Source organism: Cricetulus griseus, chromosome 4 (assembly GCF_003668045.3).
Source record: "Cricetulus griseus strain 17A/GY chromosome 4, alternate assembly CriGri-PICRH-1.0, whole genome shotgun sequence".
Lineage (NCBI taxonomy): Eukaryota > Metazoa > Chordata > Mammalia > Rodentia > Cricetidae > Cricetulus > Cricetulus griseus.
Genome location: NC_048597.1, coordinates 175,872,515 through 175,943,771, shown reverse-complemented (window position 1 = coordinate 175,943,771; position 71,257 = coordinate 175,872,515). Strand labels below are relative to the sequence as shown.

Sequence of the window (71,257 nt, the reverse complement as noted above, 5' to 3'; positions counted from 1 at the left end):
CTTGGCCACTTTCCTGCCCCTCTAGGGAGGGCCTCTTTATGATTCTCCAGGACCCAGAACCCTGGGGCTTTCGGGGTTTGGGGAAGGACTTGGATACAGTAACTCCTCAGCCTTGATGGTTTCACCCCCATTCATTTCCTGTTTTCCCATGTGGCTCCAGGCAGTCTTGTGTAGCCATCACACTCTGCTGAGGATTTTGTATTTCTTAACACCAAACTCCACCCCACCACCCCAGACAAGGTTTCTCTGTATAACAGCCCTGACTACTCTGGAACTCTCTTTGTAAACTCAAAAGCATGCGCCACCATGCCCAGCATGAACTTTGGATTTCTAACTAGCAACTCAGAAATCTCTCATGGTGACCAAAGCTTGAGTGTGCCATGCTGAAGTCCTTGCAGTAGTGTAATGAGCATGTCCTGCCCTTGGTGTAACTGCAGAGTAGTTCAAGCTATCTGTGTATTCTCTTAAGAAAGGAGTGGTGAAAGCCAGGCGTTGGTGGCACACGCCTTTAATCCTAGCACTCGGGAGGCAGAGGCAGGCGGATCTTTGTGAGTTCGAGGTCAGCCTGGTCTACAGAGTGAGTTCCAGGCCAAGCTCCAAAGCAATACTGAGAAGCCCTGTCTCAAAAAACAAACAAACAAACAAACAAAGAACAAAACAAAACAAAAAAAAGGAGTGGTGAAGACAGGGATCTCAGTCTTCTCAGAATATGAAGGTATTTTCATAGCTTTTTAAAAACTGGGTCAAGGAAGAACTTCATTCACACTGATTTTTGCTTATGATTTTAGGGAATTCTGAACGTCAACAAACACAGAGCTCAAATAGAAGCTTTTGTTCGCCTCCAAGGAGCCAGCAGTAAGGACTCAGGTTCGGTACCAGCCACACACATTTCCATGCTGCTTTTTTAGTTCTGACAGTCTATGGTAAAGAAAGCAAATTGAATTGTCATGCAGCCCTGTGGATTCTAGGGATTTTCCCCTTAGGTTTATTTTGTCTTACAGTTTTTTAAAAAAAAAACCATTTTATTTATTTATTATGTATACAACATTCTGTTTCCATGTATATCTGCACATCAGAAGAGGGCACCAGGTCTCATTACAGATGGTTGTGAGCCACCATGTGGTTGCTGGGAATTGAACTCAGGACCTCTGGAAGAGCAGTCGGTGCTCTTAACCCCTGAGCCGTCTCTCCAGCCCCTTACAGTTTTTTTTTAGGTGGTGAGGTGTTAGTACTAGGAATTGAACTTAAGGCCTTGTTTTGCTATTTGTCTATCATTTCTGACTTTTATTTTTTTTAATTCTTTTTAAAAAATTAATCTGGGAATGATGGTGCACACCTTTAATCCCAGCACCTGCAAGGCAGAGGCAGGGTCTCAGTAAATTTAAGGCAAGCCTAATCTACAGAAAGAGCTCCAGAGCAGCCAGAGATACAGAGGGAGACCCTGTCTCAAAAAAAAAAAAAAAAAAAAAAAACAAGATTAAGATAACTTAATGAGCATGTAATACTGTGCATATCCACAGATACAAGTGACGATGCACAGCCATAATCTCAAAGATTCCAAATCCCCTCTGTTTTCACACAGAGTTGTCATCCAGTATAGTTACGATCTTACTGTGCTATGGATTTTAAATTAATCCTCCTAGGCACCCTCAGTCCTAATTTCTGGTTTGTTGCAATATGTTTAAACTGCCATACAGGGGAAGGGAATATCCTCTCTAAGGTCCCAATGCTAACCTGTGCAGCTGAGCTTGCAGCCCAGGCTGTGATGTAAGCATTCCTCTCTTCTGCCTCTGTCGTCACATTTCAGGCAGATTGAGGAAAACAAAGAATGACAAAAATAAAAAGAAACCTTGATGGTGAAAATGAGTGGCTGGGTTGAGGGAGGCTGAATAATAGTGGCTCCCAGGGTTTTTGTTCATCATCCCCTCTTCAAGTTTTCATCCTGTGAGTGTAATTAATCTGCATACTGACCACTCCTTTGGCTATGCAGGGCCCTGAAAGAATTGAGCATAATTCCAGGGTAGGCTCACAGTTACATGCAGGAGAGTAATGCCTTCTTTGAAAGGCGATGGGATGGGGAAGGATGCAAAACAAAGTAGCAGGCGAAGGGTGAAGAGTGGTCATTGTGCACTGTGTGCCTGCGTGAGACTGTCAACAAATGTAATGACTTTTTAAAGAAACTGATGAAGGGGCCTTGCATACGCACATTATCCAGAGTGGCACGGGAGTAGACTTGGTTTACTCCAGCCTGCTGAACACAAGACGTTTAAGCTAAGCATGGTGGCACCTATAACCCTAGAGCTCAGTAGACTGAGGCAGAAGGTCACAAGTCTGAGGCCAACCTGGTCTATACAGAAAGAAAGAGAAGAAGAAAGAAGTTGTTTGACTTCCCCTTTGAAAGGAAGAAATACGTTTTGGAGTGTGTGTGTGTGTGTGTGTGTGTGTGTGTGTGTGTGTGTGTATTTTCTAAAGGAACAGAACTAATAGAATGGTATTTATTAGATTGGCTTACACACATGGTCCAGATAATCCAACAATATCTGACTCACACTGGAAGTCTGAGAATCCAGTAGCTGTTTCATCCACCAGCTGGTTGTTTCAGCAGCCCTGATGTGGTGCTGGAGGCCTAGAGGATTCCTGGATACCTCATGGTTTTCTGTCTACATTGGAAGCCTGAATAAGTTAGTTCTAATACCAGTGAAAGATGCTGCAACAACAGCAACAGCACAGTTAGACTAGCCATCAAGGATGAAGATAGCAGGCAAAACCAAATCTGTGTCCTTTTAACTGGGCTCCCAGCAGAAGGTGCCACCCACATTTAGGATGGGTCTTCCTGCTTCAAATAATCTGATCAAAGAAATTCCTCACAGGAGTATCCTACTGCTTATGTTTTAGTTGATTTGGAAGTTGACAATGACAATTACACATGCGAGAGAGAGAGGGGGGGGACGGAGAGAGAGAGGTGTATGCATGGTTATACAGGTGCACTTACCATTATGTACACTTATGAAGGCCAGAGGTTGATGTTGAGTATCTCCCTGTGTAGTTCTCTACTTTCGTTTGTTTGGTGGGTGGGCGTGTGCTCATAAATGCTAGGATTCAGGACTCATATTGTCATGCTTACAAGGCAAGCTGAGCCATCTTCACAGCCTCCTCCACCTTATTTTTTGAGACAGGATCTCTCCCTGAATGTGAACCTTACTCCTTTGGTTAGACAGACTGGCCAGTGAGCTCCCAAGCTCCTCCTGTCTCCAGCCCACTGAGTGCATGGATGCAGGTATGCACCACCACAGTTGGCCTTTTTTTTCTTTCTTTTTTTTTTTTTTTTCTTTTTTTTTTTCTTGGTTTTTCGAGACAGGCTTTCTCTGTATTGCTTTGGAGGTTGTCCTGGAACTCACTCTGTAGACCAGGCTGGCCTCCAACTCACAGAGATCTACCTGCCTCTGTCTCCCAAGTGCTGGGGTTAAAGGTGTTTATCACCAAAGCTTGGCCACACCTGGCTTTTTACATGGCTGCTAGAGATTCAAATTAGATCTTCATGCTTGTGTGAGAAGCACATCACCCACTGAGCCATCTCTCTAGCCCCCAGAAGGAGAGATACTATCAGCAGTGTGCTATTAGACCTGAGATACGGTCCATCTGAAATGCCTCCTGTTGTGCAGCCATTGACTCACAGCTTCTCTGTGCTGCATGCACGCAGATTTGCTCAGCGACATCCTCATCCATGGTACGAAGGCTCGGAACCGCTCCATCCATGGAGATGTGGTGGTGGTGGAGCTGCTCCCCAAAAACGAATGGAAAGGAAGAACTGCTGCCCTGTGTGAGAACGACAGTGAGGACAAGGCCTCAGGCGAGTCCCCAAGTGAGCCCATGCCCACAGGTGAGCTAACCAGGAAGTACAATCCTGCCCTGATTTTGTTTGTTAAATGAGTATTGTGTGTGTTCATCAAGTATACTGTGATGTTTTGATATAGGTATTTACTGTTGAATGGCTAAATCCAGCTAATTAACATATATATTACCTTAATACCATCTTTTTAAAAAGTAGTCTTTTATTTATTTTTATATGTAGGAATGTTTTGCCTGTGCATGTATGTCTGTAATTGTCCAGTGCCCTAGAATACAGTATTGAAGGTCCTGGAATTTGAATAATAGATGGTTGTGAGGCACCAGGGTGCTGGGAATTAAACCCAATCCTCTGGAAGAGCAGCCAGTGCTCCTAAACCACTGAGCATTCTCTCCAGCCCCTTTTAATGTATATGATGTGCCTGTGTGTTCATGCTCATGAATGCTGGTGTGCATGCTATGGTATGCATGTAGAAATCAGAGAACAGCCTCTGATGTTAGTTTTGCTTCTGCCTGTTAAAGAAGGAAGGCTACCTGGCTTTCCACAAATTCTGGGATTCGAACTCAGGTCCGCATATTTGTGTGGCAATGTTTTTATGGCCAACTCTCTAGCCACCTCATTCTTCTTGTGTATGTGTGATGAGAACAACTAACAATCTCCTCTCCTGGTGATTTGTAAGAATACGAAGCATTGCTGTTAGGAAAAATAAGACATGGTCTCTACATCATTGGCTTCCCCTCTCTACAATCTGTTTCATTGTTCTTGTTTGTAACGCTATGTATTGAACCTAGGACCTCAGACATGCTGAACACGCGCTCCACCCCTGGTCCACCCCTCAATTCCTCCACTGATTTATTTGCTTGTTTTCCTTCTTTCTGTTTGTTTTGTTGTTATTGTTTTGTTTTTTCGAGACAAGGTTTCTCTGTGTATGGCTGTCCTGGAACTTGCTCTATAGACTAGGCTGGCCTCCAACTCCACCTGCCTCTGCCTCCTAAATACTGGCATTAAAGGCGTGGACCACCACTGCCCAGATTGTTTTACTTCCTTTGAGACAGGGTCTGATGTAGCTCAGGCTGGCCTCAATCTTACTGTTTCCTGTCCTTGATCCTCCTTCTCTACCTCCATATCACTAGAATACCACTGAGCCTGGCCCCTCTGCAGGTTTACTCTAACTTCTTCAGTAACCAAAGAAATAAAAAACCCCTCTGGGCATTGTGCGGTTTCCATCGATTGCCTCTTTTCTCTGCCTCAGTTTGTGATGATATTTTCTTCCACATTCTCTCTCCTTGTTTTCCACAGCATCTCACTTGCTTGCAGTCTGACTCTCCTCTCCCACTTCTCTGTATCTGCTCATATCCAATTGCCCAGGGCCCTCCTGCCCAAATGCAGGTCACTCCCTTGTACTCATTGTCATAGCACATGACCAGCTCATGGGTGTGCTGCTCGATGGGCTTCAGCTTAGCCTAAGGAGGGCTTGAAGCCAAAGAGAGACTTCATCTCACAAATTTGGGTTATGGCTAGGCAGAGGCAGGCGGATCTCTGTGAATTCGAGGCTAGCCTGGTCTACAAAGTGAGTTCCAAGACAGCCAGGACTATTACACAAAGAAACCCTGTCTCTAAGGAGGAAAAAAAAAATGCAGGTTATTAGTTCCCAAAGAATGACATCTGAATACACACACACACACACACACACACACACACACACACACACACACACACACACACACGAAAATATTGTGGGAAAAAAAATACTTGTAGGTACTGTGGTTATCTTTTCCTCACTTCAGTGCTATGTTTTAGACTTAAGATGTATTCTCTTTGCTGTGTCCACTGGACCAAGTGAGTGGAGTTGTCTCGAGAACACAGGTGACTGTGGAAGTACATAGCAGAGGGCAAGGGTTAAAGACAAGTGAAAAGCACACCTTTAATCCCAGTATCAGGAGGCAGAGGCAGGTGGATCTGAGTTTGAGGCCAACCTTATCTACATAGTGAGTTCCAGGACAGCCAGGGCTACACAGAGAGACCCTGTCTCAAAAACACAAAGACAAGTGAGACAAGGCCAGACCTAGTGATCATATTTCTCTCTTAGCACTAAGGAGGCAGAAGCAAGGGATTATCTCAATTTCTAGGCCAACCAGAGCTTGTTTCAAGAAAACATTGACAGAGCTGGGCATGGTGGCACACACCTTTAAACTAGTATTTGAGAAGCAGCGGCAGGCAGATCTCTGTGGAGTTTGAAGCCAGTCTGATTTACATAATGAGTTCCAAGACAGCCAGATTTACATGGTGAGACCCTTACTCAAGAAAAAAACCAAAATGAACAGTGAATAAATAAGTAAGTCAGGAGTGAAAACCATTGGCTTTGCCCAAGGCACCAAATCCTGAGATTGAGGAGGTAATGGCAGAAGAGAAGATGGGGCAGATTCTGAATGTCACATTGGACTGTGCAGAAAAATGAAGTGCTGACAATATTTTTTGTTGTTGTTTTGCTTGAGACAGGGTCTCTCTTTGTAGAACAGGCTGTCCTGGAACTCACTGCTTCTGCCTCGTCCTGCTTTTTTGCCTCCCTAGTGCTGGGATTAAAGGTGTGAACTACTACACCCAGCTAACAATATTTAAAGTTATTCATCTTTTTTAAAACTTCACATTTAAAGTGCTAAGAAGGCGATCTTCAAACGCATCTAGGCTGTGGGGATGAGCATGAGGACAGGAGCAGCACATTCTCTATCACTTCCTTGCTGCTGCACTCTCAGCCCAGAGAAGGGATAACTAACCAGTCAGTGCTTTGTTGTGTTTTGTCTTCCTGAAGGTCGAGTGGTGGGCATCCTTCAAAAGAACTGGCGGGATTATGTGGTGACATTTCCATCCAAAGAAGAGGTCCAGTCTCAGGGCAAAAATGCCCAGAAGATCCTAGTCACGCCCTGGGATTACAGAATCCCCAAAATCCGCATCAGCACTCAGCAAGCAGAGGCCCTCCAGGTAGCCACTGCAGCACTGGTGCTCCGCCTCTGTCTTTGCTGGCTTTTGAGCAGCACCAGGAAGCATTGTTAATTCCTTTGAATAAGAGGAAATAAATTATTGACGGTATCTGGCACTCTGAGATACTGTTTTTAAACATTCTAAATATATAAGAACCATCCTTTAAGTAGTCCATGGTTAATAAATGAAGGCCAGAGAGAAATTGTCCTAGAAAGAGCTGTCCTAGGACAAGCTGAGTGAGCATACATTATCCTGCTGTCCACCCAGAAACTTTCAATACATACAGTTTGCCAACACTAACAAGCTTCCTTCCAGGGAAAGATACAGAAATATGATTCAAGTGTCCTGCGGGGATGATATAGTATGACTTCACGAATCGATTATCTATACAGGACTGGAGTGCCAGAGAGAAGGCACAGACAAGAAAGGCAGATACTGACTTTTACTTGGGGCAGAGACGGGAGGCAATTCTTGACTTAATTTGCCTAGTGTTTTATAATTAGTTTCATTTGTAAATGAGACTAAAGTAGAATGTCCCCAGTCCTTACCTGGTCATTGTACCTTTGCCTCTGGAAGCTTTCTGCAGACTCTCAGGCCAGTTAGGACTATTGCACTTCATTTCCAAGGTATCTGGAGTTTCTAGGCAGAGGAGAGGTCCAGCTTAAAATGATACCATCTTTCTTGCCAAGGAGCATCTTAAGACTAAAAAGAAATTAGAAACTAATTCCCACACTAGAAATTCAGACTGTTTTATTGATTTATTAAGACTTATTTTATTTTATTTATTTATTTGGTTTTTTTCAAGACAGGGTTTCTCTGTGGCTTTGGAGGCTGTCCTGGAACTGGCTCTTGTAGACCAGGCTGGTCTCAAACTCAGAGATCCACCTGCCTCTGCCTCCCAAGTGCTGGGATTAAAGGCCTGCACCACGGCCCCGGCAAGACTTATTTTATTTTTAATTACGTGTGTGGGTGTGTACACATGAATGCAGGTGCCCACACTAGCATAAGTGGGTGTCAGTCTCCTGGACTTGGAGTTATAGGGAACTGTTAGCTGCCTGGTGTGGGTGCTGGGAACTAAACCCGGGTCCTCTGGTAGAGGTGCTCGTAACCACTGAGCCATCCCTCCAATTCCCAAGACTATTGTTTTAAAACTTAATTAGGACCCTACATTATTGGATTATACTCCTTGAGTGTGTTTCAAGTGTTAAATAAAATGTATTACAATTGGTTTTTTTTAACAGACTAAAATTTCTTTCCCAATTGTTTGAAGGAGGCAATGTCTCCCTTCAAAACATTGGAAAAGTGTTTGCATGCCATCTGGCCATTCAGAAGAGTAGTAAGAAAAACCAGAAAGCAAAATAAGCCCCAGCAAGCCACTGTTTGCAAACTGGCCTGTCTTTGGTACTCTGTACTATTTATCTGGTTAGTTTTGCTGCTTCAGTTTGAATCACTTAACTATAGCTTTGGTTCACATTGTATTCTTTTTTCCCTTGGTATAGGACTTCAGGGTGGTTGTGAGAATTGATTCCTGGGAGACAACATCAGTCTATCCAAATGGACACTTTGTGCGAGTTTTAGGGAGAATCGGTGATCTGGAAGGGGAGATTGCAACCATCCTGGTAGAGAACAGTATTTCTGTTGTCCCCTTCTCCGAAGCCCAGGTCAGATTTCTCAGAGATCTTTGTTCCAGTGACATACATTTCTTTCTGCTTTTGTTGCTGTTTCAACATGAAAAAAAAAAAAATGTGTGTGTGTGTGTGTGTGTGTGTGTGTAAATTTAATTGTGCATGCAATATGGAGGCCAAAGGTCAACATCTAGCATCTTCCTTGATGACTTTCCACATTATTTTATTTTTATTTATGTACGTGTGCGTATCCACATAGGTAGCCAGAACAGGATATTGGATACCCTGGAGCTGGCTGTTAGAAGCTGACTTGGATGTTGGGAATCAAACTCTGGGTCCTCTGGAAAAACAGCAAATGCTCTTATCTGCTGAGTTGTGTCTCCAGTCCACCTCATTTTTTTAAAAAGATTTATTTATTTATTATATACAGTATTCTGCCTGCATGTATGCCTGCAGGCCAGAAGAGGGCACCAGACCTCATTAAAGATAGTGTGAGCCACCATGTGGTTGCTGGGAATTGAACTCAGGACTTCTGGAAGAGTAACCAGTGCTCTTAACCTCTGAGCCATCTCTCCAGCCCCCACCTCATTTTTTAAGACAGACTCACTGAATATAGAACTCACTAAATCAGTGAACTGGGGGCCATGAAGCCCCACAGATCTTCCTGTCTCCACCTCCTCATGTTTTTGTGGTAAGCCCTTTATTCACTGAGCCATCTTCCATCCCTGAAAAAAACTTCTTACTATATAACTACTAACCGTCTGAAGCCACAGAAAATTAGAAACAAAACCTCACCCCTCCCAATTCTGTACTTGAACCAAATTAAGAGTTTCCTACAGCCTCACTGCTCTCAAAATTTGTATTTTTCTTTTTTTTTCTATTTTTCTAAAATTTTGTATTTTTCAACTGTGCTTAAAATGATATGCCAGAGTCTTATAGTCAGTGTCCATCCCCAACCCTATGCAACCACCATCACCCCCTCCTCCTCCTCCTCACACTTCTCCCCCTTCTCCTTCTCCTTCTCTTCCTCCTCCTGGTTTGTTTTTTTTGTTTTTGTTTTGGTTTTTTTGGGTTTGTTTGTTTTGTTTTTGAGACAAGGTCATGCTTTGTAGCCGTAGCTGGACTGGGACTCATAGAGATCCACCTGCCTCTACCTGCAGAGTGCTGGGTTTAAAGGTGTGTGCCACCACACCCACCTACATCTCTTTTATTACAGTCCCAGACAAGCTCCGCTCCCCCGACAGATGGATGGATCAAAAAGTCAGGCTCATTATGAATGGTTTTTGAAACCTTTACACAAAACAAAAGTCCAATGAACATACACTACCAGTGATTCCATCAATTTATGGTCTTTCACAATCTCAGAAATCTCCTTTATTATTCTCTCATGACTGTATCCATTGTGCACACATATTCTATTCTGCCTTCTTCATTTAAAATTGTTTCTATATATTGACATAGCCTACTTATTTTTAGTAGTTAAAACAAATTACTGAAATTAATTTACCCTATTTTGCTTAAACATTCCTCAATTGTTGGACATTGGTAGTGTTTAATTTTTCAGTATTAGGGAAAGAAATATTGCTTGAAACATTTTTTTTAATCAGTGTTGCCTTATTTATTCTTTTTGATCATATCCTTGGAATGTAATCCTTAAAGTTAAATTACTAAGTCAAAGTGCATAAAAAATTTAAATAGGTTTGTTATATATTGGCAGATAGTTTTCCAGAAAAACATTGCCCCAGTGTGAATTACCGTCCACAGTAGATGGGTGTGCGTATTTCCATTATAGCTTCTGACATAACAGGGGCTACAATAAGAAAATATTTCAACTGTTTTACATTATTAAATTTAGACTATTTTACATGATTAAATTTTTATGTTTAACATTAGTTTTTGGAAATTATTTGTTCACTCACTAGGCACCTCTTAGTGAAAATGTTAGAATAAAATGAAGTTTGAATTAGACCTCACAAGACTAGAATTCTCTCCTTTAGCCTACTTAGCTGCAAACTGATGACTTAGAGGGGGAAATGCTCCAGATTGGTCTTGTTTAAATTATCTTTAAGGAAAAAGCTTTTATTTGGGGGGGGCATATAGATTTTTTTTTCTATTCAGGGCTTGGCTTGAATTAAAAAAGGGTGTCTAAGGAAACAGGACATATTGGCACATCAATGTCACCTATTCAGTCTTGTTCTAGCCCCATAACTAATGACACTGCCAGAAGTCATGGGACATTTCCAATAGACCATGAGGTCTTCAATACTGTCTTTCCTGATGACTCCTGACTTCCCAGAGGCACCTGATGAACAGTTATTAATTAAAAGAAAGCAAATAAGGCTGGAAAGATACGTATCCAGTAACGTGCTTATGCAGTCATGAGGATCTGAGTTCCAGGGCATGGTGACACATGCTCGCAATAATCTTAGCTCTGGGAAAGGAGACAGAAAGAGATCCTTAGGGTTTGATGGCCAGCCAGTCTAACTTTGTTGGAGCACTGCAGGCCAGTGAACAGTGACTCTGTCACAGGTAGACAAGTGTCTTCATGAATGCCTGATGCCCAAAGAAACCAAAGGACATCAGAACCCTGGGGATTGGGATTACAGACAGTTGTGAGCTGCCAGGTGGGGGCTAAGAATTGAACCTGGGTCCTCTGGAAGAGTAGCCAGTGCTCTTAACCACCGAGCCATGTCATCAGCCCCTCTCAAAAGAGTGGGATTTAGAGAACCTTATAATGCATGGATTTCTGACTATTTTGGTCTCTGGTGCAGATGTGTGAGATGCCAGTGAACACACCAGAAAACCCTTGGAAGGTGAGTCCCAAAGAAGAGAGAGAGCGGAAGGACCTGAGGAACACCCACCTTGTGTTCAGCATCGACCCCAAGGGCTGTGAAGATGTGGATGACACGCTCTCAGTCAGAACCTTGAATAACGGCAACCTGGAGCTCGGGGTCCATATCGCCGATGTCACACACTTTGTGGCCCCCAACTCTTACATTGACATCGAAGCTAGAACGAGGTAACCCTATTGGATGTCAGCAGTGGTGTGCGTGTTTATATCTGTGCTGTTTTCAGATGGTCAAGATCTCCTGTTTGGGCAGTTCTGAAAATCTCTTCTGGATTTTCCTGAAGTCCCCCACTTCAGGAAAACAGTACCTTGACCAATGTGTGTCCTTTCTTAACCTTTTACCCATCACTTTCTCTTATCTTAAAAATGAGTGGATTTTCACATGTAATACGGTATTCTATACCTCCCATTTTTCTCATACAACCAAGATTCATGTCACTTTTACTTTCTACATCAGTGGAAGAAATATTCAGCCAAAGCAGTGTGACTTGGTCAAGTGGGCACATGGGAGCTATTTAATTAGACAGCCGCTGACTTTATGGGAGCAGTAGCCCCCGGGGAATCTAACCCCGGTCTTGGCTGTTTACCTCCTGCAGCCCACACTGTCAGCAGTTCTGCTGGCTGCTGAAGGTCAGTTACCCCACTTGTGTCATTCCAGGGCCACCACTTACTATCTAGCGGATCGCCGCTATGACATGCTGCCCTCCATCCTCAGCGCAGATCTCTGCTCCCTCCTGGGAGGCGTTGACAGGTGAGTCTGATTTTCACCTTCAGGGCTGCCGCTGCCCTCCTGCTCTGTTTCTTCCAGTGTGCTCTCCCTACCACTCCACACCCCTACCGCTGCTTTCCTGGCTCCTCCCTCTGCTCCCTGCTTACTTCTTCCCTTCCACATATGGTTTCAGGGACCTTTCTTTTTCCAGCCTCCTCCTTTCCTTCTGTTCTGATGTTAGATTTCTGAAGTAGGCCACAGGCTGAGGAAAATGCACTACACTCTCTAGCAGATGCTGCTCTTTAGAAGGCACTTGAGCTTAGGGAGTTTGTGTTTTATCAGTGAATGCACAATTAGATAGTCCAAAATTAGTAAGTTCCCAAAGATAGAATTATTCCTATTATTTTCTCCTCAGGTACTGATTTTGGGAATATTTTCTATAGTTAAAACACATAAATATGGATGTGTAATTTTTCATTTTTATTTTCTAAGATTTTTTCTTTATTATATATAGTGTTCTGCCTGCATGTATGCCCGAACGCCTGAAGAGGGCACCAGATCTCATTGTAGATGGTTGTGAGCCACAACGTGGTTGCTGGGAATTAAACTCTGGAAGAGAGTAGCCAGTGACCTCTGAGCCATCAGTCCAGTACCCCATAATTTTTATTTTTATGAAAATACTAGCATACCGCCGGGCATTGGTGGTGCACACCTCAATCCCAGCTCTCAGGAGTCAGAGGCAGGAGGATCTCTGTGAGCTGAGGCCAGCCTGGTCTACAGAGCAAGTGCCAGGATAGGCTCCAAAGCTACACAGAGAAACCCTGTCTTGAAAAAACAAAACAAAAAAAGAGCAGATTTCCATTCTAGGAGTATTGTCCTTCCTGAGCAGAGTGCTTCTGTTTCTAACAAATATAGCCAGGCGATGGTGGTACACACCTTTAATCCCAGCACTCGGGAGGCAGAGGCAGGCAGAGCTCTGTGAGGCAGGCTCCAAAGCTACACAGAGAAAGCCTGTCTCAGAAAGAAAGAAAGAAAGAAAAAAAGAAAAGAAAGAAAGAAAGAAAGAATATATATATATGTGTGTGTGTGTATTATAAATGTAGAAGAGAATATGTGTGTGTGTGTGTGTGTGTGTGTGTGTGTGTGTGTGCTGTTAATATATAATTTATACACACATGCTATTCAGCACTTAAAATTTCACTTTTCCTTCTTTTTTTTTTTTTTTGAGACAAGGTGTCAGACATCCAATTCTCAAATGCAAGCCAAGGGTGACCTTCTGATTCTCCTGCCTCTCCCTATGCCCTAACCAACATGCCTGTCTTTTTCAGGGTTGGTAATCCAGCCCAGAACTTCATACAAGCTAAGCAAAGCACTCTAGCAACTGAGCTACATCCATAACCCTTCAGTACCTTTTTAAAAATGTTAATTTATTTTATTTGTGTCTTTAGTGTTATGTGGCATCTATGTATGTGCACCATGTATGTCTATAGTGCTTGCCGAAGCCAGAAGAGGACAACAGATCCCCTAGAACTGAAGTTACACACAGTTGAGAGCCACCATGTCAGTTCTGGGGACTGAACGTAGGTCCTCTGGAAGAGGCAGCGTTCTTAACACTGAGACATGAGACACCTTGCCATCGCTAGTACTCTCTCTAGGTACTTAAATATATCTGAAGGAGAAATTCCTAGAAACAGAGCTTATGTCAAGGTGCATGCATTTGTGTTTAGATCTATACAATCAGATTGTCCTCCAGAGACATTAAAGCAATCTGTTTCCACAGCAGTAGATGCAAGAGCTTGTTTTCCCACAGCCTAACCCATATACTATGTTGTATCCTTTCATCTAAGTCAGTTTGTTAAATAAGTAGTATCTTGATTTTAATTTGTATTTTTCTACTATGTGTGAAGGTAAACCTTTTTTTGGTTAAAGAATATTTATGTATTCTTTCCTGTGAACTACTTCATATTCCTTATTCATTTTCATTTGGGTTTATGATTTATTATTGGTTCATAAAAACTCTTTACATATTGGGGAAATCAGCCCCTTTGCATATATTATAAATATATAGATTTTTTAATAAAATGCTTTGGTGGCAGAGTAGTTCTTTGCTAATGAGCTTTTTGCTAATTAACCTATCATCAAGATTGATACCAAGCTCCCTGTCATCCTGTAGGATTTAAAGGCTTTCCTTTAATTTCCTGGGGCACTAAACAGACTTAATTCAATCAGTGTCAAGCTATTCTAATCAAAATGGAGAACTCTAAGGTTTTTCATATTGTGTGGGAACTCATTTCAGAGTTTAGCAGAACCCAGTCTGACTTTGTTGTTTACACAGGATCTCACTATGTATCCTTGGCTGGCCTAGAACTCACTATGTAGACCAGGCTGGCCTCAGACTCAGATCCACCTGCCTCTGCCTCCTGTGTGCTGGTATCAAAGGCGTGTGCCACCACCACCCAGCTGACTTTGTTTTTAATGTTAAAGTAAGTGTGTGTGTGTGTGTGTGTGTGTGTGTGTGCGCGCGCGCGCCTGTGTCTGTGTGTGTGTCTTAGAGTAATTAGTTTAAAAAATGAACCTGTAGTATGTAGCAAGGTCATTTCTTTCAAATTAGATTCAAGATCAAGTTCTGCTTGCTTGTAAAGTAGAATGGAAGAGGCTGAGGAGATGGCTAAGAGCATTGGCCACTCTTCCAGACAACTCCAACAGCCCAGGTTTGATTCCCAGCATCTGCATGACAGTTCATTCACAGCTGCCTATAATTCCAGTTCCAGGGAATCTGACACCCTCTTCTGGCTTCCTTGGTAGCAGGCGCACATCTAGTGCACAGACATATGTGTAGGCAAACACAATGGACATTAGAGACTAATAATCTTTAAAAAGATTGAAAGCTCAATGAGATGGCTCGGTGGGGAAGGACACCGGGAACTAGTCTGAGTTTGATCCTCAGGACCGACATGGTGAAAGGAGAGAACTGGCTCTCATGAGTTATCCCCTGACCCCCACACATGTGTCACAGTGCTCACATGTGCACCCATACACATAAGCACACCCAAAATAAATAAAATGTATAGCTGCTTTTTAAAACCATAGAATGGAATAACGATGCTATTGATGCCCCTGGTGTTATAGGTATGCTGTGAGCGTCATGTGGGAATTAGATAAAACTTCTTATGAAATTAAGAAGGTGTGGTATGGCAGAACCATCATCCGATCAGCTTACAAACTGTTCTATGAGGCGGCCCAAGAGCTACTGGATGGAAACTTCAGCATTGTTGATGATATTCCAGAATTCAAAGCCTTGGAGGAACAGAGCCGACAGGCCAAACTGGAGGAGTTAGTGTGGGCAATTGGAAAGCTGACTGACATAGCTCGCCACATCCGAGCAAAAAGAGACCGTTGTGGTGCCCTGGAGCTGGAAGGTGTAGAGGTTCGAGTCCAGCTGGATGACAAGAAGAACATTCATGACCTCATCCCCAAGCAGCCCCTGGAGGTTCATGAGACAGTGGCCGAATGCATGATCCTAGCCAACCACTGGGTGGCTAAGAAGATTTGGGAGAGTTTCCCCCACCAGGCTTTGCTGCGCCAACACCCTCCTCCACACCAGGAGTTTTTCTCAGAGCTCCGAGAATGTGCTAAAGCAAAAGGCTTCTTCATAGACACACGGTAATCCTCTTTTGAGGGGGCAGAGGAATGGCATAGAGTACTTCTGTTTATCTTATGGTTCCTCAAATATGGCATGTAGCCAGACAGTGATATATTGGAGCCTAAGGCAGCCAGCTCAGCAGTTTGAGGTCAGCCTGGACTATTTAAAGAAGATTTAAAAACTATGTAGTTGCCAGGCACAAGGTCCTAATTAAAATACCTTTTTTCCATTTGGGGAGGGGGCTTTCTGTCTTCCAGCAACAGTCTGGGTTGCTGGTTGAGTCACCTGCATACAGGTCACACAGACCAACAGTCTTTTGGATCACAGTCCTTAGAATGTTGAGGTGGTGACCCTATCATTCATAGTTTACTGATGGGAACTTACGTCTAATGGAGTTAGTAACTTGCTCATCATTTACCTGTTGGTCAGGGTTTTCATCCAAGGCCTTTCTGCTCAGAAGCTCCTCTTGGCGCCATTTCCCAAGCCTGTGTGTGGTCTTCACTGATCTCACCTCTATCTTCCACCTTCCCTCATAGCCAGCTGCTCAGAACTGAGTTATGTTACATTCCTGGTTTTATTTTTAATGTACCAATATGTTCCTAAGAGTCTCGGAGTAAATAAATCTCTCTTTTGCTCTTAAAAAAAAAAAAAAGTAACGTAGGTTTACTTCAAGTTTAGGTCTGCTTTTTTTGAGGCAGGTTTCACCATGTTTTCTGGCTTAGCCTCTGGAGTTCATGGAGTACAGGAGTGTGCCCCCATCCCTGCTCCTTTGTTTTTGAAACTTCCCTCTGGCTAAATAGTTCTTGATAAATAAACAAAAAGCCCATTCTTTGGCCTGTATAGGATGCTTACAGTTGAGTGTGTTAAGAATGTAACTCTATTGTGGGGGAGGGGGCACACACCTTTGATTCCAGTACTAGGGAGGCAGAGGCTAACCTGTCTGCAGAGTGAGTTCCAGGACAGCCAGGACTACACAAGGAAACACTGTCTCAAAACCCACCCCCCTGCCAAAAAAAGAATGTAATTCCACAAGAACCTGACCACCTATTTCAGTCAATATTGACTTAGCCTTGTATTAATGGGACATTACTACTTAAGAAATATAAGCCAGGCATTGGTGGCACATGCCTTTAATTCCAGCACTCGGGAGGCAGAGGCAGGAGGATCTCTGTGAGTTCAAGACCAGCCTGGTCTACAAGAGCTAGTTCCAGGACAGCCTCCAAAGCCACAGAAAAACCCTGCCTCGAAAAAACAAAAAAAAAACAAAAAAACAAAAAAAAAGAAAGAAAGAAAGAAATTCTGGGAGATGGAGAGATGGTTCAGCACATAAGAGCAAAATGACTTGATTCCTCTTGCAGAGAATCCAGGCTTGATTCCCAGCACCCAAATAGCAGCTCACAACTGCCTCTAACTCCAGTTCCCGAGGATCCAATGCCACCTCCTGGCTTTAGTGGGCTGCTGCACCATATGAATGCATGGAAGTATACATACATATATATGAAAATAAATAATTATTTTTTATTTTGGTTTTTCAAGACAGAGTTTCTCTGTGTAGTTTTGTAGACCAGGCTGGCCTCAAACTCACAGAGATCTGCCTGCTTCTGCCTCCTGAGTGCTGGGATTAGAGGTGTGCACCACCACTGCCCTGCAAAAATTAATACATTTTTAAAATTTTTAATTCTGAGCCGGGCAGTGGTGGCACATACCTTTGATCCCAGCACTTAGGAGGCAGAGGCAAAATTGATCTCTGTGAGTTTGAGGCCAGCCTGATCTACAGAGCAAGTTCCAGGACAGCCTCCAAAGCTACAGAGAGACCCTATCTCGGAAAAAGAAAACAAAACAAAAACAAAAAAAAACAAAAACAATTTAAATTTTGACAGTCTTTCTTTGTTTAAGCCTTAAAAGCAAACTAGATTTCTGTATTGAAAAGAAACTTGTGGCTAAAATAAATTTAACTGCTGGTAGATGAAGATATTTAAATCAAGGAGTAGAAAGTGTTACATGTAAATTGCCTTTGGAGACCCATCAATGCATCTCTGTTTCTTGTTAGGTCCAATAAAACCCTGGCTGACTCTCTGGATAGTGCAAATGACCCCAGCGACCCTATGGTGAACAAGCTGCTGCGCTCCATGGCCACCCAGGCCATGTCCAATGCACTCTACTTCTCCACCGGATCCTGTGCAGAGGAAGAGTTCCATCATTATGGTGACTGACAGCATTGTCTTACGTATGGCTTAACCTTGAGCAAATCTTTTCAAAAGTGCTCTTGTCTTTCCTTTACTCTGATGCTTTGGTTTCCTTTTGAAGGTCTTGCATTAGATAAATATACTCACTTTACTTCTCCAATAAGAAGATATTCAGATATTGTTGTACACCGACTATTAATGGCAGCCATTTCAAAAGACAAGAAGATGGAAATGAAAGAAAGTTTGTTCAGCAACAAAGATCTTGAGGAATTATGCAGACACATCAACAACAGAAACAGAGTAAGAAGGAATTTCAAACTCCTACCTGTCTCATAAGAGGGTATCAGCTTTACTGCTTAAGAGAATGAGAATTATTATTGTAGCCAATGCTCTTAATACATTTACTAGTGTTCTGAGATAACATGACTTGTGGAATACTTGCTCTTTGATTGTTTGTTTTTGAGACAGGGTATCATTATATAGACCAGTATGACCTGTGCCTCCAAGATCCACCTGCCTCCCAAGTGCTAGGATTAAAGGTGTGTACCACCATGCCTGGCAGTTTTGTTTTGTTCAGATGAGGACTCACTGTTATTTCCCCAGGCTGAGTTTTCTTTCACTCAGGGGACTCAAGTGACCTTCCAGCTCAGCCTCTGTATGTTCTATGCCAGACTTAGCATTAGAGGCCTGTCCCAAAAGGTAGAGATATAAAGGTTCAAGCAGCTGGGTATGGTATAACCCCATCATTCAGGGCATGCAGGTTTAAAATTTGAGGCTAGCTTGATTTACATTAGCAAGATACACATATGTGTGTGTGTGGGGGGGGGCAGGCATGGTGGCAGATGCCTTTAGTTCCAGCACTTGGGAGGCAAAGGCAGGCAGATCTGAGTTTGAGGTCATCCTGGTCTACATGGTGAGTTCCAGAACAGCCAGGGCTACACAATAGTGAGATCCTGCCCCCCCTCAAAAGTTAGCATTGTCTAGAATTTTGGAAGGGGGGGAGTGAGACAAGGATTTTCTTTTTTTTTTTTTTTTTTTTTTTTTTTTTTGGTTTTTCGAGACAGGGTTTCTCTGTGTAGCTTTGGAGCCTATCCTGGCACTTGCTCTGGAGACCAGGCTGGCCTCGAACTCACAGAGATCCGCCTGCCTATGCCTCCCGAGTGAGACAGGGATTTTCTATGCAGTCCTGGAACTCACTCAGAGATCCATCTGCCTCTGCCCCTGAGTACTGGGGTTAAAGGCGTGCGCAGCTGCTGCTGCTGCCAGCACCACCACCACCACCTCGCTTAATTTTTCGTATCTTTAAAACCTCTTAAATTCTATTTGTTTATTGTGTTTATGTATCTATACATTCAAGTGAAAGTCAAAGGACAATTTGTGGGAGTTGTTAATCTCTTTCAGGAGTTAGTTCTTGCCTTCCACCTTGTCTCTGAGACAGGTTGTTTCTGCTGCTGCACTGTGCACTCCAGGATAGCTGGTGAGCACAGCTGTGAGCTTCTGGCCAAGTCTTCCGTCTCTGCCTTTCATCAGTGATAGGAATGCTGGGATTACAGATATGCACTACCATATCCAGCTTTACATGGGTTCTGGGGGTTGAACTCCGGTGATAAGGTTTGCACAGAAAGAGCTTTTACCCACTGAGGAGCCTTCCCTTCACGTCTTACCTGCTGCTTGATCTATTTTTTCTTTTTCTTTTCTTTTTATTTTATATTTTTTTTTATTTTTCGAGACAGGATTTCTCTGTGGCTTTAGAGGCTGTGCTGGGACTAAAGGTTTGCTCCACCACTGCCCAGCTTTCTTTTCTTTTTTGAGAAGGTATTGCTGTGTCTCTTCTTCTTTGGTTTAGTTGAAACAACAGCTTACTCTGGACGGCAAATCCTCCTGTCTTGGTCTCCCAAGTACTGGCATTACAGGCTTGCACCACCACACTGTTGAATCCCATCCATTTAAAAGCAGTTTCTGTGGGAATGAGTTTCCTGTTTCTTCCTGGGTGTCAGGGAACTCTGTTGTCATGCTCCAGGTTGTGCTTCTTACAGGCAGCCCAGCATTCTCAGAAGCAGTCCACCGAGCTCTTCCAGTGCATGTACTTTAAAGACAGAGACCCAGAAACAGAGGAGCGATGCATGGCCGATGGAGTGATTTATTCAATTAGAACAAATGGTGTGCTTGTATTCATACCAAGGTATGTTACTTCTCATGCAGTAATTAATGAGAAATCACAGTTAAATTATACCAGTGCTGAACACAATAGATATATATATAACTTACTAAGATATTTATTTAGACTGGGGGTGTGTGGCTCAAAGGTGGAATGATTGCCTAACACATATGAAGTCCTGGGTTTGATCCCAGATAGCATAAAACCAGGTATGGTGACATATGCCTGTAAAGCAAGATCAGAAGTTCAAGGTCATCTGTAGCTATATAATGATTCTGATGCCAGCTTATATGAGTCCTTATCTCTAAAAAAGAATATAAGCTTGGCATGGTGGGATATGCCTTTAATCTCAACACTCAAGAGGCAGACAGAAGCAGATCTCTGAGTTTGAGTCCAGCCTGGTCTTCAAAGCAAGCTCTAGGCTAGCCATGTCTACAGAGTGAGATTTTCTCAAACTATATATTAGCATATGCAATGCTACATATATACACTATTCATAAAATTACTGTATGTACACAGTATACAGTAGTCAGAAAATAATGGGAGCAATTAGGAGTGCATATATATGCATATCTGTATCAGTCTTAGGATCTTAGCCAGCAAAGCATTGTTTCTTATCTGCTTCTGTAAAAATGTTTTTGGAAGTGAACCACAGGAAGAGTGGCTAAGCATAGAAGATCTGCAAACTAAGAATACATTATCTCGGTTTTACCCTTTTGATGATTTTAGGTTTGGAATTAAAGGTGCTGCTTATCTGAAGAATAAAGATGGCTTAGTGATCTCATGTGGCCCAGAAGGCAGCTCAGAATGGAAGCCAGGATCCCTGCAACGATCTCAGAACAAGATCACCTCTACCACAGCTGGAGGGCAGTCAGTTACATTTCATCTGTTTGACCATGTAACAGTAAGTCTGTGTACATTCAAGGTTGCTTTCAATGTGAAAAAAAAAGGGGGGGGACATGATGTAGTAACATGTATTTCTCTGTGCTAGGTAAGAATATCTGTCCAGGTCTTGCGTTGCCATTCTGATACAATCAGGCTTGAAATAATAAGCAACAAACCATATATGACACCAAACCCAGAACTGTGTCATCAGAGTTCCCTCTTGCTGAAAAGTGAGTTAGTGAAAGAAGTAACCCGATCTGTGGAAGAAGCTCAGCTTGCCCAAGAAGTCAAAGGCAAGGTGCTTCAGGAGGAGTATCAAGAATTCTGCCAAACAAAGGGAAGAAGTCTGTACACACTTCTGGAGGAGATAAGGGACCTTGCTCTTCTGGATGTTTCAGACAGTTATGTAATGTGAAATTCTTCCACTTCAGTAAAGGACTTTGTCTTAGGAGTTGTACTGTCTTTCCAAACTTAACCACTTGATGTTCTAGCTGAAGGAAATTTAAGTGGGTACTTCACATATTTGTGCAGTGTTCTCATAACTCATTGACATAGAATTAACTCCCTATGTAAACTTGCTTTTTTGGCTTTTTTCTTTTCCAAGACAGGGTCTCACTATATAGCTATGGCTGGTCTAGAACTCAATACAAAGACCAGAGTAGCCTTGAACTCAGAGATCCATCTATCCCAAATGCTGGGATTAAAGACATGCACCACTACTCCTGACCACTAGAAATTGGCTTTTCAGCAGTTGAGTAGACAGTGATGGGGCTGTAAAAGGCAGGTTGCTAGTCTCTTTACAGTGTATCCCAAATGATCTTGCTTCAAATCAATTTAGTTTTTTGAGACAGGATCTCACTTTGTAGTCTTGGCTAGCCTAGACTGTACAGACATTGAGATCTGCCTCTCTGCCTCTGGACTATTGGGATTAAATAAATGTATGTGCCACCACACTTGGCTCAAATTCATCCTTTCAAATGAAGTTTACTTTTGTAATTTATTTATTTATTTATTTAGTATACAGTATTCTGTCTGCATGTATGCCTGGAGGCCAGAAAAGGGCACCAGATCTCATTACAGATGGTTGTGAGTCACCATGTGGTTGCTGGGAATTGAACTCAGAACCTCTGGAAAAGTGGTCAGTGCTCTTAACCTCTGAGCCATCTCTCCAGCCCTACTTTTGTAAATTTTACAGACATATTTAGATCACAGGCCCCTTTGGCATCATTTAGCCAATTCAGGTCCACCTTCTTCAAAACTTATTTCATGTTTGATTTATGATTTCCCAATTGTTCTGGCACTAGCTGGACACAGAGCATAGAAAGGGCAGTGTAAATCTTGCCTCAAACTCCTTTACCACCCTCAAATTCTATTGTGTACCTCCAATGGCCAGGCCTTTGAGAAGTGTTCCCAAATTTACCACTGGAAAAGTAATACTTCTCCCACCCACCCTTCTCTGATCTAGTCAGTGAGTGTGCCTGGAAGCCTGATGCAGCCTTCCTGGTAAGCCATTTCTCCAGGTATCTGATAGGGGCATGCTGAGACCAGCCTTCTTCTTCTAGCTGTTCCCTGTCTAAACAGTGAGCCTGTCCTCTTGATTAATTTTTCCCTGGCCAATCACTGAGGTAGTTCCCATAAGCCCACAACCCATAGTCTGTGCCCAACTTCCTGGCTTTCCAAACCATCTTTGTTACTCCCAATTTACAGTCAGCCCAAGATGTCACCTATCCTGGCTTAGGAATGGAAGCCACTGTAGCACCATAACCCATTCCCTAAGGAAGAGGCAAGAGACTTTTTTTCTTTAAAACTACTGTCTTTGTCACTAAATGTTATCTCCTCCATCTTCAGTCTTTTCCCCAATTCTAGTGGGTATTTGCTGCTGAGAACCAGACCATAAACTTCTTAACCTGGTGTATCTCAGCTGGAGTTAGCCCCTCCACCACGTTCATAAAGCAACCAAACTCCAGTCAGGTTCTCTTCATCTGGTCCCATCAAGATGACATACAAACTTGTAGTCCTAGCACTTGAGGGCAAAAATAGGGAGGTTCACCACAAATTTCAGGCCAGTCAGGACGACATGAGAGTGGGTCTCAACAAAACTACCATCAAAACCCTTAACCATTTTAGCAAAAGTTTAAATTATGTAACTAAACCATGGTGAGAAATGCAAATCCTGAGCATTGTTTGCAAAATACATTTCTTTATAAAAACAACTCTTAATAGTCAGTGCATATTTACATTTTAAAACATTACCCAATTTAGTGAGAAAGAATTCAGTGCAAATTGGAAACAGCTTATAAAGCTGAATTTATGCAGAACACCAAAAATAATAAATAGATGTATTAAAATAGCTAAGAGACACATTGTATTTTAAGCAGGAATCCACATGAAGTCTTATGACTCAGACTTATACAAAGTAGAAAGATTTACAAATAACCCCAAACTTGCAGGATTCTATTGTAGAAATCTGGCTATTTGGAATATTTCTGGATTAGTCTGTGTTAGTATGGTCCAGCTGTTTTTCCTCTGCTTTGAACTGTTCCTCTTCATTTGTATTGGCAGAAGGAACATCATGTGGGCCATCTGCAGTGTCTGTGTTTAATCCACTTGGCTCTTCTTGATCCTCACCAGTACTGCTCTCTTCTACTGTCTGTGCCCAGGATGTACTCATTAACACATCTGAGAAAGGGATCATATCATTATTACTAATTATAAGCAACTGACTCAGTCTGGATAAATACAAATCTCTCCAAAGCTTACTTGGTAAAAACAAATCTATAATCCTCTCATTATGATTACTAAAGTCTAAGTATAAACCAGTTTTTCACACATGCATAAAACACACTTAAAATGCCAAGGGTCCCAGGAAAGCAGATGTAGCTCAATCAATTACAGAATGAATATAGATTAGCAACATGAGGCCCTGGATTAAATCCTAGCACTCTCACACAAAAAGGGCCCATTCAACTCTTCAATCTTACTCAAATGTAACTTCTCGTTCAAAATAAAATTAGAAAAAAAATAAAATAATAAAATTAGAGATCCAAAGAAATCAGATGTAAGGCAGGCAAGATGACTCTGTAGGTAAAGGTGCTTTGCTGTCAAGCCTGACTGACCCAACAGTAGGAGAGCACAGACTCTCAAGTTGTCCCAACTTGTATCCTGTGGCACACGAAGGAGCATGAATATGTGCACACACAAACAAAATGTCAACACAAACACAATTAAGTTTTATGTCAAAGTGATCTGGGAGAAAAAGAAACAAACTTTAAGACATTTTTTGCATCTGGTTAAATTTTAAGTTAGATAATATAAACAGAAAAATGAGTATTAGATCCCTAGTGTCAAGTATACTTTGAGATGGCAAAAAGCCACTGCTACCCATCATTACATCTTTGTATGATTTTTAATATTTGTTATTATTTTTTATTATGTGTAGGTATGTGCACGAGAGTGCATGAGCCCCTTGAGATTACAGTCAACAAATCTCTTGGAACTACAGTTTCAAACAGTTATAAGCCACCTGATGTGGGTGCTGAGAACACAATTCTGGTATTCTGGAACTGCAAAGTACTCCTAACCAATGAGTCATCTCTCTACCCCTTCATGATTTCTCATATATTAATAAATCTTTTGTTAAGATAAAAATGAGATTTATCTTGACTGAAAATCAAGACTAGGGGCTAGAGAGGTGGCTCAGAGGTTAAGAGCACTGGATGCTCTTCCGGAGGTCCTGAGTTCAATTCCCAGCAACCACATGGTGGCTCACAACCATCTGTTATGAGATCTGGTGACCTCTTCTGGTGTGCAGATATACATGGAAGCAGAATGTTGTATACATAATAAATAAATAAAATCTTTAAAAAAAAAAAAAAAGAAAAGAAAATCAAGACTAGGCCACAACATTTGCTTGAGAATTGTTATATTGGATGAAACATTATACAACATGTTATTTACTTACTACAATTCTTTTTGTAGGTTTTTATTTTATTTATATGTACATGTATGTGTACACACAGAAGTATGTGGGTGCCTAAGAAGGCCAGAAGAGGGCACTAGATACCTTAGAACTGCAGTTATAAGCTACTGTTAATCATATGATTTAGGTACTCACAACCAAACCCAGGTCCTCTAAAGGAGTAGCAAGTACTTATTTTAACTGCTGAGCCACCTCTCCAACCTCATTTGCTGTAATTATTTTTTTCCACTTCAAAAGGAAACTGGATTACGAACAGATTCATTCCCAACTTTTGTTTAGTGACAAGGTCCTTCCTTTGTAGCTCAGGCTAGCCCAGAACTATGTAGCTCAAGATACCCTCACTTAATCTCCCTGTATCAGTCTAGTAAGTGCTGATGTATGCCACTAAACCTGGCTCATAAACGTTAAATTATTTTTAAATTAACTCTCAATAATTTCATACAATGTAGTATAAATTCTTTTAAAATACAGTTTTGAGGGGAACTAGAGAGAACACCCACAACCATCTGTAATCCTAGTCCCAGGAGATCTGACACCTTCTTCTGGCTCTCATTGGCACCAGACACACATGTGGTACACAGACATTATCTGCAGGCAAGACACTCATACACATAAAACAGTAAAGAAATAATTTTTTAAATTCAGTTTTGTGGCTAGAGAGATGGCTAAGCAGTGAAATGTACTTGCTGCTCTTGCAGGTTCTAATCACACTCACATGGTGGGTGGCTTAACAACCATCATTCAATCTAGTTCCAGAGGATCCACTGCCCTCTTCTGACCTCTGAAGGGGAAAGGAACAAAATTGTGCATACTGCCGACTATGGTGGCACACACTTTTAATCCCAGCACTTGGGAGGCAGAGGCATGTGGATCTCTGTGAGTTCGAGGCCAGCCTGGTCTACAGAGTGAGTTCCAGGACAGCCAGGGCTACACAGAGAAACCTTGTCTCAAAAAACCAAAATGAACAAATAAATTAAAAATAAAAATGGGGCTGGGCGTTGGTGGCTCATGCCTTTAATCCCAGCACTCAGGAAGCAGAAGCAGGCAGATCTCTGTGATTTGGAGGCCAGCCTGGTCTACAGAGCAAGTTCCAGGACAGCCTCCAAAGCCACAGAGAAATTCTGTCTCAAAAAAACAAAAAGTGAGCCCTTGACATAAGGGTTTGTTTATTAAAAGAGAAAAGAAAAATGGGAAGTTTAAGGCAATTTTTAAAGTGGGAAAGAGATGGTACAGACAACTATAAAAAGCGTAACTCACAAAAGTGGGACAATGTATTAGAAAGCATTTTAGTAGCCAAGTGCATGGCACACAACTGCATTCCCATCACCTTAGGAGGCTGAGGCAGAAGATCATTAAGTGGATAAGTGGGAAGTTACTTGTCTAACTTAGTAAAACATAAACTCAAAATTAAAATTTAAGGAAGGACTGAAGATTCAGTTCCTTGAAAGAGTGCTTACCTAGCTTGTCCAAGACTCTGTTTCAATTTCCAGTGTCTGCCATTCCCTAAAAAGGCATTTTAGTACCCTATTTACATCACAGAAAATTACTATTAATCCTGAGTTAGTACAGAAGATGCTGCATTATAAAGTATCATAAGCTGGAGTGGTGATGCAAGCCTATAGGCTGACAAAAGGTAAAGGCAAGTTCAAGGCCTGACTAGGATATAGAATTAGTTTAAGATCCTGCCTCAAAACAAACAAACAAAAAGAGAAAGAGAGTATGTGTGTGTGGATCTAGCTTAGTACAATACCTGCCTAGCTTGTGCAAAGTGCTGGGTTCAGTCCCCAAAACTAAAATATATTGATTCCACAATAATAATTTTCCTAAGTATGATCCTAAAAATATGTGTAAAGTGCTTTAAGTCAGAGAAGAATATATTGTTGAAGGATTTGGCACTCTAAGAGAATTATCCAGAAAACCAACTTAGACTTAAACATTCTTTACAGATTCCAAATAGCAAACACACATACACTGACACTCTCTCTAAAATATACATAAACTTAACATCACTTTTCTATTCCTAGAGGTATTTTATTTCAAGAGATAGTAAAGATGTTAAAATTTCCTACATGCCCTCGATATTATATGATAGCTCATAAAAAACAGCATAAAATTTACCATTTTCTAGGGACTGGCTATTACTCAGTAGCTTTGCCTGCCTTCTTTCCAAGGCCAGCTGTTTATTTCTCTCAATTCTCTGTTGCTGTTCTTCTGTTAGGCTTCTACTTGATTCAGACGCCAACTTCTTGCTGTCAGATGAGCTTGTCAAAAAGGGATCAAATCCAGCAGCAGTTGCATCGAGGGTATTAATTTCTTCAACTTCATCTGTGGCAGAAAATAAAAAGTTAACACAACTATACTATTAGAGGAGTTGAGAAAGAACTTATACAGCATTCAGCCAAAGAAGTTTTAAAGTGGCAAGTGGCCTGACCCGAAGAAACAATCTGTAAGGTATGGAGAATAGGCCCAGTACAGCTGGGTCAAGTAAATATAAGAAATATTTACAAATCACTCTTATGGTGAGCTGGAAGTTACATCAAATGGATATGTTAAATATGTAAAAGGAGTCTAGGGAGGTAGCTTGGCTGGAATGGCATGCAAAAAGCCCTTAGTTTGATCTCTAGTACTGCATAAACTCGGTGAGGTGGCAAACTGCTATAATCCCCATATTTGGGAGATAGAAGCTATAGTCTTCATCTGTAGTGACCTCATAATCAGCTTCAGAAATAAAGACCATGTCTCAAAAATAAAACTACATAAGGAAGTCAAATGTGGTAGTAAAGACCTGTAATTCCAGCACAACAGATAGCTGTAGAGGCAGGTAGGGGAATGAGAAGTTCAATGTTCTGCTACTTTGCAAGTTCAAAGTTACCCTGGGCTACTTGAGACCTTGTTTGTTTGTATGTTTGTTTGAGATAGGGTTTAGGGCTGGCTGTCCTGGAACTCACTCTGTAGACCAGGCTAGCCTCAAACTCAGAGATCTACCTGCCTCTGCCTCGGAGTAAAGGCATGCACCACTACCACCAGGTTTGAGACCCTGTCCTAAAAAAAAAAAAAGGAAAAAGATTAAAAAAAATAATAATAAAATAAAATAAACAAACAAAAAACAGCAGGAGAGGGGGCTGGAGAGATAGCTCAGAGGTTAAGAGCACTGATTGCTCTGCTCTTCCAGAGGTCCTGAGTTCAATTCCCAGCAACCACATGGTGGCTCACAACCATCCGTTATGAGATCTGGTGCCCTCTTCTGGAGTGCAGATATACATGGAAGAAGAATGTTGTATACATAATAAATAAATAAAATCTTAAAAAAAAAAAAAAAAACAGCAGGAGAATCAGTAATGACCGGGAGTTTAGTCAGGAAGATTTAAATGAGTTGACATGTAAACACAGTTTGAAGAGGATAAGAAAACTAACTATACTGATTCAGGGGAAATTCCAGCTTTTACTTTTAATGAAATAAGTTGATTCAAATTTAAGATGGAACACTGACTTGACTGACAATAAAGAGGCGGGGGATCTCTGTGAGTTCAAGGCCAGTCTGGTCTACAAAGCAGGTTCTAAGACAGTAAGAACAACATAGTAAAAACTTCTCTTGAAAAACAAAAACAAAAAAATTAATACCTGATTTCCTTTGGAGAAAAACAACCAAGTGAAGAAAGGATAGAAGCCCAGTGAGATGGCTTAGCAAATAAAGCTGCATGATATTCACATATACAAAGTAGATAAATTCTTAAAATATAATTACAACAGGGCAGGGGTGGTATACGCCTTTAATCCCAGTACTTGCGATGCAGAGGCAGGTGTATCTCAGTGAGTTCGAGGCCAGCCTGATCTACAGAGTAAGTTCCAGGACAGCCAAAAAAATCCTGTCTCAAAAAAACCAAAAATATATTTTTAATATTATAGAAATATAATAATTATAGAAAAATAATAAAGAAAAAATATTAGTTAACATTAACAAAATTTCCAGCATTTATGAACGGGCTTCAAAAAATGAAGAACTAGAGCTGGAAGGTGAATCGATGGGTACTAATGCTTACTATGCAAGCATTAGTTCAGATCCCCAGCACTGTAACACAGGGTTGGGAGGAAAATGGTGAGAGACCCTTTCTCCAAAAAAAAAAACAAAAAACAAAAAAAAAATGTGGAAAGGCTGGGAGATGGCTCAGTGGTTAAGAACATTTGTTTTTCTTACAGAGGTTCAGTTCCCAGCACCCATACAATGTATCAAAACTCTCTGTATCTCCTGACTTCCAAGGATACCAGGTATCCACACATCTACATTATGCACATAAATACATGTGGGCAAAACACTCACAAATCAACCAAGTCTAAAATACTAATGCAGAGAATGACAGAAGATACCCAACACAGACCCCTTTGGCATGTACACATACACACAATTTTTTTATTTACATTTTTATGTTTATGGGTATTTTGCCTGTACAATGTGTGTGCCTGGTACCCAAGGAGGCTAGAAGAGGTTATCTGATCTCCTGGCACTAAAACTGGAGTTACGGTTAGCTGCCACATGGGTGCTGGGTCCAAACCAAGGTCCTCTGGAAGAAAAGCCAGTAAATGATTCTTAATCACTGAACCATCTCTCAAGACTCCTACCCCAACTCCTTTTTTTGTTTGTTTGTTTAAAGAGGGGCAAAAAAAAAAAAAAAAAAAAAGAGGGGCTAAAGTTTGGTGTGGTGGCTCACACCTAATTTTAACAATTGGGAGGCTTCGCATGGAGAATTACCACAAGTTTGAGGCAAGTCTAGGCTACACAATGGTTTCCAGGTCAGCCCAGGCTACAGAATGAAATGACTACCTCAAGAAAAAGAAATGAACAAAGAGGGGCTGGGAGAGACAGAGTAACTTAATAGTAGTAAGGCCTGCTTGCCATGTAAAAGGTTCTGGTTTAATTAACACTCAGTCCTAAGAAAGGAAGAGGGGGAGGAATAAAAGACTCATTAAGGCCAGGCAGTGAGCCGGGCGGTGGTGACTCACGCCTTTAGTCCCAGTACTCGGGAGGCAGAGGCAGGTGGATCTCTGTGAGTTCGAGACCAGCCTTGTCTACAAGAGCTAGTTTCAGAACAGAGAAACCATGTCTCAAAACACCAAAAACCAAAAGAAAAAAAAAAAAGAAAAGAAAAGTGGTGTACAGGCAGTGGTGGTACATACCTTTAATCCCAGCATCTGAGAGGCAGAAGCAGGTGGATCTGTGTGAGTTCGAGGCCAGCCTGGTCTACAGAATAAGTTCCAGGACAGCCAGAGCTACACAGACGGACCCTGTCTCGAAAAAACAAAAACCAAATAAATAAATAAATAAATAAATAAATAAATAAATAAAAAATAAAAAAGGACTCATTAAGCACAGTCCAGGACTGGAGAGATGGCTCAGAGATTAAGAGCACTGACTGCTCTTCCAGGGGTCCTGAGTTCAATTCCCAGCAATCACATGGTGGCTCACAACCATCTGTTACAAGATCTGGTGCCCTCTTCTGGTGTGCAGATATACATGGAAGCAGAATGTTATATACATAATAAATAAATAATAATTAAAAAAAGCATAGTCCATGTGATTCTAAATTCTGTTTCAATGTGTAGACCTCTGTATGTAAAACTAAAATCTGAAACATTAATCTAGTCCTATTTTCAAATAATTATATTATTAGCCCAAAACTTTCTAAATTACATCTATCCATCATGAACAGGTGAGTGTGTATTTATGTGCACATGAATGCCATGCTATGGAGGTTAGAGGACAACTCATAGGAGCTGATTCTCTCCTTCCACCACATGAGTTCCAGGGATTGAACTCTGGTTGTGAGGATTGGTAGCAAGTGCCTTTACCCGCTGAACCATTTCACCACCACCAGCCCCAACCCCAGACTTTTGGTAGAATTGTTCAATCACACTCTGCTTAAAGTTGTACAATAATATATTTTTGATAAAAGCAAACATGTTTTTATATAAGAACATGTATTAACTAAGATGAATTAATCAAATACTTGAATATTCTCTGTGTGTGAATGTGGTATGTTTAAGCATGTTTATGTGAAGGCAAGGTCAGCATCAGGTGTCTTCCAGTATCATTTCTACCTTATCTTTTCAGACAAGGTCTCTCACTGAACCTGGAGCTCAATAACTGATTTAGATTGGCTGCCCAGCAAGCCCCAGGTCCTTCTTGTCTCTACCTCCCAGCACTAGAACTATATATGCAACCACACCTGGCTTTTACATGGGTCCTGGGGAATCCAAATTCAAGTCTTCATGCTTACAAACCAAGCACTTTACCATTGAGCTATCTCCCCAGCCCCAGAAACCACTTAACTTTTACAATTTAGGATCTATTTGTTCAACATACATGGATACCTGGAGTCCTAGCACTCAGGTTTACAAACAAATAAGCAAAAAGATGGAAGAAAAATATAAGGATCTCAGATTTAGAACTCTATGTATTTTACATGCCATCGTACTTATAATTTTCTGAATGATTCATGTTAATTTAATCCATAAAAAGATTCTGTGTGGAGTCTACTATTAACCACACTCTATATTACTAATTAAAAAAGAAATGCAGGGCTGGAGAGATGGCTCAGCGGTTAAGAGCACTGACTGTTCTAGTCCCGAGTTCAAGCCCCAGCAACCACATGGTGGCTCACAACCACCTTGAATGAGATCTGGTGCCCTCTGCTGGCATTCGGGCACAAGACTGTATACATAATAAATAAATAAATAAAATCTTAAAAAAAAAAAAAAAGAAATGCAATAATGTAACACCAAACTAAGACATAGCAAAGGATTTCCATCAAACAGAGAAGCATCAAAAGTACTCACACATACAGATGCATACATAATTAAAAATACATGTTAAAAAGTTTTAAGTAGGGTGGGGGTTGTGCACACCTTTAATCCCAGCACTCAGGAGGCACCGGCAGATGGAGCTCTTGAGTTCAAGGTCAGCCTGGTCTATTACTCAAGTTCCAAGACAGCTAGGGCTGTTTCACAGAGGAAACCCTGTCTGTCTTGAAATGCTCCCCCCTACACACACACACACACACACACACACACACACACACACACACACACACACACACGTCAAGAATATTTATGTATGGAGCCATCGCACAGAAAATCTGATAACTAGACAGACTCTGTCGGCAGGAACCAACTGTTTTGATGTATGTGACTGTCTATGGTTGCACTGTACAACTAACAAATGCAATCAATACCAGGAACAGTCACGTAAGTCTTCCTAAAGTCCTATAGCCATGGATCTGTTCTTTAAGACTTTTTTTTTTTGGAAACAGGATCTTGCATACTTCAAGATAGCCTCAAACTCACTATGTAATCAAGGCTGGCTTTGAACTTGTGTGTCTCCTTGCTGGGAATAATCCTTTAAGAGTTAACTAAAAACAAGCCTGAGCTATCAGCTGAGCATTTATAATTTATATTAAACCCCCGAGTCAATTATTTGAGAATCAGCTACAAGGTCTTGGGTATTTGGGAACAGGCGGGCAGGAGAGAAACATCCAATTACTTCTCCTACTTCTACCTTCCAAATGCTGGGATTACAGACATGTGTTACCACTCATAGTTCAAGAGTCTACACATTGAATGAAATGAAAATTTCCACCAACAAATTATTTTACCTAATTTCCCAGAGACAGTTTTTCTAATGATTTATATGCATATGAACACTCTAGTTTAATGTGTATTTGTACTAGCAAGAACTGTAAAAGATCAATAAAGTCAGCGGGTTCTCAAAACAACCTTCACAACCTTTATTCAACTGCTAGAACCTACATGATGGAAAAACCAACTCCAGAAGTTGTCCTGATCTCCACACACATGCCATGACACGTGAGCACAAACACACCATAAATAAATGTTTAAAATGTCCCTACTTTATATTTTCTATAACATGTCTAATAATAATAATAATACAATTGTATCTTCTCTGATTGTTTATGTATATGAGATAGAGTCTCAGTATGTAGCCCTGGCTGTCCTTGGAGCACCTTATGCAGACCAGGCCTCAAACTCAGAAAGTTCCACCTGCCTCTGCTTCCTGAGTGCTGAATTTAAAGGCATGTGTACCAACCCTGCCAGGCTACAATCATATCTTTAGGAAATAAAGTTCAAAAGGGAAGGAGTCAAGGAAAGGTAACATGGACTTGAACAAAGTACAATGACATACACATGAAAATCTCATAATGAAGCACATTCTTCTGGGGGCGGGGAGTGAAGGAGTGAGGGAGTGAGACAGAGTCTAAGTAGATTTGGCTGTTCTGGAACTATGTAGACTAGGTTGGTATTCAACTCACAAAGATGCCTTTGACTCTTAAATGCTGAGATTAAAGGCATGTGCCACCATACCTGTCTGAAACTCATTCTTTTGTATGCTAAAACTAACAAAAAAGAAACATGTATCAAATTACTGGGCTAAGGAGATGTCTCAGTGGATAAAGGCACTTGCTGTCAATCCTGACAACCTGAGTGCAATCCCTGGGATTGACATGGGGAAAGGTTGTTCTCTGCAATCAATACCCACACAAATAAATAGGAGCTCATTAAACTCATACTTAAATACATTCTAGATTTATCAAATTTTAGACTTAACTCACTGTACAACTATTAAGTATACTATAGTTACATAAATATGGGTTAAGACCTCAGTTGTATATATAATATCTCCTACTCCAGCTAGACCCATTTCTAAAAGCTGTGATAAAGTAAATAAACTTGTAATTACCATTATTGCTAACAAAATCTTCATGTATGATAGGGAGATCAAGTCGAATTCGTTTTAAACAGGTCTGAAAAAGAGACATTTTTCCCATTTTATCAATAAGTTAGGGAGGAAACAATCATTTATTCATATCTGAAAGGGTTGTTCTTCAAATAATGGCTATTAATTTTCCTGTCTAACAAGACAAATTTCAAAAGACACCCTAATAGCAATTCAGCCTCAACTAAACCCATCCTTGTACTACTGAGCATTGTGAATGACATGCACGATAATCACACTTACCTGAACCTCCTTTTTATTTCCTAGGTTTTCAACTCTGTCAATAAAATCTTCAAATTGCAGTTTGGGGAATAGCCTATGTGCCCAGTGCTCCATGTGTCTGATTAGCGTTTTCAAGTCTTCAGCCTGACACATAAAAATAAAAATGCTGAACAAAAGACTCAATCTCACAGCTGACCCTGTCAGCAGATTTTAGCATTTAAAAGCAATGCCAAAGTCACTGCTGTCATATTTGTAAGGCTAAGAAACTTCTAGAAGGAAGCATAAGACAAAAATTTCAGAAAGCATTGAATAACAGCATTGAATACAGATTTTGTTTTAGACACAGATTTTTAGAAATTAGAGGGAAATATAGTAGGATAGGGCTGGGAAGACAGTTCAGTTGGTTACATGCCTGGAGAATAAGCCTGAGAGTCGGTATTCAATTCCTAGCCCCACATAAAACACATCCAGGTATAGTGGCTGTACTGGCTTCTTATGTCACAAGCTAGAGTCACTGGAGAGGAAGGAGCCTCAACTGAGAAAATGCCTCAATAAGATCAGACTACAGGCAGGCCAGTAGGGTAGTTTCTTAATCAATGACTCATGTGAGAGGGCCCAGGCCACTGCGGGTGATACCACTCCTGAGCAAGAGGTCCTGGGTTCTGTAAGAAAGCAAGTTGAGCAAGCCATGGTCAGCAAGCCAGTAAGCAGCATTCTTCAATGGCCTCTGCTTCAGCTCCTGCCTCCAGGTTCCTGTACCATGAGTTCCTATCCTGACTTCATTCAATGATGAACAATATGGAAGTAAAAGCTAAATAAACAATTTCCTCCCAACTTTTTTTTGGTCGTGGTGTTTCATCACAGCAATAGAAACTCTAAACAGTGGCAGACTCTTACAATCTTAATGCTGAAGAAACAAAGATAAGCTGATACTAAGGCTCACTGGATTAAAGTCTAAGGAAGCACACCTGAAATTGACCTCTGGAACACCACACATGCACACCCACAGCCATACTCACTGAGGAGAAACAGTAATACAAAATTACAACAAAGCTGCCAGGCATGGTGGCACAGACCTTTGATACCAGCACTAGAGAGACAGAGGCAGGTAGATCTCTGAGTTTGAAGTCAGTCTGGTCTATACAGTGAGTGCCAGGACAGCCAGGACTACACAGAGAATCAATCTTTCAATCTCTCTCCTCCCTCCTGTCTCCCACCCCCCACCAAAGGCCACTTTAGCATCCTTTAAATCAACTGTGAAGAGACACCATGACCAAGGTTACTACTAAAAAAAAAAAAAAGAAAAGAAAAAAAGGCATTTAAGGGGCTGGAGAGATGGCTCAGCAGTTAAGAGCAATGGCTTCCAGAAGTCCTGAGTTCAATTCCCAGCAACCACATGGTGGCTCACAACCATCTGTAATGAGATCTGGTGCCCCCTTCTGGCCTGCAGGGATACATGCAGGCAGAACACTGTATTCATAATAAATGAATAAATCTTTTTTAAGAAGCTGGAGAGATAACTCAGCAGTTAAGAGCACTGGCTTCCAGAAGCCCCGAGTTCAATTCCCAGCAACCACATGGTGGCTCACAACCATCTGTAATGCCCTCTTCAGGCAGAGAGAACACTGTGTACATAATAAATAAATCTTTAAAAAAAAAAAAAAAAAAGATTTTAAGTGGGGTCTCCCTTACAGGCTCAAAGGCTCACTCTCTCAGTCTATTCCATCATGACAAGGAGAATGGTGGCATGCAGGAAGGCTCTAGCAGCAGCTGAGAGCTACATCTTGAACTAGTAAGGGCTACACTGAGCAGGACTGGGCATGGCATGGGGCTTTTAAAAACATAAAAGCCCAACCCCAGTGGCAACAAGGCCACATCTCCCAATCCTTTGATCCTTTCAAACAGTGCCACTCCCTAGTGACTAAGCTTTTACATATGAGGGGGTGGCATTCTTATTCAAATCACCATAGCTAGCCAAGGCTAGGTAGTAATTCTCTTATCTCAAAAAAAATTAAAGTGAGTACATAGAAGTCTAAAATAAAAACCAGGGCTGGAATATATTCCAATAGTACTATTTAGCACATGTTCAAGCACTTGGTCCTGGGTCAATGCCCGGTACTAAGAAAAATTGATCAAATGTTTCTTACCTCATGACCTTTCCCCTTGAATTTTGTCTTATCAAACACATGCCTTAAAGCTGGAAGCCCTCTCTCAGAAGTTAATCTGTGAAAGAAATAATATATTGAATTTTAGGTTTATTAGCCATGTCAAAACCAAGATCCTGAGGAAAAAAAAATACTTCCTCCTGAATTAGAAGAAAAGAAAAAACTTACAAAGGGGAAAATGCTTACAGAACTATCTGATTTCCAAATCACTCAACCGAAGCTTGTAACAGTAGAAGAAAAGCACTGTGTGGAAAACTGTAAGTATATGAGAGTAACTATCCATACCTAGTAGCATCTAGCTTGGGCAGATTCCTTTTAACTGTTCTCTTTGGTGGTACAGGAACTCGTGCTCCACTCCCTGATTCTAGTGAAAAAGATCAAAATTTAGTGTTTCAAAATGTAAGCCCTGGGCCCTCAAGATCAATCAGTGGGTAATGGCACTAGCCACAAAGCCTGACTAATTATACTCACATGGTATAATGTAAGGGAAAACTGGCTCTGGAAATTGTCCTCTGACCTACACACATGCACGCACGCACGCACGCACGCACGCACACATACACATTCAGATACACACAAATGAATAAATACAGTAATTTTTTAAAAATTCAAGCCTTAGCCAGGCGTTAGTGGCGCACACCTTTAATCCCAGCACTTGGGAGACAGAGGCAGGCGGATCTCTGTGAGTTCGAGGCCAGCCTGGTCTCCAGAGCGAGTACCAGGGTAGGCTCCAAAGCTACAGAGAAACCCTGTCTCGAAAAACCAAAAAAAAAAACAAACAAACAAACAAACAAAAAAAAAAAAAAACTCAAGCCTTATTAATAAAATGTATCATTCTAATTTAATCTGCTAAAGCAGAATTGTGAGAACAAGGCTAGCCTGGAATATACTGGGAAATCTTGTCTTAAAAACCAACAAACTGGGGCCAGGCATTGATGGCGAATGCCTTTAATCCAAGCACTTGGGAGGCAGAGGCCAGTCTGTTCTACAGAGAGAGTTCCAAGACAACTCCAAAGCTAGAGAGAAACCCTGTCTCAAAATTCCACAAAAAAAAAAAAAAAAAAAAAAAAAAGGCCAGGGACATGGTTGTGTACAGCTTTAATCTCGGTACTCGGGGAGGCAGAAATAAGCACATCTCTGAGTTTGAAACCAGTATGATCTACAGAGAGTTCCAGGACAGCCAGGACTACATGGAAAAATTCTGTCTCAAAAAACTAAAAAACAAAACAAAACAAAGTTAAAGGGACACCTGTGAAATTCTCAATACACACCTTCATCAGGTTCAGCTTCTGCAGGATCTCTCTCAGGAGAGGCTGGAGGTGGGAAGGGAGGAAAAGTTTCATCTTCTACATGTTCATAATCTGGTATTTCAAACAAGCCATTCTCTTCTTGCTCTAACATTTTTTCCTCCAAAAGAAAAAAAAGTTATTTTTATCCATCCAAAACAGTCTTCCTAACTATCACACAATCTAGTTCCATCCACAGTGCAAGTCATGTTTCACTCATTTAAACCACATTCCAATTTCATCCAAGATAAAAAGTAGAGAAGACAGTAAGTATGGAGGAAAACCACTAATCAAAACCAAGGTGTAATGCAGATCCTACCACTAAATAACTGCATGTTTTCTTTAATATTGATATACATGAGTGTTTTGCCTGTCTATATGTCTGTGCATCACACATGTATACAGTGTCTGTGGAGACCAGAAGATGTCAGAATTCAAGTTAGTTTTGAACTGCCAAGTAGATGGTAATCAAATCCAGGTCCTCTGGAAGAACAGCCAGTGCTCTTAACCATTGAGACATCGCTCCAGTCCCTAGGTTACAAATTTTTATTCTTCCAACCTAGACCACAATTTGGGACTGCAGATCCCTATTATCCATTTTGCAACTCTCAACTGTCTCAAGGACATTTATTAGCTCATCATATACAAAACTGAACAACTATATGTCATCAATTCAGTGACAATCAACAAAAGACTTACAAATTACCTTTGACACTTCCTCCCTATTCTCAATATATCCTGTCTATTTAATTTTTGAAATATTCCCTTAATATTTTCCTTCAGCCAGGCGGTGACAGGACATTCCTTTAATACCAGCACTTAGGAGTCAGAGGCAGGTGGATCTCTGCGTTTAAGGCTAGCCTTGTCTACAGTGCAAGATCCAGGACAGCCAGGGCTACACTGAGAAGCCCTGTCTCAAAAAAAAGAGATGGTCCACATGTTAAACACAGCACTCAGGAAACAAGCAGGCGACCTCTGAGTTGAGGTCAATATGATCTACATAGCAAGTTCAGGACAGCTAGGGCTAGAGACTGTCTCAAAAAAGGGAAAAAAAAAAATTCAATAGGGAAAAATAATTTTTTGCTAGGCATAGTGGCAACTGTAACCCAGCACTTGAAAGAAGAGAATCAGGAACCCAAGGTCAGCCATGGCTACATAGCAAGTTAAGGCTGGCCTGAACCAAGAGACCCTTTAAGGAAAAAAAATAAAAAAATAAGGAGGCTAGAGAGATGGCTCAGCAGTTAAGAGCACTGGCTACTCTTCCAGAGAACCCAGGTACAATTCCCAGCACTCACATGATAGCTTATAACTGCTTGTAACTACAACTTCAGGGGATTCAACACCTTCACACAGTCATACATTTGGACAAAACATGAATGCACACAAAACAAAAATGAATATAAAAGAATAAAATTTAGCTGGGCAGTGGTGGCACACACCTTTACTTCCAGCACTCAAAAGGCAGAAGCAAGTGGATCTCTGAGTTTGAGGACACCCTGGTCTACAGATCCAGCCAGCTCCAGGACTGTCAGAGCTACACAGAGAAACCATCTTGAAAAACCAAAAACCAAACAAAAGAATAAAATTTATACTATGCCGACTTCATTTCATACCCCCTCTCTCTCATACTTTTTAAATTCCTTACAAAAACTATCTCTACTGTAAAGAACCTGGATATTGCCAGATGGCAGTAGCAGCATCGTACACCTTTAGTCAAAGCCCTTGGGAGACAGAGGCAGGCAGATCTCTGAGTTCAAGGCCAGGCTGGTCTACAGAGCAAGTTCTAGGACAGGCTCCAAAGCTACAGAGAAACCCTGTCTCAAAAACAAACAAGCCTGGTGGTGGTGGCATACGCCTTTAATCCCAGCACTCAGGAGGCAGAGGCAGGTGGATCTCTGTGAGTTCGAGACCAGCTAGGTCTACAAGAGCTAGGGTCTACCTTATTTCACTCACGTTTGGTAGAACAGTATTTTGCTTTAGATTTGTTTTGGTTTTTTCAAGAAAGGGCTTCTCTGTGTAGCCCTGGCTGTCCTGGAACTATGTAGACCAGGCCAGCCTTGAACTCAGAAATCCACCTGTCTCTGCCTCCTGCATACTGGGAGTATGCAAGATTTATTTTTACTTATCTATTTGCCTGTGTGTTATGAGCAACATGCATGTATAGGTGTCCAAAGAAGCAAAAGGATGATGCATCATCAGAAACTAAGAGTTACAAGCAGGTTTGAGTGGTGGGAACAGAACCCAGGTCCTTTTCAAGCACAGTAAATCTCACCCATTGAACACCAATTTTGTTGTTTGAAATAGGGTCTTATATAGGTCAAGTTGGCCTCCAACTCCTTATCCTCCTGCCTTTCCTCCCCAAGTGATAGCATTACATGTACTTTGAAAGCTCTTCCTTTATCCCTAATTTCTTTCACATTTTAACCATGACCTCTCATCAGGAAAATCTATCTCAAATCAGGAGTGATGAAACAGTCTGTAATCCCAACACACAGAAAGTAGAGACAAGAGGAAATGAGTTCAAGGCCATCCTCAGTTACACGACTTCAAGGCCAGCCTGAGACTCTTAGAGAAAGAGACCGTTCAAATGTCCCTAAATTGAATAACCCTGTGTGTGTGAGCAAGTGGAAGCCTTAAGGGCAACTTTCCAGAAATTCTCTTTTCACCATCTTGGAATCAAATTCAAGTAAGATTTGTACTGCAAGCACTTTTACCTGATAAGCCTCCTCGATGGCCCAGAATCCTCTTATAAGAATTAACATCACCATGCATAAGCTTTATAGGAATCATCGTTTCTCTATTAAGTTTTATTTATTTAATGTTACTCTCCTACAATTGAATGTAGCCCCTTAGAACAAAAATCAGACAGGTCTTTTTGTGTTCCACCACTATGTCCTAAATTCAGTACACAACAGATACTCAATATTTATTTACTGAAAAAAGGAATTAAAAAAGAATTCCAAACCAGTAACAGTGATATGCACTGTAATACCAACATTTAGGAGTCTAAAGTAGGAACCCAGGAAGCCGGTATGGACAACAGTCCTTGTCTGTACACATGCACAACACAGAATGCAGATGTAACCTAGTTGGTAGAGGGCTTGGCTGGCATTCACAAAGCCCTGGGTTCAATTCCCAGTACCCCATAAACTAGGTGTATGTATAGGGGTGCATGGGCTTGGTAATGCCAGTCCTCAGACAGATCAAGAGGCTCTGAAATTCAAGGTTATCTTTAGCAACATCAAGTGCAGACATATAGATAGATAGTTTGGGTTTTTATGTTTTGTTTTTCGAGACAGGGTTTCTCTGTGGCTTTGGAGGCTATCCTGGAACTAGCTCTTGTAGACCAGGCTGGTCTCGAACTCATAGAGATCCGCCTGCCTCTGCCTTACGAGTGCTGGGATCAAAGGTGTGCACCACCAATGCCCGGCTATGTAGTTCCACTCTAATGGAAGTTCTGAAAACAGGACTTGCAACTACAATTACTAGCAAGTAATCAGTAAAGCACGCGGTAGGGCTTTTATCAATAAACTGGTTTCTCTTAGTATATGTAAAGAATTAGTTGTTGACGAAGCTTCTTTCTCCCCCTGACAACCGTCACACATCTTTTTAGACATTGATGTCTATTTCCCCTCCTGGTCCTCAAACTCCCAGAGAAGTATGGGTAACAAATCCAACATCCTTCCCACACTCGTAAGAAACGTACAACTTTCCCAGCGGTCGTGGAGAGGCGCCTCACCTTTAAGGAGCCCAGCGCCCTGACTCGGCCTGGGTGCCTCCCTAAAAGTATCACATCTCCCTTCCGTCTTCTCCAGCCTCCTCATCCTCCCTCCCATCCAGTCAACTTCATTCACCCCACATTCTCTGTCCCGGCGCTTGGTCCCAGGGTCTGAGCGCGCCGAGAAGACGCCGCCTCAGGGGCAGGCCCGCCATCCTCCCGCCCCGGACGCCTCCCGCCCGCTCCGTCTGCTCCTCCTCAGCCGCCCTGCGGCCTAGCTGTGGCGACCCCAGTTCTCGCAGCCCAGCAGCGAACTTCGAGTGCCGCTTCTCGTTCCAGAGACTCCCTCACAGAACCGAGTCTCACCTCACAAGAACCGCAGCCACAGCCGAGCGCGCGAACGGCGCCTCTCGCGAGAGTCAGGAACTCCCTCTGCGAGAAGAGATGGGAAGTTTGGCGCCAACCGTACGCGAAGCGGCCTGGGCGGGGCCTAAGGGCTAGAGTAGCCGGGACCCGCCCACCCCCGCCCGAAAGCCTGCTTCCCCATCCCGAGCATCTTACTAGCGTGAAGCTCAGAGTTCCTTATTTTCTAGGCGCTTCATTAGCTTTTGAAATAGGACTCCGGTCTTAGAAACCGAGTGGTGGAAGCCGGGCCTGAGAGCGTACGCCTGGAACCCCAGCACTTGGGAGGCAGAGGCCGGCGGATCTCTGTGAGTTCGAGGCCAGCCTGGTCTACAGAGCGAGTTCCAGGACAACCTCCAAAGCCACAGAGAAACCCTGTCTCGAAAAATAAATAAATAAATAATAAACAAATAAATAAGTAAATGTGCTAGAGAGATGGCTTAACCATTAAAAGCACTTGTTGCTCGTGCAGAAGACTCAAATTTGGTTTCCAGCACCGACTTAGTGGTTCACAACCTTGTGTGGTACCAGGGCATCTGAGGCCCTCTCCTGGCCTCCAGAGCACCAAGCAAATTACATACAAAAAGCCATGCAAATAAAAGATGTCTTTGAAAAAATGAGACGGTGAGAAAAACAATGCTAACCTCATGACTGTGTAACCCCACATCCACGTACAAAATAATAGTAGAGCTGGATGGAGTTAGAGAGATTCCTTAACAGTATTCGCTGCTCTTTGCGTTAATCCCAAAAATTCAAGGAGAAAACACATCGACCCAAATCATCATGGCTAAATTAATTAAAGCAAGCTTTTTTACTCATCTACACCTAAAAGTAGGGTTCCAAAGATCAACCTTGGATGTGTGGAAAACAAGGTTTTTATAGCTCAGGGGTTGGGGGTTTCCAAATGGGACATTTGGTGGACAAAATAGACGGGGCTACAGGAGCAGAACATAAGCATAACAAGTTCAACCTTCTGGAGCAAAGAAATAGCTGCAAGCTAGCTGATAACAAGGGAGTCATAACAACCTTGTGAAACGTGAAACAAAGGTAGGGTAGCAAGATGGTTATTACTATTTCTTGAAACAGACATGGCTGCTGTTTCCTGGAACAAGGAGTATAGAACCATTTGTAGCTAAGGTTACAGGAGGGGCATTGCCTAGTCCTTGAGAAAAGAGGTTTAATCATAAACAGGAATAAGCCTATTTGCCTTTAATATAAGGTGGCTTTTAAGCCTAAAATGAAGGCAGATTGGTTCATCACTTGCAGAGAACACAGATTCTGTTTCTAAAACCCACATGGCTACTCACAACCACCTGGAACTCCAGATCCAGGGGCTCTGCTGCCCTCTTCTGACTTCTGGTGGCACTGCACACACCAGTGCACTTAATTTACAGATAAAAGTCACATGCATAGATGGGCGATAGTGGTGAAGGTTTTAATCCCAGCACTCGAAAAGCACAGGCAGGTGGATCTCAAGGCCAACCTAGTTTACAGAGCAAGTTCCAGGACAGCCAGGAAACCTTGTCTTAAAAAAGAAAAGAACAAAAACCCACATAATTAGTACTGGAGCAATCCCTTAGCAGATGAAAGCTCTTGCCACCAAGCTTGACTGAGTTCAATCCTAAGTGAAAGGAGAGAACACACTCCTGAAAAATTGTTTTTTGACCTCCACATGTGGACCACAGTGAACACACACACATTCACACACGTGCACACACACACAAACACAATTAATAAATAAATCTTTTTTATTTTTTAATTTTCTAAGACTTATTTATTATGTATACAGTGTTCTGTCTGCGTGTATCCCTGCAAGCCAGAAGAGGGCACCAGATCTCATTACGGATGGTTGTGAGCCACCATCAGCCTGATCCCCAATAATCACAAAGAGGTTTACAATAATTATAAGTGCTCAACCAAGGGCTGGAGAGATGGCTTAGCCATTAATGGCTAGGCTCACAACCAAAATATAAATGCTTGGCCAAAATCTCAGGCTTGTTACTAGCTAACTCTTTTTCTCTTTTTAAAGATTTATTTATTACATATACCTACAAGCCAGAAAAGGGCACCAGCTCTCATTATAGATGGTTATGAGCCATTATGTGGTTGCTGAGAATTGAACTCAGGATGTCTGGAAGACAGGCTAGTGCTCCTAACCTCTGGGCCATTTCTCTACTAGCTAAGTCTTACACCTTAAATTAAGCCATTTATATTAATCTACATTCTGCCACGTGGCATTACTTCTCTTTCATCTTGTGCCTCCTGTTTCCTCTGTGTCTGGCTGGCAACTCCTCTGACTCCCCCTTCTTCGTCCCGCTGTCCTTAGTTTGGTTCTCCCAACCAAGCTTATCCTATCCGGTTATTGGCCAATCAGCTTCTCTAGTAAACCAATCACAGTGACATATATTCATACAATGTAAAGGAGTATTGCATGGAAAACTTCCATGGTTGCACATTATACCACAATTTACTAAACATCCCTTTTATTGATGGATGTTTGGAAAGTTTCTAGTTGTGCAACTATGTACAGCACAGCCACTGACCATGTGTATGTATGTTAACTTAAGGAGCAAAGACCTGAAAAGACAAGAAGGAATGAGATCAAGGTCACAGATGGAGGGGATGGCCTTAGATAGAAAAGTGGAGCAGTTCCCTCTGATGGGAGTTTAGATGTAGGCATTATGGGTTTGTGAGAGAAAGCTAAGGGGCCGAGAAGATGACCAACTCACACCAGGGCTGAAGTTCTGTCAGGTAAAAGCAGTGGGAAAAAAAAAGGTAAAAGAAACAAGCTATTTGCCAAAAATGATTGCTTGTTCATGGGTCTGGAGTAAATGGGGGGCTCAGAACCAGAGAAGACTGACTGAGGGGAGAAGTTTAAGTGAATTTTTTTGTTTTTGTTTTTGTTGTTGTTTTTTTGAGACAGGGTTGTGGCTGCTCTTGGCCACTAAGTCCAAGTATTGGGCGAAAGCCTGGAGATTTGGATGAACCACAAGACTCCTGGTCCTTTTCTGAGAGAATGTCTCCCACCTTTATTGTGGAACAGCCTTATATACAAACTTACAAAAATCCCAGGTCAAAGGGTTCACAACAGGATATTGATCCCAGTGGGGTGAGGTCAGAAAAACAGGAGGTACCTGTGGTTATGCTGGAAAACAACTCTTAGAGACCCCATGGGGGTTGGGTTCCAACATCTCCCCCTTCTTTATATATAACAAAACAGTTATCAAGTAAGAACTATAAGATTTTAACCATTCTATCTATCTATCTTCAACTCCATCAAAGACCACAGAAGGATAATATATAAACTCTAGAACTGACAGAGACACCTTGCTTCCTAGACAGTCACCCAAAGTTTCTTGGTAACCTTGGGGCATCCATCTTTAGCCTACAGGCCACAATGTGTCTGGCAGACTTCTCAGCAAAGCAGGAAATTCTAAACTGTCCACTTGCATTGACAGTTTGTCATCTTTTTTCTGTGTCCTGTAGAATGTCTGGCAGACTCTTTCATGAAGCAGGGAATTCTAAACTGTCCTGCATTGGCAGTTTGTACTCCTCCATGAAGCAGGAACCCTTTAGGCATTTTCCTGTGGGTCCTGCATGTCCAGTTTATAAAGCAACAGTTAAACAGTTTAGGCAAGAGTAGCTTTTTGACCAAATGGCTGGTCTTACCATGTCAAAGTCAAACTCCATAATGAGTTTCTTGGATAACCATCTTTCTCTCAGATATAATTGGTGTACCAGAAGCAGTTGTGTCTCAATGTCAAGAAAAACCATAAACCATTTATATACCATATATTCCATTGGTCTTTGAATGGTATGAAGAATATCTATATATCTAGAAAACCTAACTAGTATCAACAAATGAAGATCCATTCCAATACAAAGTATCATTTCTATATCATATTCCTCTTTTTTCCTTTTAAAAGTGATTGACTGTGACCACTACCATTTCTAAAAATGACCAAATTTAAATGAAAACAAATATTCAGATCACCTGGGCCACTGCTTCAGGGGGTCCTGCCTCATGAAACCATACCAGTCTGGAAGAAATCCACAGCTCTTCACCCTCCATGGAAAAAAAAGCAGAAATTTCCCTCCCAAGTAACCTGTACTTTAACAACTATTGCTCCTTCCCCAGCAATTAAACGATTCAAAGACAACACAATAGCATTCTTTTGTTAACAATCACACATTTACCATCACACTTCATACACACATGTGTGGCCACACCATACATACAGAACACACATACATCTTTTGAACAAAAGTCACAAAGGAGAGGAGGTGTCAGGGATGGCCATCCTTACATAGCTTGGCATCTCTGGACGGTGTTGAGGACTGCCGCATCTTTGTCCATTCCTGTATGGTCTTTTGTAGGGCCTGGGTCTTTTCTTTCCTTTTTGGACATATTCTCCTTTCTCATCCGATGTGACAGACGATGTGGATGGCTCGCGATGAGGGCTCTGGGAGACTGGCTGAAAGTCCAGGGCTATGTAATTCACATTGCCAGTACTCTTTTTTGGAGCTGGGCTGTTAGTGCCACTGGATACAGGTGATGAAGACATTGGGTTCTGCATAGGGACATAGTTCTAAACCTCACTGTCTCTGGAGTCTGTATTGGAGATGGAACTGCAGTACTGGGAGGAGCTGGAGTTAAAGGTGTGGTTGACCGTGGACAAAGACTTGGTGACAGGTGTCATGAAAGGGAGCTCATTGATGACAGTGTTGTTACTCAGGTCAAGGGGTACTGGCTTTGCTTTCGGCCAGGCTTGAGGTGGATGTTGACCGGGGGTGGCTGGATCTTGCTTCCTTGGCTGGCAAAGTGATGGGGCATTATGCTCATGGGGATGTCAGAAATTGAACATCCCCATGGGTTTATGGGCACATAGTTGTCATCAGAGCTGGCAGTGTCTGATCGATCCACGACAGTCTTTTCTAGAGATTTAGCAGACCAGCAGGCAGTTTCTTCACCTCGTGTTGGATACTTGTAGTCACTGGCTGGAGGTCTCTGTTGAGGGCTGTCCCACAGAGGTGTCTTGTGGTGCTGTGGTGGGGGAGCTATGGCTGACTCCACTAGGAGGTCTCCAAATTCCATACACAGGGTGTTGCTGGGTGCCTTGAAGGTGTACACATCCTCACTATCTGCCGCTGACCCTGCTCTGAGCAGGGGCTGACTGGAGCTGCTGAATTCAGCTGGAGAAGAGCAGAGATTATGACTGACTGAAGAAAGGTTTCTCAGGGTGTCAGTGCTCTCTTTAGTTTGACTGAAGCCGCAGATCTGGCAGATGCTTTGGACCCACCTATTCATGTCAGTCTCTGTCTCAGCCACCAGGTAGAAGGTGAGCTCATTGATAATGACATCAAACATAAACCTCTTTTGGAGCTCTTGTTTGTTGAAGGTCAGGGTTCTTCCAAGCATAGTGCCCCAATTTTTCTAGGAGGCAATTTCTCCAGCCAGCCTGTGCATACCACATCGTTGCTGGCTGACTGGAGCCTGCAGCAGGCTCAAGTGACAAAAGCACGGGCTGCTGGGGCTGCTGGCTGCTTGTGGGTAGGTCTGGAGGAGGGATTCCTCAGTGGTGGATTTCCCCCATTTCTTCAATAATTTTCTTAGCATTATTGCTTAATCCAAAGTTAAAAGTAAATCTTACCAGTACCTGTCTCTTTAAACTTTACCTCTGTGATTGACTGTGATCTCTATTCCAATTCAACTCTCTTAGGAGTTGAGGCACCCCTTTTCCAGTGCCTTTGCAGTCCAACTCTCTCAGGAGTTGGGGCACCCCCTTTTCCAGTGCCTTTATAATCCAACTCTCTCAAGAGTTGAGGTACCTATCTTCTAGTACCTTTTGGAATCCACCCTCACAACTCCTTACTTGCTTTCCAGCTTTCTGAGGGTGATCTCTCAGGGTCCCCTTTCTTTCCCGATCTCGGTAGGACCTCCACTTGTGGCTGCTCTTGGCCACTAAGTCCAAGTATTGGGCGAAAGCCTGGAGATTTGGATGAACCACAAGACTCCTGGTCCTTTTCTGAGAGAATGTCTCCCACCTTTATTGTGGAACAGCCTTATATACAAACTTACAAAAACCCCAGGTCAAAGGGTTCACAACAGGATATTGATCCCAGTGGAGTGAGGTCAGGAAAACAGGAGGTACCTGTGGTTATGCTGGAAAACAACTCTTGGAGGCCCCTTGGGGGCTGGGTTTCAACACAGGGTTTCTCTGTGTAGCTTTGGAGCCTATCCTAGCACTCGCTCTGGAGACCAGGCTGGCCTTGAACTCACAGAGATCCGCCTGCCTCTGCCTCCCAAGTGTTGGGTTAATAGGCCTGCGCCAACAACGCCCAGCAGTTTAAGTGAATTTGAGATCTAGTGGGGCCTCAGGTTTGTTTCTAGGATTGTTGTAGGCAAAGGGTGGAGAGTTTATGGTTATGCTGTTGGAGGCTGTACCACTGAAGAACACTGCAGAAGCCTAGGATATCAAGGAGTTTCCATTCTCCTTATAGGTCAGATGCAATTGACCCAAGCCCCCACCACTCCCACCCAAAGTGGAATCTGAGGGCCCTCCTGAGATCCCTACAAATTCAGTGAAACAGGTTCTCACCATCATCTGGGCCTCAGAACTTGAACTTGGACTCTCATCCAGTTTTGATAGTAAGTCAATAGATGCAGACACCTTGTGTTGCTCCTGGGGGAGAGGTTCCAGGTACCTAACAAAACTTTCATTTCCTTACCACTCTGCCTACATTTTTTCTCTTCTTTCTTTCCATCTCCTCTGCTGCATAGATATTTTCCTTGGCTTTCTTAAGCTCAGAGCCAGCTGACACACCCAGGACAGAAGTGGGAGGCATGTGTGGGGGCGAGCTTCATCGAGCCCTAATGAGAATACAGTGTTCTTCCTGTTGGGAACACTTCTCTCTCTAATGGGACTGCCATCTACTAAGGCAATTAAAATGTTCTCTCCACTATCCAAATAGAATTTGATTCAATGGGAATAGTTGAGGGATTCTGTTTTTTTTGAAAGTTTCACTCTGTAGACCAAGCTGGCCTAGAACTCACAGAGATCTGCCTGCCTCTGCCTCCTGGGTGCTGGAGACGGCCGTTGTTGGACCACAGCCTATATGTCACTCTAGTAAATCCCACATATATCTTTTCATCCTATCGGTTACGTTCCTCTACAGAACCTTAATGTACACTGCTAAACAGTGTCCTCCTGTATCCTTGAGAGTCCCTCTCTCATTCTTTTCCTCATTTCAGTTGTAGGTTTTTTGTTTTGGTTTTTTGTTTTGTGTTTGTTTGTTTTGTGAGATATGTTTTCTCTGTGGACCAGTCCTGGCTGTCCTGGCACTGGCTTTATAGACCGGGCTGGCCTCAAACTCACAGAGATCCATTTGCTTAAGCCAATCATATCTAAAATTACCTAACTTCCTTAGACACTGCCTCAGTAAGGCTTAAAAGATGCTCCCACCTCCTTCTTGGGGGTCGTCACCATCTAGCCTTTGCTCAGAATTTAAAAAAAAAAAAAAGTCTTTGCTTTTGCATCAGATTTGGTCTCTTGGTACTCTTTGAGGGTCTGGACTCAGGGGCACCATTCAGATAGATATCCAACAACATGAAACACCCTTTTTTTTTTTTAATGTGTGCTGGAGATCCAGCCTCAGGTCCTCATTCTTGTGCAGCAAATACTTTACTTGTAAGACCCCCGGAAGCTCAGGCCTCCAGGATCTCAGCCCAGGACCGTGGTCACCCCAATCACCAGGTGGAGTCGAAAGCTTGATGCAAACAGCATGAGGCTTTATTATAGTTGTTTAATGAGCTAACCTCAAGTTAGCTCGGGTCTTTCATCCACCCGCCATGGTGGATGGCTAGAAAAGACAGCTGGAAGAGTCTGCATAGAGATCTTATAGGGCAGCATAAGGGGAGTGTCTAGGGGTACGCACAGGCTCAGGATTGGTGTGCCTCCAGACTTGCCCTGTGTTGACTGGTCAACTGGTTGTTATAGCCCATAGGCCCTCCCAGGGTGGTTGCTATGCTCCTCGAGTCATTGCTGTGTGCTTGTCTGTAAAGCACATCCAGAGCTGTAAAGCATAGCTCTACCAGCTAACTTCTGATTGGTTCCTTGCCACGAGGCAGGCATCTGACCTCCTACTGACTAAGACAAGGTCAGACAAGCACGTGTTCAGCTGTTATGGCTGCCAAAATGGGGAGCTGGTCCCTTAATACTGACTGAGCCATCTCCCCAACTCTGTCAATATTTTTGAAGAAAACAAAATAAAGTAGTACGGGGGGCTGGAGAGGTGGCTCAGAGGTTAAGGGCACTGACTGCTGTTCCAAAGGTCCTGAGTTCAATTCCCAGCAACCACATGGTGGCTCACAACCATCTGTTATGAGATCTGGTGCCCTCTTCTGGTGTGCAGATATACATGGAAGCAGAATGTTGTATACATAATAAATAAATAAAATCTTTAAAAAATAATAAAAAAGTAGTATGTACAGCTAGACAAAACAATCACATACAAATATATATATATATATATATATATATATATATATATAATAAAAGGTAAGAGATTTCTTATTCAGCAAGTCTTTCTTTCCAGCAGTGATCACTGTCCACAAATTCTCTCAAGGGGTCAAAGGTCATGTGTGTGTCTGTGTGTGTGTGTGTGTGTGTGTGTCTGTGTCTGTGTGTGTGTGTGTTATAAGTGATGCTGAAACAAGGATCTTTGTTGTACATAGATCTGTGTGGAGAGCAGATAAGTTCTGAGTTAACATGTATTGTTAACGGGGCACAATGCCTCACCACCATGGAACCACAAGGCTTTCCCTGGGGAAGGCTCAAAGAAATAGCAAAGCCTTCTTTGGTAAAAATTGATGAACAGCCAGGGGGTGGTGGCACAGCACTCGGGAGGCAGAGGCAGGTGGATCTCTGTGAGTTTCAGGCCAGCCTGGTCTACAAAGCTACACAGAGAAACCCTGTCTGGAAAAACAAAAACAAAACAAACAAACAAACAAAAAAGGTTGGGGAACAATTGACTTTTTGCTAAGATACAGAAAGTATCAGAACAGTTTCCTTCTCCCTGGTGTTCATAGCCTGTCTCTGCTCCCCTACAGAGACCTCCTACGGAGATCACCTAACCTCATTCTGTATACCTAGGAAACGCTAATGTGCCGAGTTTCCAGGCTGGGTACTAGGTGCCCTCCATCAGAGGAAGCAGAGCCGGCCTGATCCTCGCCTTCCTGTATGTGTGTGTCTGTTGTTTCTTCAGTATCTGTGAATTCTTCATTTCAGTGTTGACCCAGTCAGGTTTCCAAAACACCAAACCCTGCAGGAGATGGCGTATTTGCACACCTCTGAGTATTTGTCCTAAGTTATTTCCTAAATTGACTTATCTGCATCATGTACATGATATTTGGTATTTTGAAATCACCTGTAGTGGGTTCCTCTGCCAATGCAATAAGTCAGATCAGGCTGAATTAATACAAACAGGTTTAATTTGAGCAAAGTGATTACCAGGTGATTCTGGGTGTGGGGGGGGGAGAGAAAACAGGAGAGAAATCACGTGGCAGGTCTAGAGGCTGGGTCTTAAATACCCTATAGGTGCTGTCTTGAGTAGCTCCAGGGGAGTAGCTGACCATTGGCAGGCTTTAGAAGGTGCAAGGATGGGAGGATTGGGGCTGGATTCCCAGCCGAACTTTTGGGCAGTGTTTGGAATAGAGGAGTGAAACCAAGGGGAGATCCCCAACAATGAGACTAATTTAAAATTTTAATACATGTTGGCTTTTAATTAATTTTTATTTTATTAATATTTAAAATTCTACTTAATATAATTAATATTTAATTTAATAACACACACGTATGTATGTGTATCACGTGCTGTCCTAGAAGACACTATGTAGACCAGGTTGACTTCAAACTCACAGAAACTCACTTCGCTGTATCTAGGATTAAAGACATCTGTACTGGGATTTTTTTTGTTTTTGTTTTTTTTGTTTTTTGAGACAGGGTTTCTCTGTGTAGCTTTGGAGCCTATCCTGGCACTTGCTGTGTAGACCAGGCTGGCCTCGAACTCACAGAGATCCAATTGCCTCTGCCTCCTGAGTGCTGGGATTAAAATGTATAACAACATGATTGACAGGAGCTCAATTTTAAACATTTTAGATAAACAGTTGTAAATTGAGTTCTTAATTGTTCTAAATAATGAAAAGCCAGAGTCAGATATAGAGGGAAATGCTGAGGCATCAGAGAGAAGGAGCAAACCACAGCATACCTTGCTTTCTTAGCATCTCAGCAGACCAGAGCAATTTCCTGTTTCTCCCTGCTTATGCTCTGTTTCTGCCCAGCTACGTCACTTCCTGTCTGTTTGTACAGACCTCCAGTATGTTTAACTAGTGGCAAGCTCCATTCTCTGACCCCCAGACAGGCTTTATTTGTACAAGCAAGATACCACCACAACAGCTTAGAAGTGTGACCCTTGTCTGGATGTTTACAATCCTATCTATCTAGCCTCTGCTCCTGCTGAATAATTGATAAGGAGTCAAGTGTGAAGCCTAAATCTGCTACATCTGGCGCCCATGTTCCCCAGGAAATACATCTGCTTCCTCAGTTCCTGAGATCAGCCATTCCAACTGCAGTGAAATCACTGGGGTTGTTTTGATAAACACTTTAAATGGTCACTCATCACTTAAAGGGAGATGCTCCATCAAGGTGGATGACGATGTAAGCTCAACCACTGTCTGAGGATGTGGCCTGAACCAGGCAGGCAGTCAGATCCTGTAGCTTTCTTTGAGGAGCCCAGGGCAGGAACTTTGCCCTGGGTAGCAGATGTTGTTCTGTGATGCTTCTTCTTCTTCTCCTCCCCCCCCCCCCTTTTTGTAGCACAGTGAAAGAAATGTACTCAGGACATACCAGCTTCTTAGAGGGAAGTCTTGACTTCCTTTGCAATCCAAGTCCCCGATCCTGGATCTTCTTATTCTCAAACCATTAAACAGATCTCAAATTCCTTTGCCAGAGCATTCCACCAAATGCTTGTCTCTTCCTCTTTGATGCTTCTTTCTACTCTGTGGGAAATTCCTTCATCATGCTTCTCCTGCCAAGTGCTTTGCAAAGATTACATACAGGAAGTGTGAAGTGGGGAGTGACCATTCCAACCGAAGTGAGAAGAACAGTGAAGGCAGAACCATGGGGAAATGTGAGCACTTCTCTTTAACTCACTCTTGCTCAGAGGTCAGTTAGCTTATAAAACCCATGGAATTTGCCCGGACTTGTGCCTATTTTAAGATACTGGAAAGTGTAATTATTGGTAGCTACAACGTATTTTGTAGTTCTATGTGCTCCAATGGAACAAGAAACTAATAGAACAACAGCCATATAAAATATGGAGTATTGTTTATTCTATGATGGTGAAAAACTGAACAGGATTTATCTTTGCTCTTTTCTAGGCTTCCTCTGAATTGGAGACCTTTCCAATTGAAGCCCACACCAGCATATGATACTGATACATTTAAAGAATGGGAGATTGGGGGCTGGAGAGATGGTTCAGGAGTTAAGAGCATTTGCATACAAACAGACATATAGACCAAAACAAACAAACAAACTAACTAAAAGACTTGGAATACAAAGAATCACAGGTGGAAGGAATGATGGTAGTAAATGGATTTGAGCTGAGGCTGTAGCTCCCTTGGTACAGTGCTTGCTTAGCAGTCAAGAAGCCTTGAGTGTGCCAGGTGGTGTTGGTGACACACGCCTTTAATCCCAGCACTCGGGAGTCAGAGGCAGGTGGATCTCTGTGAATCTGAGGCCTACCTGGTCTACAGAGCAAGTTCCAGGACAGCTAGAGCTTTTACACAGAGAAACCCTGTCTCAAAAAAAAAAAAAAAAAAAAAAAAAAAGAGGAAAAGACAGCACAAAATGCTCAGAGGACATGATTTTTTATTTTGCTTTAAACAAAAAAGAAACAAAACAAACCAGCTAGGTGCTGGTGGTGGCACACTTAATTCCAGCATTTAGGAGTAAGAGGCAGACAGATCTCTTCGAGTTTGAAGCCAGCCTGGTCTATAGAGAGAGTTCCAGGACCACTAGAGATGTTATACAGAGAAACCCTATCTCAAAAATAAAAGCAATCAAACAAAAAGCCACAGAGTCATGCTACCTAGCCCCAGAACTCTATGTAGAGCAGGCTGGCCTCAACTACACAAGAGATCTCTTTTGTCTCTAGAGTGCTGGGGTCAAAGGTATATATCACCATGCCTAGCCTTTTTATTTTGCTTGTCACACAGAAAGTGTTTCTCCCATTAAATCATTTGCATTGTCAGAAATGGTAGCAAATGCCTTTAATCCCACCTCTGGGGAGGCAAAGGCAGGTGGATCTTTTTGAATTTGAGGTCTACTTAGCAAGTTCAAAGCCAGCCTGGTCTATAACACCTTGAATACCCTGTCAGCTCACCTTCCTGCTGCTCTTGAAGAAAACCACCATTCCAACTAATGTCACTTTAGATGGGGTTTGCTAGTTTTCAAACTATTTTTTTAAGATTTATTTATTTATTTCTTTTATGTGTATGAGTGCTCTCTCTGCATGTATGCCTTTATGCCAAAAGAGTGTATCAGATCCTACCAGAAATCATTTGTGAGACACCACATGGTTGCTAAGAACTGAACTCAGGACCTCTGAAAGAACAGCCAGTGCAATTAACCACTAAGGCATCTCTCCAGCCCAGTTTTCAAACTTTATATAAAATAAAAATACCATTACATTATTGTGTCTAGTTTTTGTTTTTAATTTGGGAGCCAAGGGAACTTTCTGCTCTTGAAGAAGACCTGGGTGTTTTCTATCACCCATTTTAGGTGGCTCACAATCCTTGTAACTTCAGCTCCAGAGGGACCTGGCACTTCTGACCTCTGTGGGCACCTGCACTCACATGCATATGCTCACATGTAGACAACAACACATAAACATAATTTAGACAATAGTAAAAAACTAAGCTGGGTAGTAGTGGCTTATGTCTTAATCCCAGTACTCAGGAGGCAGAGGCAGACAGATCTCTGAGTTCCAGGCCAACCTGGTCTATTGAGTGAGTTCCAGGTTAGCCAGGATACACAGACTCTATCTTGAATTCCCCCAACAAAAAAGGTAAAGAAATATATATATATATATATATATGATTATATTATATATATATATATATGATATATATATATCACATTTTTTTTTAAATTTAGGGAGCTGGTGAATTGATTCAACAGGTAAATGTGGCTGACAACCTGAGTTCAATCCCTAGAACCTACATGGTAGAAGGAAAGAACACATTCCTGAAAGTGGTCCACTGATCTTTATGAACATTCCAAGTATGTGTGTGTGTTGCATAAACACATGTATGTGCAGGTGTGCAGGCTCGTGTCCGCAAAAGGACACTATAGGGAACCATTGAGCCTCCTTCTCTGTCACTTTCTACCTTACTCCCTTGAGCCAGCATCTATCACTGGACCTGAAGCTAGGCTGGTAGCTACTAACCTCCAGCGATCTTCCTGTCTCTTCTCCCTAAATAGCACTGGGACCACACCTGGTTTATATGTGGGTTCTAGGAGTGCCATGTGCTTGAGCAGCAAGTATTCTTACCCAATGAATCATCTCCCTGACCATTGTCAAATTTTTTTCTCCCCAGTGGGAAATTTGTGATTTATTTCTGTTTTTGCAGGAGTTCTGGTCAATTTTCACAATGTTCCACAGCATGGGATGAATGCTGGATGAATGTGCTACTTACCTGCTTACTGCTGGTGGATATCTGGGTTGTTTCTCCAAAACTATTACAAATGGTATTGCTATGATCATGTTTGAACATGTATGCCCTAACATAAATATTGATTTCCATAGGTGTACAATGCATCAAATAGAATAGCTGTGTGACTGGGGAGATGCAAAATTTCAGCCTTACTGGATACTGTCAGGCAGACTTCCACATGCGTTACACAAATTTATTTATCTACTCTTGGTGAGCAGGAGCCCTAGGTGTTTGTCTTATTAGTGTTTCTATTGCTATAATAAACCACCACGACCAAAATGCAACTTGGGGAGGACAGGTTTATTTTGCTTACACTTCCACATCACACTCCATCATGTAGGTAGTCAAGGCAAGAACCTAGAAGCAGAAACTGAGGAGGAGGCCATGGAGGAGTGCTGCTAGTTACTTGCCCCCTGTGGCTTGATCAGCATGTTTTCTTATACCATCCAGGGTTGCCCACCCAGGGTTGGCACAGCTCACATCAATCATCAATCAAGAAAATGCACCACAGGTTTGCCAAAGGCTGATCTGGTAAGGGCATTTTCTCTATTGAGGTTGCTTTCAAAATGATTTTAGCCTGTGTCAAGTTAATACAACTAGCCAGCTAAGTGTTCTCCTTCTTTATAAGTAGTTTTTTGTTTGTTTTATTTTATTTTTCTTATGATGACTGTCAAGTGCTTTATCACTGAGTCACAAACATGCTCAGCCCAGGAATGAACTTGAAGATGAGTCTTTTGTAGTCAAATTATGAATAATGGGAGGGGAAGAGAAGAAAAGAAATAAAGTGGAAACAGACCCTTTCACCCAACATCCTTGGCTTACATTTCTAAAATGTATTAATTCTTTGTTTTGTTTTGTTTTGTTTTGTTTTGTTTTGTTTTGTTTCTCCTGTGTGTATCCCTGTCATGGAACTCTGTAGACCAGACAGGCCTGGAACCCAGAGACTTGTCAGCCTCTGCCTCTGTTTTGTTTTCTAAAAGGAGGAATAGTTCCTCTTCCTACATTTTTTTTTCTCGAGACAGGGCTTCTCTGTGGCTTTGGAGGCTGTCCTGGAACTAGCTCTTGTAGACCAGGCTGGTCTCAAACTCACAGAGATCTGCCTGCTTCTGCCTCCCAAGTGCTGGGATTAAAGGCATGGGTCACCAATGCCCGGCTTCATTCACACTAACACTTTATATTACAATGTTTATCAAATTCCTGAAAGCAGAGAGATGTGGTTAAGAGCATTGGCTGCCCTACCAGAGGACCCAATTCACATGGTAGCTCACAACTACCTGTAACTCTAGTTCCAAGAGATACCCTACACCCTCTTAAATCTGCTACACAGACATACATATAGGCAAAACACCCATTCCCATAAAGTAAAATTTTTTAAAAAGTCTACACATGTCTGATGTGGTGGCGCACGCCTTTAATCCCAGTTCTTGGGAGGCAGAAGTAGTTGGATCTCTGTGAGTTCCAGACCAGCCTGGTCTACACAACTAGTTCCAGGATGGCCAGGCCTACACAAAGAAACCCTGTCTCTTTGAAAACCAAAAATAAAAAATTGTATTTGTGTGTGTGTCTATGTGTGTATGCACACATGTGGGAGTGCCTTCAGAGTCCAGAAGAGAGTTTTGGATACTCTTGAACTACAGTCGGCTATGAACCACCAGATGCTGGTGCTGGGAAACTGAACTCTGGTCTTCTGCAAGAGTAGCAGTGCTTTCAACTGTTGAGCCATCTTTCTAGCTCCAACTCTGGTTTACATGGTTTCTATAGATCAAATGTAGGTCATTAGGTTTATCTGCTGAGCCATTTCTTCTGTCTCAGTTTTAAAAAAAATATTTGTCATGTATTAATTCTTTGACAATTTCATGCAAGTATATAATGTGCCTTGCCATATCTCCCACTCACCTGTTTTTTTCTGTTTAAGACAAGGTGTCACTACTGTCTTTGGCTGTATGGCAACTCTGTATCCTTCTGCCTCAGCCTCTCAATTGCTGAAATGAAAGTCCCATGCCACTGTGCTTGCTTGGCCTGGAGCAGTTGTTAACCTGGACTCTTAGACCATGATGAGCGTTTAAGGGACACTACTCAATAGAGACTGATCATCAGCAAGCCACATAGGGTCATATTTCAATTTTAGAAGGAAAACTTCATCTTTCATAGGATTTAAATGAGGCTTGAAAACTTCAACTAATTGCACACAATTAGCAAACCTTATTGTTCTTTTACTTGGATATTACGGTTTCTGATTCTGTGTTTTTATATGTGTGTGTGTGTGTGTGTGTGTGTGTGTGTGTGTGTGTGTGTGTGTTTCTCTTGCTCTCTGTCTCTCTTTTTGTTTTTTTGTTTTTTTTTTGAGACAGAGTTTCTCTGTGTAGCTTTGGAGCCTGTCCTGGAACTAGCTCTTGTAGACCACAGTGAACTCACAGAGATCCACCTGCTTCTGCCTCCCAAGTGCTGGGAGTACCACCACTGCCCAGCTCGAATTTTTTTCTTTTTTTCTTTTGTTTTCTTTTTTTATTTTTTTGCCTGTTTATTTTCTAAAGAATTGAGTTGGAAGAGAAGAGAAGTGGGCAGGGATCTAGGAGGAGATGAAGGGAGAAACTGTCACGATCAGAATATTTTGTATGAAAAACAAAACAAAACAGCAAAACAAAAATGGGAATGATATCATGCATTTGTAATCTCTACACTGAGGAAGTAGAGATAGGAAGATACCTGGGGCTCCATGGCCAGTCAGCCTAGCCTACTTGTCAAGCTCCAGGTCCAGTGAGAGAACCTGTCTCAAAAACAAAACAAACAGAAAAAAAAAACCAATAGAAAACAAACAAACCAACAAAAACCCAGGGTGTCCTCTGTTCTCCACACACTCACGTATGTGCATCTCAACCCCCCCATAATGTACATATATGCAGGTGCACACACATCTATATAGACAATAAATAAATAAACAAATAAATAAATAAGGAGGGATGTAATGGTGCTTGGGAGGGTAAAGACCAGTGGGTCCCTGGGGCTCCTTGGCCTGCTTGACCAATTAAGACCCTGTCTCAAAATCCATGATGGGAATACCTTAGGAACAAAGTTGAGGTTGTCTTCTGACCTCCATACACATACTGGCACACATATGTGCACAAATACACAAAGTTCATTTCAAGATAAAAGAAAAATTTTTTTACTAGTCAGGGTGACCCTTTGTAGACCAGGTTGCCCTGGAACTTGATATGTAGACAAGCCGAGGCTGGCCTCAAACTCACAGAGATCTACTTGCTTCTTCCTTTCTGTAGGCGGTGTTTCTGTTCCACCTGGTCCCATAGCCATTTAGTCCCAAATAAACATACAGACACATACTAATATAAACTGTTTGGCTGATGGCTTAGGCTTTTTGTTTTGTTTTTCGAGACAGGGTTTCCCTGTGGCTTTGGAGGCTGTCCTAGAACTAGCTCTTGTAGACCAGGATGGTCTCGAACTCACAGAGATCCGCCTGCCTCTGCCTCCCGAGTGCTGGGATTAAAGGTGTGTGCCACCACCGCCTGGTGGCTTAGGCTTCTTATTGGATAGCTCACTCATAATTATTAACCAATTTCTATTAATCTAAGAATTTCTTATCTTACTGGAGAAGGGACCGAACCTGAACCTGTTACTTATTCCTCGGCTACATGGCATCTCCTGGCGGCCTCTCTCAGAGTCCTCTCCCCAAGTTTCTCCTCATCTGGTAGCCCCGCCTATACTCCCTGCCTGTCTACTGGCCAATCAGTATTTTATTCATCAACCAATAAGAGGAAACATATACGGAAGGACATCCCCCATCACCTCTCAGATGCTGGGATTGAAGGCGAGTGTCACTAAACCAAGCAGTTCATTTTTGTCATTTATGATTTTACTTGGATACTGAAGGGATCAGACCCTCACCCAGCCCCCTGCTTTGGGCTGCATGACAGCCTATAGAAAAGACCCAGCAACATGGTTTCTGCCTTCTGACCTTGCAGGAGCTTCCCTAGTCACTTGGAGGTCAGATACACTCCACATGGCAAGGAACCAATCAGAAGGTAGCTGGTGGACTCTGGACATGCTTTATAAGGGTAAAAGTGGTGTAACAGTGTTGTGCAGAACATAGCAACTACACTGGGAGGGCCTATAGGCCATAGCAACCAGTTGACCAATCAACACAGGACAGGTTGCCCAGGCCAGGAAGTGCACCAGTCCTGAAACTGTTGCATATCGCTAGACACTCCCCTTGCACACCCCAATAAATTTCCCACCTCGAGGTTTCCCCAGGGCCCTTCTCACTCCATCCACCATGACGAATGGATGAGGAGCCCGAGTTAAAACAGTTAACTGGTTAACTGTTAACAATAAAAGACTCTTTGCTTTTGCATTGGGATGGGCCTCTTGGTAATTTGGGGGTTCAGAATTTGGGCACAACAATTCTAAAAATGATTTTTCTTTTTGTTTTTTTGTGTTTTGAGACAGGGTTTCTTTGTGTAGCTTTGGAGCCTGTCCTGGAACTCTCTCTGTAGTCTAGGCTCGCCTTGAACTCACAGAGATCCACCTGTGTCTGTCTCCCGAGTGCTGGGATTAAACGCATATGCTACCACCGCTTGGCTCTAAAAATGATACATGTTTTATATGAAGGATATAATGGCTTCTATTAAGGAGGACCTCCGAGTTCCAGCCTTGGTGGCCTCTCAGGTTTCAGGCTTGGGGCTTACAGCAAGTTGGTAGGGCTTAGCTAAAAAGATCTGAGGGTGAAGGGAAATAAACTGATTCACAAGCACATTCCTCTCATGGCCCTTTAGTCTTCAAAAAAGGAGTCTTCTCTCATCCCACAAGGCTTCCAGTTTATATACCAAACACAATTACAATTATCAATTCTCTGGCAGTAGCAAGGATACCAGGTATGCATATCTCTCAGAGCTAGGGAAGCAGATAAGATCTTGAGAAAAGGGTGCCTCAGGTCTCAGAAGAGATGTGACTTGTGGAAATTCAAGAGTTGGGGGAAGGGTTAAGTGGAGTAAGGGGCTTATGATCCCTAAGAAGGGAGAAGGGGTGTTAGAACATAAAACTACATTTATGTGGTCAGTTAAACTAGAAGTCTATAATTGATAAATGTAAAACAAGGAAGAAACACAAGAAGTTTATAATTAATAAATGTAAATAAAAGGAAGAAACACTGTATGCATTGGGTTTTGCTTTCACTTTCGAGGTAGCTTGAAACACAGCATTATGGTAGCCATGGCAACTTTCATAAACTGTGGAAGAAAAATGGGCCCTTCATCTGTATTAGCATTTTCGACAAATGCTAGCAAACTCTCCCAGCACTAGATCAAAGGAAAAGGCTGCGTGAGATCCTGAGATCCGGAGGTTGCAGCTTTCAGCAGAGCTGAGGGGCTAAGTTGTTGTGTGTTGGTATCACTGATACCCTGGTGAGAAGGGATTCTGTTTTCTGGGGCTGGCTAAGCAATCCTTGCTTTTTCCTGAATTTTAGCAGAAAAGGCACAGTTTCCTAGATTAAGATCTTGTATCTGTAGAATTGAGGTGGAGGTGAGTACAAAATATTGATAGTTTGTTAGGTAGAGCAGGGGCCAATAGGCTGCACTCTCTTGAGTCCCCTGTTAAGAGGAATCAGTGCTGCCCAGTCCTGCTTGTCAGTCGGTGCAGACACTCCCTATCTCCTACTCAATGCCTGTCTTTTGAGGCTCTGAATGTGGTCGGTTTGCAAGGCTCCTGTCCTTGTGGGATGTCCATAAATTACAAAGATATTCTGAACTGTGTGAATGCTTTCACACCAGGGCCCCATGGTATGGGAGAAGGTTGTCCAGTTTACCAGTACAAGAGGGAGTTGTGCACAATAATTGATTAATACACAGCTGGGTTTTGGGGAGACTGAATCCCATTATGGAAAGGGGGAATCACTATGATTTCACAAGGGTTTTACAGGGATGACAGTAACTATTCAAAATGCAGGTATCATATCTGGATTGAGAGATGGCTCAATGGTTAAGAGCACTGGCTACTACTCTTGCAGAGGACATAGGTTCAATTCCCAGCACCCACGTGGAAGCTTACAACTGCTTAACTCTTGTTCCAGGGGAACCTACATCCTCAAACAGACATATATGCAGGCAAAACACCAATGTACATAAAATACAAATAAATAAATTATTAAAACAAAACAAAACCCAAAAGGCAGGTATCCCCAAGGCTTTGCAAAATGGGGTTTTTCTCCAGTGGAATACGTTGATGATAATTCTGATGGGCCAGCCTGGTGATTGGCCAGCCTGGTAATTTTGTAGACTGAAATCTCATTGTAGGATCCTTGTGGACCGAAGCATTCTATGTACGTATGCACACACTTATATTAAGGCCTGCATATTGAAAAGTGAGGTGAAAGGAGGAAACAGGAAAATGTTGCTCAAAGGACATAAAGTCATACATATGAAGAATGAACAAGTCTGGACTGTTTGATATAGAATCTGACTATATAACCCACGTTGGCTTTGAATTTGTGAGTTCCCCCTTCTTTAGCCTCTTTAGTGTTGGGGTTACAGATGTATACTATCATATCCAGCGGAGTCTAGATCTCTAATATTCAATATGAGGGTTAAACTGATAAAATTGTATGTGGAGTTCTTCCTAAATTAGTATATTTTAGCTGCTATTGTCACAACCACAAAGTTAACTGTGAAATGATAATTACATTAATTAGCTCAATTATAGTAACCATTTTGCTATTTATATGTACCTCATAATATGTTGTAACTTTCAGCCTGGTGTTGGTGGCGAATGCTTTTAATCCCAGCACCTAGGAGTCAGAGGCAGGTGGATCTCTGAGAGTTCAAGGCCAGCCTGGTCTACAGATGAGTTCCAGGACTGGCTCCAAAGCAATACAGAGAAATCCTGTCTCGAAAAACCAAATAAATAAATAAATAAATCTTTCAAATACAAGGTTGACTTAAAAAAAGAAAGAAAAACTGAATTAACTGATACCCTTGAGGTCCATTAGCACAGACAAACTTCTTATGTCTTCCATTTGTATCTTCATTCTCCCATAGTGAGACACCAGCAGCCATACTTGGGATGGCCCATATAGTGAACTTAACAGGCTCTAGAACTGTCTAGGAGACAGGCCTCTGGGTGTGTTTGTGAGGCAGTCTCTAGCTTGGGTTCATCCAAGTGGGAACATGCACATTAAATGTGGGTGACACTAAACATGGGCTGGAATCCACGACTAAATTAAAAGGAGAAAGCTGAAAATGATTTCTGTCTCTCTGTGCTTCCAGATGGTGGATGCTGTGACCAGTGGCCTCAAGCTCCAGACTGTGGATGTTGTGACCAGTAGCCTCAAGCTCCTCTCATCATGTTTGCTGAGAATCTTTATTATTTATTACAGAAGTAGCAATTAATATTCTAGGTATCAACCCACCAGAATTAACTTCTGATGGAGAAAAAAATTCTGGGTGCTTTATATTCTCAAAAAGGCCCCCAGAGAAAGGAAATTCCTTTTCACCGGGGCATTAGCGGTGGTGAGAGCAGCAGCCTCCAGATCTCACACTACATAGACTTAATTTTTCCCTTTGATATAGCGCTGAGAAGCCCCCTTTAATCAGTTAACAGAACGTTTTACAACTCATGTCTTTTCTCTGAGACATAAGGCATCTCATTTTGTCAAGACCTTATCTGCCTTCCTGGACTTGAGAGATATGCATGCTTGGTATCTTGCTATTGTCAGAGAATTGTTAATTGTGTCAGTGGCTATATAAACTGGAAAACTTGTGGGATCTCAAAGATTTTTAAGGAAGAGAAGTTTTGTATTTTTATTTATTTGTTTTAAAGATTCATTTATTGCCAGGCATTGGTGGCACATGCCTTTAATCCCAGCAGTCTGGAGGCAGAGGCAGGCAAGTTTGAGGCCAGCCTGGTCTACAAATCAAGTGCCAGGATAGGTTCCAAAGCTACACAGAGAAACCCTGTCGAAAAAAAAACAAACAACAAAAATTAATTGATTGATTATGTATATAGTGTTCCATCTACAGGTCGGCCTGCAGACGAGAAGAGGATACCAGATTTCATTATGGATGGTTGTGAGCCACCATATGGTTGCTGGGAGTCGAACCCAGGACCTTTAGAAGAGCAGTCAGTGCTGTTAACCACTGAGTCAATGGTTAACTGACTCAGCCCAAGGAGGAGAATTTTTAAGGAGAACTTCAAAAGAGAACTTTAAGAGAGAGCTTTTAGAGGGAAAATTTTTAGAGAGAACTTTTTAAAAAGATTTTATTTATTTATTATGTATACAACATTCTGCTTCCATGTATATCTGCACACCAGAAGAGGGCACCAGATCTCATTATAGATGGTTGTAAGCCACCAAGTGATTGCTGGGAATTGAACCCAGGACCTCTATAAGGGCAAGCAGTGCTCTTAACTTCTGAGCCATCTCTCCAGCCCTAGAGAGAACTTTCAAGGAGAAATCTTAAAGAGAGCTTTTTGAGATAAAACTTTTGGAGAGAACTTAAGGGGAAGAACCTATTTTAAAGAATAAAGAGCTATGAGAGAAATGTGTGTAAGTACTGATTTGTTTGCTCTCAGATCCTTTTTAGTCAGCTCTAGCTGCCTGCTGTAAGCCTTCTGCCTGAACCCTCAATACATGTTTCTCTACCATGATGGACATAAGCCATGATAACTCCTTCTTTACGTGGTGGCTCTTGTTAGGATTTGGTTACAGCTAAGAAGAGAGTAACTAATCCTAATTCTTTTTTAAAGATTTATGGTTTCTGGGAATCGAACTCAGTACCTCTGCAGGAGCAGCCAGTGCTCTTAACCTCTGAGCCATTTCTCCAGCCCTGTTATATTTAACATATCTAATTATTTGATCAACCATGCTGTAGATAAACAACATTCCATCAAAATTGCTAGGCCTTCCCCCACATGGATGTCTTGCTGTCTGGACTTGGAGCTTTTATGGCTACTATAAAATCCCTGCCTGATGGGGGAATGTCCTTCTGTATGTATGTGTCTGTAATGATAACTCTTTCCGCCAGCTGCCTGGGTTCTGCCACCACTTTAGGGCCCCCAAATAACACAGAGTCTTATATTAGTTACAATGCTGCTGGCCAATGACTAGAATTTCTTATTTGCTAGCTCAGTCTTAACCATAACTACTAATCTATATATTTTTATAAGGACTTATCTTACCGAGGCCGCTGTCCTTATGCATCCTCTCTTTCTGGGATCACATGGCGACCCTCTCCCTACATTTCCCAGAATCCTCCTTCTCTTCTAGTCCCACCTAACTTGTTTTCCTATTGGCCAACAGTGCTTTATTTATCTTTTTGTTTGTTTGTTTTTTTTGAGACATAGTTACTCTGTGGCTTTGGAGGCTATCCTGGAACTAGCTCTTGTAGACCAAGCTGGTCTCGAACTCACAGAGATCCGCCTGCCTCTGCCTCCAGAGTGCTGGGATCATGTGCAACCATGGCCTGGCTTAGTGCTTTATTCACCAACCAATAAGACAAACATATACACAGAAGGACCTCCCCCATCATGTTTCTCTTACTGGTTGATGAATAAAACACTGTCTGGCCAATGAGGAATGAAGATAGCTGGGACTAGGATCCTAGTGGGCAAGTCAGCTGGTTCTGACTGTAGCCCCCCAAACACAGGTCCTCACACCTGTCTGGAAGTAAGTCTCCTCCCTCAACTTTCTACAGCTTCCTAATCTGCTGGGTTAGTAACACCTAACACCTGTCTCTGGACTGTACAGTACAGATGATTCTTATTTGTTCCTCTCATACCTAGTATCTTTAAGACTGAGTAGTTTAAAAAGGAAGTTTGAATGTTCATTTTTTGGAAATGTATTTACTTTTACATGTCTGTGTGTTTTGTCTGCATGTACATATGTGCATCATGTGTGTGTCTGGTGCCCTTGGAAGTCAGCAGATAATGTCAGCTCTCCTGGACCTGGAGTGTTAAGATAGCTGTGAATCATCATGCAGGTGCTGGAAATGAATTTGGGCTCTCAACAAGAGCAACAAGTTCTCTTAACCACTGAGCTGTGTCTCTAGCCTCAGAAACTGCAGGTTTCCTGAATATTCAATCTCTGTTTGCTTTGGTTTTTTGTTTGTTTGTTTGTTTTGTTTATTTTTTGAGACAGGGTTTCTCTGTAGCTTTGGAGGCTGTCCTGGAACTTGCTCTGTAGACCAGGCTGGTCTCGAACTCACAGAGATCTTCCTGTCTCTGCCTCCCGAGTGCTCCTTTTGATTTTGACCAAAAGGTCTATGATGAGTCTATGAGAACAAGGTTTATACTGTCCATGCTCATTGTGAAGACATTTTGAACTGTTGAACTATTTTATCAATTTACATCTTGTTATTCTCTAACAAGTGTTGTAGAATGTTTGAATGAAATAATATTTGCTTATTTTGGTGCTGGCAGGTTAAACAGGAAATTTGCAAGACTAAACCCAGGGTCTTTTGGTGGGTGAGCAGGGTAGACAGTGTCTCATGTGGCCTAGGTTAGTTCTGGAACTTGTTGGTAGTTGAAGATAGCTTTCTGATCCTCCTGCCTCTACTTGGTGAGTGCATGCCCCACCATACTTATTTATGGGGTGCTGAATTTTTTTTTAAAGATTCATCTTATTTGTCATCATCATTTTGGATTTTCGAGACAGTTTCTTCGTGTAACCTTGGCTGTGCTGGAATTCACTTTGTAGTTGAGGCTGGCCTCAAACTCAGAGATCTGCCTGCCATTGCCTCCGGAGTGCTGGGATTAAAGGTGTGTGCCACCATGGCTGGACTGATTTAATTTTTATTGATGTTTGTATGTGTGTAGGTGGGTATATGCACATGAGTGCAAGTACCCTCCGAGGCCAGAGGCATTGGATCCCCTAGAGATAGAGATATAGGTGGTTGTGAATATCCCAAACATGAATATGTAAAACTGAGCTCAGGTCCTGCAAGAGCAGCAAGCGTTCTCTACTTTTGCAGTATCTGTTCAGGCTACTTGAAGGAGTTTTTAAGGGTTGGAAAACAACATAAAAGAAAAAAAGGATGTGAGATTGGTGACATATAGGACAGGTGACCCATTAATTATACTTCAATCTGCTCTCAAAATAGGCTGCAACAATTTACCACCTCACCAGCATGGAGTTCTCAGCTCCGTATACCATTTTAGTAGCATTAAAATAGAAAAACCATACCAGTTTGGTTAAAAGACAGTTGTGAGTTGCCATGTGGTTGCTGGGAATTGACCTGGGTCCTCTGGAAAAGCAACCAGTGCTCTTAACCACTGAGCCATCTCTCCAGCCCATGCCTTACTCTTGATAAATCTAGTTTTCTGTTACTCTATTCCGCCTGGCCTCAGAACACAAAAAGGGTTTCTTTTTTAATTTATGTTGTATTTTTACCTGGATCAAAATGATCCAGCCTAAGGGAGGAGAGGAGTAGTAAAGCAGCCAAGCAGCACCAGGCAGAGGCAAGATGACCTACGTGCAAGAACCTCCTTTGGCATCCACTTGGGCGCCTCTGGTCAGCAGAGGGCGCCGGGAAGCTTTTCTCTCACCCCGCCCCCAGCCCAGCGCGCCGCGTCCCCGTGACGTATTTCCGCGTCATCTGCCGCTGAGGTTAGTTCCCATTGGCTTTCGGCGAAGAGACGGGGGCGGAGTCAGGCGGGCGTGAGGGAAGCGCTGCAGCTCGTTGGGGGCGGAGCTTGTCTATTTCCCCGCCCCTCCCCCGCCCTCCAGTCCTTCGCTGGGACGTCTATGCGCCGCGGCTTGGAGTGCGGTGGTGGCGGTGGCCGCACTTTTCCTGTGGCTGGAGCTACAGCCGAGCTGCGGGGAGTGTGCGGCGGGGCCGCCGGAGCCCAAAGAACGCGTGCGCTGAGGCGAGAGAGTCCCGGGCCGCCGAGCGCGCGCAGCTGGTTCCCCGCGTGGGTTGGGCGGAGGGTCCCGCGAGCGCGCTGCTGACAGAGCCGTCCCGACTCAGAGCAGAGCCGAGGGAGGAAGCGAGAAGCGGCCGCGCGCTCCCCGCTGAGTTGCAGGCTGTTTCCCCGCTGCAAGATGCCCAAGAAGAAGCCGACGCCCATCCAGCTGAACCCGACCCCCGATGGCTCGGCGGTTAACGGGACCAGCTCGGCCGAGTGAGTACCGGGAGTGGCCGGGAGGCCGCCACCACTAGGCTCGGCTCCGTCACGTACGGCCCGGTTGGCGAGGGGCGAAGGAACTCTGGCCGCCGGGCTATCAGTGACTAAGCACTGATTGTGTGCTTGACTCACACCGGCCGTGCACCCTGCGAGTCCCGATCCCCCTCTTTCCCAACCCTGTCTGTCGTCCCTGACCACCGATATCTATCTTCGCCCAAGAAAAACGAAACCTAATTCGTCTCCCCAGCTATTGCTCTAAAGGGCATCCTCTGGGATTCTGGCCTGTAACGGGACGCAGAGCAAATTCAGGTCTCCTCTGCGCCTTTGAGACCTCCTCGGGGTCTGAGTGTGGACTTGTGATGGGTGAGCCCCATTACTCTTGGTGCCTGACACCTGTGGGGCCTTGTGGCCGGTTGATCGCCTGGCCAGCGGGGGCGTGTGTGCACAGACTTCCCCATAGCTTTTACCTGCCTCACTTTGGGGATTCTTTGTCCGTGGCCTTCTTGGGATCTGCCTTGCGCTAGGGAAGAGTCTCTCCTCATCTGACCGTTCATGCAACAGTCCATCCCCTCACCAGTTTTTCTCCTGGCTTAAGCTTAGTTAACTGCGATCCGGAAATTGACCTGAGACTAAGAACGATGACCGTGGAAACCAAACTAAAGGTGCTTGGTATCTTCAGAGGCCAGTGTTGCTTACAGTTTATTTCATAAGGCTATTTTGGGGGCAGGTGTTTCAGAGCCCACCTGTTAGGTACCATCTGTGGGAGAGACACTCAGACTAGATGAAGAAATAACTAGAAAAAATGAAATTCCTCATCTTTCCCTGAGGGCAGGAGACTTGAGGTATCTGACAAAATGAAAGTAGCTTCGGGCATTCTGCCCTTTGGAGATTATTGTAACTACCCTGTTTGCCTAGATTTTTATAACCCAGGACCTGTTGGTATGGTGACTTTCATTGATATCTACAGTGATGGCAGGGCTGGTAGTGGACTTGTGTGAGCTTAGCTAGGTTATTAAGACCTGCTAAAAGTACATCTCTTTAGGTCCTCCTCAGCCCATGGCAGTTGTTCTTGACCGTTGACTTGTACCATGTTTTTGAGCATCATTACAAGCATTTGTTCAGTTTGTATGTACATCATTTTGCTCTTTTAAAAACAGTGAGTCTCTACATCCCCTTTCTCGGCAAGGTACTCTTCAGTAACTATGTACAAGATCCATGTTCAAGACAGATGTTTTCATGAGAGGGTGGAGTGGGATGGGCAAGGTCTATATATGTAACCCAGGCTGATAAAGAATTTGAAATTCTCCTGATTTACCTTCCTGAGTGCTGGAATTACAGGCAGTTGCTGCTATGTTAGATTAGCACAAGCTTGTTTTTTTTTTTAAACTATTTTATTTTTAATTATGCACGTGTATATGTGTCTGTGGGTATGTGTGCGTGAGTGAAGGTGCTCTTGAAGGCCAGAGGCATCTGATTACCTGGACTAATTAGAGTCAGTTATGAGCCATGGGTGCTGAGAACTGAACTCAGGTCCCCTGTCCCTTATTCCCTGCAAAAACAGTAAGAGCTTGTAATTTTTTTAAAACTGCTGAGCCATCTCTCCAGCCTGAGGATAAGTTTTGTTCACTGTGAATTCTTGTCAAAGGTTAGGGCTTTGTCTTCCTTTAAATCTTTGGGTTTGAAAGTGGAAATACCTGTTGTCATTCATTCTGTTGTTAATTTTGACATGTGGCTGTACTCTTGGAAAGGGAAGAGAGGTTTCATGAAAAGAACTGAATAGGGTGGTAGAGAAATAGCTTTTTAATTCTTTTTTTTTTTTTTTGTTTTTTGTTTTTTGTTTTTTGAGACAGTTTTCCTGGGTAGCTTTGGAGCCTGTACTGGAACTAGCTTTTGTAGACCAGGCTGGTCTGGAACTCTCAGAAATCAGCCTGCCTCTGCCTCCCACCTCCCAAGTGCTGGGTGGGATTAAATAGCTTTTAAAAGTGCTTGCTGTGCAAACCTGATAACCTGAGTTCAGTCCCCAGATTCTGCAGTGGATGGAGCTAATGAACTCCTGAGTACTGAGGAATGCGCATGCCCTCAATCACACATAATAATAAAATACTTCTTTTATTTTTATTATTCATTTATTTATTTTTGGGAGGCGGGGTTTCTCTGTATGGCCCCAGGTGTCCTGAAACTCAGAGATCTGTAAATAGAGTTCTTAATTGGTCTAGATAAAAAGCTGGGGTCAGATATAGAGGGAAATGCTGAGAGATTAAGAGAGAAGGAACAAGCCATGGCAACTTTACCTCCTTAGCGTCTCAGCATTTTCCTGCCTCTGCCTCCCAGGTACTGGGACTAAAAGCGTGCACCTCCACTGCCCTGCCAATAATTTTTTGAAATTAAATTTTGTTTTGTTTGAGACAGGGTCTCACTGTGTATCTCTGGCTGTCCTAGAACTTGCTATGTAGACAATGCTGGCCTTGAAGTCACAGAGGTCCATCTGCCCCTGCCCACCAAGTGCTGGTAGTTTTGCATGTGCTACCTCGGCCTGGCGTTTTTTGTTTTTGTTATTTTGTTTCTTTAAGATGTAGAATCTGCCTGGCTTGGTGGCGCACACCTTTGATCCCAGCACTGGGGGGGGGGGGGGGGGATGATGATGATGATCTTGTGAGTTTGAGACCAACCTGGTCTACAAGAGCTAGTTCCAGGACAGCCTCCAAAGCCACAGAGAACCCTGTCTTGAAAAACCAAAAAAAAAAAAAAAAAAAAGTATCTGAAATATAAGAATAAACATCTCCAAGTTGATGGCAGAAACAATTGGATGGAATTGGAGGTTCTAAACAGTAGTTAGCTTCAGAGGTTGTGTGCTGGATCAGGCTGGATTTGAAGCCTGGCTCTGTTACTTGCAGTTTTTTGAGCCTGGACAAGTCTCTTATGTTCTCAGGGCCTAGCTTTTTTTAGAACAAGTGGTTCTAATAATAGAGCCAACTTACAGTAGTTATGATTAAATGAACCTTCCCAAACTGTCCACCTCTGATGCCTTGTATTGATTGCTGAGTACGCTGGTGGGTCTTGACAAATCATGTCCATTGATGGTGGTGGATGGGTGTGTTAAGGTGCCTCTGGACAAACAGCCCTTTAACCTTGTTTTCTGTGCAATCTGCATCTACCTCCATGACTCACTGCAGGGTGACAATAGGAGACATTTCTGTGTAGGCTGCTGGAGACAAACAGGGACTGTTCCCCCTTGTGTCCTAGCACTAATTGGGGCTTGGGGTGGGGTGGGGGGATGGGGCACAGACAGATAAGCTGCACACAACTTCACATCTCACCCTGGATGTGTTCCTCAAGCAAAGTCTCTTCTATCTTGGGCTATCAGTAGAGATATCTCTTGTGTTTCTGATCTTTGTGCTTACACCATGGCCTTTCAAACAAGACTGTGAAGTAAGGAAGAGGAAGAAGAGAATGCTCATTGATGGGTGAAAGAATTCTTGGTCAAGGTTGCTGTTAACATAGTGCTTACTCATTCAAGGATTCAGGGAAGACACTAGTAGTATATAGGCCCTGCAGTTTATGTAAATTTTAGGGGGTCCCTGGGAAAAAATGTAGAAATTCTTTCTTATTCAAAATATTAGAATATATTGCTAGATGCCTAAGTATTATAATGAAATAAATTAGAAATAAGGTTGTATCATTGTTTTGTTGTTTTTTTTTAAATTCCCACTTGATTCCATTGCAGTTAAAGTCCTAATTCCTCATGCTGGGCTGGGGAACTTTGAGTGAGCTGCCTGCCTATGCTTCTATCCCTGCCTGTGCCCCTACCCCTCCCTTCTCTAACCACATTTCCTGTGGCTTCTTTCTCCTGCCCTCTTTTGCTTCCTCCAGAGATGGGCTGTGCTCCTTCCTGGCCTTTTGCTCATGCTGTTTCCGTTGTA

At 42.5% G+C, this 71,257-nt stretch overlaps 3 protein-coding genes and 1 non-coding gene across 7 annotated transcripts in view; 2 read left to right on the top strand and 2 right to left on the bottom strand.

The window, feature by feature from the left end:
- The window catches only part of Dis3l (DIS3 like exosome 3'-5' exoribonuclease), a 38,503-nt gene extending 17,169 nt beyond the window's left edge, over positions 1-21,334 (top strand). For all 3 annotated transcript variants that reach the window (XM_027411363.2, XM_027411365.2, XM_027411364.2), the window contains exons 6-17: positions 789-867; positions 3,701-3,880; positions 6,657-6,826; positions 8,326-8,487; positions 11,223-11,470; positions 11,958-12,050; positions 15,138-15,671; positions 17,702-17,856; positions 17,959-18,137; positions 19,874-20,019; positions 20,725-20,899; positions 20,987-21,334. In XM_027411363.2, coding sequence (XP_027267164.1) covers positions 789-867; positions 3,701-3,880; positions 6,657-6,826; positions 8,326-8,487; positions 11,223-11,470; positions 11,958-12,050; positions 15,138-15,671; positions 17,702-17,856; positions 17,959-18,137; positions 19,874-20,019; positions 20,725-20,899; positions 20,987-21,295 — 2,430 coding nt within the window. In that variant the 3' untranslated portion in view covers positions 21,296-21,334. The remainder of the gene's footprint in view (positions 1-788; positions 868-3,700; positions 3,881-6,656; positions 6,827-8,325; positions 8,488-11,222; positions 11,471-11,957; positions 12,051-15,137; positions 15,672-17,701; positions 17,857-17,958; positions 18,138-19,873; positions 20,020-20,724; positions 20,900-20,986) is intronic.
- A 1,726-nt stretch (positions 21,335-23,060) lies between these two features.
- Positions 23,061-41,547, bottom strand: Tipin (TIMELESS interacting protein). 2 transcript variants are annotated; one of them, XM_027411366.2, is made up of 8 exons: positions 41,402-41,547; positions 37,303-37,438; positions 36,317-36,395; positions 36,014-36,089; positions 33,888-34,010; positions 33,609-33,672; positions 26,978-27,184; positions 23,061-23,559 (listed from the first exon to the last, which is right to left on the bottom strand). In XM_027411366.2, exons 2-8 carry the CDS (start codon positions 37,430-37,432, stop codon positions 23,372-23,374), a joined length of 867 nt encoding a protein of 288 aa, XP_027267167.1. In that variant the 5' UTR covers positions 37,433-37,438; positions 41,402-41,547; the 3' UTR covers positions 23,061-23,371. The 2 variants fall into 2 exon arrangements, with proteins under 2 accessions (XP_027267167.1, XP_035299657.1); XM_035443766.1 differs by lacking the exon at positions 41,402-41,547 and adding an exon at positions 41,057-41,156 and having other exon boundaries at positions 37,303-37,425.
- On the bottom strand, positions 31,963-32,098 carry LOC113835251. Its single transcript, XR_003484626.1, has one exon.
- Positions 41,548-67,253: 25,706 nt separating the features above from the next.
- Positions 67,254-71,257, top strand: part of Map2k1 (mitogen-activated protein kinase kinase 1) — a gene marked incomplete at its 5' end in the record, with an annotated part of 74,789 nt that continues 70,785 nt past the window's right edge. The window contains 1 exon segment of the mRNA NM_001246827.1: positions 67,254-67,334. Coding sequence (NP_001233756.1) covers positions 67,255-67,334 — 80 coding nt within the window.

Bases quoted from the DNA above. Each gene is read 5' to 3' on its own strand.
- Tipin (XM_035443766.1), bottom strand. From the start codon at position 41,153: ATGGGAGGGAGGATGAGGAGGCTGGAGAAGACGGAAGGGAGATGTGAT. The intron at 33,673-33,887 runs GTAAGTGTGATT...TCTCTTTTTCAG, and splicing joins GAAATAAAAAGGAGGTTCAG to ACCTGTTTAAAACGAATTCG. The intron at 27,185-33,608 runs GTAATTACAAGT...TTTCTGCCACAG, and splicing joins AGATTTTGTTAGCAATAATG to ATGAAGTTGAAGAAATTAAT.